Genomic DNA, 72,089 nt, shown 5'->3' with positions numbered 1-72,089 from the left:
GAGGGAACCCAACCCCCTTTTGGCCCAATATACAAGCTATCTCAAGATGAATTGGTAGAATTACGAAAAAATATTGATGAGAATCTTGCTAAGGGATTCATACGGCATTCAAAGTCCCCATCAGGAACTCCAATACTCTTTGTAAAAAAGAAGGACGGAACTCTCCGGATGTGCGTGGATTATAGGGGCCTAAACAAGATTACCGTCAAGAATCGCTATCCCCTTCCCTTGATCCCAGAGCTTCTTGAGCGCCTTGGCAAGGCAAGAATATTAACAAAAATAGATCTTCGTGGTGCTTACAACCTAGTCAGAATCAAAGAATGTGATGAATGGAAGACAACCTTTCGGACAAGGTATGACCACTTTATATATACTGTCATGCCATTTGGTCTCACAAATGCCCCAGTTGTTTTTCAACATTTAATGAACGATATCTTTTGGGAGTATTTGGATTATTTTGTGGTAATATATTTGGGTGATATCTTGATATTTTCCAAGGATCAAGAAGAGCATGAGCACCATGTACGATTAGTGCTTGAAAAGCTTTGTGCATCAGGGTTATATGCAAAGTTGGAGAAGTGCTCTTTTCATCAATCTAAGGTGGAATTTCTTGGTTATGTAATTTATGAAAAGGGAATCTCCATGGATCCAAAGAAGGTTCAAACCATCCTTGATTGGGAGACACCCACCTCGGTAAGAGATGTTCAATGTTTCCTCGGATTTGCAAATTTTTATCGTATCTTTATACAGGGAGACTCCAAGGTGGTTAGAGCACTCACAAGGTTGACATGCCATAATAAGTTTGTCTGGGACTCAGAGACCGCGAGAGCATCTCATACTCTCAAGCAAGCTTTCATGACTGCACCCATTCTAATTCACGCAGATCCTACAAAGCCTTTCATCCTAGAAACAAACGCTTCAGATTTTGCCCTTGGTGCTATTCTATCCCAAGTAGGAGAGGATGGTCAAGTACAGCCAGTGGCTTTTCATTCCTGCAAGTTCTCAGCTGCAAAAATCAATTATAAAATCCATGACAAAGAGCTCTTAGCAATCATCGACTCCTTCGACACTTGGCGTCACCTACTTGAAGGAGCTCCTCATAAGATCATTGTCTATACAGAGCACAAGAATTTGGAATACTTCATGACATCCCGCGTCTTGAATCATCGCCAAGCCAGGTGGAGTGGTATCCTATCAAGGTTTGATTTCCTTATCTCTTATAGACCTAGCCGTCAACAAGCTAAGCCAGATGCCTTATCAAGAAGATCCTACGTTGCACCTAGAGAAGGCGACGCAACATTTGATCAACAAAGTCAGTGATTTTGAAACCTGAGCAGCTTAAGCTAAACGCCACCATGAGCCAAGCTCCTGAAGATTCTACTTTTCTTTCTAAGGTGAAGACGCAAATTGCCAAAGGACCCACTTGCTCAGAATATTAGACAACAACTACAAGGACAAGAGGTTAATGAGGACTTTCAAGAAATTGATGGACTAATTTACTATAAGGGTCTTCTCTATATTCCGTCAGGACCAACACGCTTGGAGGTACTTCAGCAATGGCATGATCTTCCATCAGCAGGGCATTTTGGGGTTAATAAGACAATTGAGCTTCTCTCCCATGACTTTTGGTGGCCTCAAATGTGGAAGCTTGTCAAGGAGTATGTAGGCACTTGTGACACTTGCAATAGATCAAAGGCCCCTCGTCATCGTCCTCATGGGTTACTCCATCCCTTGCCCATTCCAACCAAATCATGGTCATCCATCTCCATGGATTTCATTGTAGAGCTAACCTTGTCGCAAGGATTTGACTCCATTTTAGTAGTCGTGGATCGGTTTACAAAAATGGCACACTTCATTCCAACCACTAAAACCATCACTAGCGAAGGTACGGCCAAACTCTTTCTACAGCATATCTATCGTTATCATTGATTACCAGATGGCATCGTTTCTAATTGAGGCCCACAATTCATCTCTAGCTTTTGGAAAAGCTTATTCAAGCTACTCAGAGTACAAATCAACCTCTCCTCATCCAATCACCCACAAAATGATGGACAAACAGAGAGAGTAAATCTAAGTTTTGGAATAGTATCTCCGCTGTACTATCAATTATCACCAGGATAATTGGGTCAAGCTCCTACCGCTAGCAGAATTATCCTATAATAACAGTTTTCATGCCTCCACCCATCACACTCCATTCTTTGCTAATTATGGTCAACATCCCAAACAGGATATCCACAGACACTATCAAATCAACAATCCAGCTGCTATTCATCTTACACAACAATTATCTGCAATTCACAAAGAGCTTACAATTCATATAAAAGAAGCTCAATCCAAGTATAAGGAAAGTGCATATCTCCATTGCATGCAGCCTCCAAAATACAAAGAAGGGGATAAAGTGTGGCTCCTTCAATGTGATCTGCGTTCATCTCGTCCCTGTCAAAAGCTTGATTATCGAAGGTTTGGCCCGTTTAAAATTATTTGTCACCTCAATCCAGTCACCTATCGACTCCGATTGCCCTCATCCATGAAATTCCATCCGGTCTTTCATGTCTCAGTCCTAGAACCTTGTCACACATCTAAGATCCCAGGAAGAGCCCTACAACCACCTCCTCCGGTTGAGAATCAAGGACATGACGAATATGAGGTCGACAAAGTCCTAGATTCTCGAGTTTTGCGTGGCAAGTTACAGTACTTGGTGCATTGGAAAGGCTATGATGTTAGTGAATGAACCTGAGAACCAGCACACAATCTACAGCATGCATCTCTCAAAGTCCAAGAGCTCCATCAACAACATCCATGGAAGCCCAACTCAAGGAACACCACTGCTCCTCGTGGAACTCGTTGCTAGAGGAGGGGGTAATGTCATGGATGCATGAGAGTCAGTCGTTGCCTGCATCATCACCTATGTCATCGCCTACATCATTGCTAGAAGGCTCTAGAAGAATCTAGAAGGATCTAGAAGATTCTAGAAGTTCTAAAAGTATCAAGGATGTTGGAATTAGGGTTGCAGAGAAATTCACACAGCTTGTAGAAGACGAAGGAAGCTCAAGGCACACAATAGAGAGTGTATTACTTAGTGTGCAATGGAAAGATAGATAGCCCTAGAGTGATGGGCATATATACAATGCACGGGGGAAAAAACTTCCTAAAGAGGGAAAAAATGCCCCGGCGGTCCTAGTGTGTTCACATACATCACTACCACATGTATATGGTAACAAATCCCCCCTGGAGTGATGCTGCTAATGGGAGCTGACACATGAGTAAAAAGAAGTGCCATGCCCTAAGGACATGATCAGTCCACAAAGGGGAGTAAGCCCAAAGCTTTGCGGAAAGCTTCAAGCTTCTCACGAGACAATGCCTTTGTGAAAAGATCTGCAAGTTTGTCCTGTGTTGGCACATAAGCCAAGTTGATCTCTCCTGCTGAGAGCCTCTCCCTGACATAGTGGTAATGCACCTCAATGTGCTTTGTGCGAGCATGAAAAACTGGGTTCCTCGCAACTGCCAATGCGCTCTGACTGTCAGTGTAGATAGTGTTGGCAATGTCCTGTCCAACACCAAATCATCCATAAGGCGTCTGAGCCATACACACTGAACCGTAGCTGTGAAGACTGCCCTGTACTCAGCCTTACAACTCGAAGTGGCCACAGTAGGTTGCTTCTTGCTCAACCATGATATACATGAACTGCCAAGCATGAAACAAAAACCACTCGTGGACACTCGCATGTCAAAACAACCAGCCCAATCCGAGTCTGAAAAAGCATGTAAGTCTAACGGCAGTGATCCCCCCTTGGGATGAAACAAGCTAAGATGTAAAGTGCCACTAAGGTAGCAAAAAATCCTCTTGACAGCCTGCCAATGCTTAGACCCTGGACTATGCATAAATCTGCTGACCTGTGAGACTGCAAACTGAATATTTGGCCTCGTGTTGCATACATAAATGAGGTAGCCAACAGCAGTTTGGTAAAGAGTGACATCATCAGGATCGCCAGCATCATGTAGACTCAACTTCAAACCTGTTTCCATGGGAGTGGCAATAGGTTTGCAATCCTCAAGTCCAAACTTACATAGCAATGTCTCTATGTAAGATTTCTGACACAAGGCAATACCACCATCACACTGCTTAAACTGTATACCCAAATAATGATGCAACAACCCCAAATCTTTCATCTTGAAAGTAGCATTCAAATCAGCCTTAAATCCAACAATATGTCTCTCATTTGGTCCAGTGATCAGCAAATCATCAACATAAAGAACCACAATGAGAAGTACATCACCCTCACGCTTTACAGACAATGTGCTTTCTGTTGGACTGTTACGAAATCCTCGTTTAACCAAGTGAGTGTCAGCCTTCTCATACCAAGCACGAGGAGATTGCTTCAACCCATAAAAATCCTTCTTACATCTGCACACTTTGTCCTCTTGTCCTTTTATGACAAAACCGCAAGGCTGCGTTACATAAACTTCCTCAAATATGTCACCATTTAAGAAAGCAGTAACAATGTATGATTGATGTACATCCCAACCAAAATGAGCTGCCAATGCACATAGAAAATGCATAGTAGTCATACGACAAGTGGGAGCAAAAGTCTCTTCATAATCTATGCCTTTTTGTTGTGCATAACCCTTTGCAACAAGTCGAGCCTTATGGCGATCGATCTCACCATCCCGCTTGCGTTTCAACTTGTAAACCCACTTCGTACCAATGGCCTTTTTGCCAGGAGGCAAAACACATAAAGTTCATGTGTCATTTTGTATAAGTGCATCATATTCTGATTGCATGGCAGCCATCCAATTTTTTGAATTTTGTGCTTCATCAAAAGACAGAGGCTCCTCAACATCATGTAAACTAGACACAGCCAAAGCATAACACTCTAATGCATAAGATGCATGGCGAGAGCCTGAACGAGTACCACTAGACAAAGGTGCATCCGATTTACTGTCACGCAAAGTGTGCACCAACCATTTTGGCATACCTCTAGCCTGCTCATTTTCAGCCCTTTCCTCATCAAGTACATCATGTACATCTGCATCAGTAATAGGCTGATCTGTAACATTTTTAGAAACCCCCATATGTTGTACATTTGCCTCATTGGAACTTACATTCGTGTTTCCACGACTAAAAAGAGGCAACAAAGTGTCATAAATGTCCTGTGAGCTTACATTACTGTCTCTAGTACATGACAGCAAGGGCTGAACAGAATCTTCCACAAACACTACATCCCGAGAAACCAAAATACGCTTTGTTTGCGGATGATATAACCTATAACCTTTGCTTTCAGCACTATAACCAACAAAAATACATTTGACAGCCTTATCATCCAATTTTCCGTGTTGTGTTTGTGGCACCAAATCATATGCCAAACAGTCAAAAACACGCATGTGCTCAATAGAAGGCTTTCTATCATGCCATGCTTCATAGGAGTAATAGACTGCAAAGCTTTTGTAGGACACCTGTTAAGTACATAAGTGGCACACATGATGGCCTCAAGCCAAAAAGAATGCGGCAAAGCTTGACTTTTGACCATACATCGTGCCATTTCCGTCAGTGACCTGTTTTTCCTCTCAGCAACACCATTTTGTTGAGGTGTATAAGGCACTGTACATTGGTGTTTTATCCCACGACTAGCCATAAATGCATTAAATTCATGAGACATATACTCCCCTCCTCGATCGGAACGAAGGGTGCCCATAATACATTTGAGACATTTTCAGCCGTAGCCAGAAACTGTTTGAAGCACATAAAAACTTTAGACTTTGCTTTAAGTGGAAATACCCATGCATGCCTGGAGTAATCATCAATGAAAGTCACGAAGTACAAATAATTGCCCAAGGACAGAGTTTGCATGGGCCCACAAACATCACTATGCACAAGCTGCAACCTGCCTGTGGCCCGAACTGAACCATCCTTTGGAAACTTAGAATGCTGCATCTTACCCAAAATACAGCCTTCACAAACATGTTTGACAAGTGCTTCAAGAGGTGGTAAAGAAGCAACCATATCAGATTTCTGCAAACGCAGTAAACTGGCAAAATTCAAATAACCAAAACGTGCATGCCAAAGTTTTGCATCGGAAATAGCCCTTGAATCTGCAACAGCATTTGCAAAATTTTGTCCACACTTGTCATACAAAGTGAGCTTATACAACCCATGGCACCAAAGGCCAGATGCAACAATTTCATCACCAAAACTGAGATCATGAACTGTACATCTGTCATCCACAAATTTGACTACAAGTCCAAGTCTAGCAAGTGCGGATACGACAAGAGATTCTTCTTGATCCCAAGTACATAAAGTGCATCAACAAGTGTGAAGGAACTGCCATTTGCAGCAGTAAGCACAATCTTTCCAACTCCCTGAAGCGGATAAGAGGCATTGTTGGCACAAGTGACTGAATTCCCATGAGGGACAGACTCGAGAGAGGTAAACAATTCACGATGTGAGGTAATGTGCTTTGTAGCACCACTGTCGAAAAACCACACATGTGAATCTGCAGCAACTGACAAGCATGCATCATGGACAACAGGATCGTAAGTGCACTCTGCGCTAAAAGCCCATTCTGCATCAACATCATCATCACAGTCTCCTTTGACAGAAGACTCAACAATGGCTGCATTTGTAGTGGAACCAGCATTTGCAGTGGAACCACCCTCTTTCTTCTTAGCCACTTTGGCCTTCAACTTAGGACACGACTTGATCAAGTGATCATTAGCTTTACAATAATTTCCAAATGAAGTGCTGCCAGCAGAACCATTAGGAAAAAAAGTTTTGCCACTCACAGCAGAACCATAAGAAGTGGTTGCATTATTGTTACCACCCTTTCTTTGAGAAGCAATTAAAGCATGTTCAACTGCACGTTGCCTAGTCCTGTTTTTTCTAGAAAGTGACTCTTGCAACAGCAATGTGCATAATGCATCAAACTTGACAACTTCAGGATTTCCTTGGGTCATCACTCTCCAAGTACTAGCAAAAGTCTGGTAGGAATCTGGTAAGGCATCAAGTACAGTATGCACAAGGGAACTGTCTGAAATGACTTCACCTGCAGAAATAAGTTTCTCATTGATATCCTTGACAATAGCAAGGAAAGTGTCCATATCATCTTTCTCATGCATAATCTTCGACTCCAGCTCTTCACGCAGCAAAGCAATTTTAGCCTCATTGCGACTTGCATAAAGACCAGCCAAAATATCCCAAGCCTGTTTTGTAAATTTTGCCGAACGGATGTGAAGAACAATGGTGCGCTTCACAGACAACGCAATCAATGCATGAGCTTGCGCATCCTTTACATCCCAACGAGCTTGTTCTGTCGTAGGCAAAACAACTCTAACAAGAGCAATCCTTGCAGCAAGACCTGCAACATCCTCAACATCGCCTACATCCTCAGAACCAGGACATACATCAATGCCTTGCACAATGTTCCATATGCCCTTTGACACAAGAACATGTTGCATCATATAAGCCCACATAGGGTAGTTGTCCCCATCCAACCTGTCCTCAACAGCAAACATCTTGAACACATCTTTGTTGTTGTTGTCAGCCATGGTAAATGTTGCACTTGATGTGAAAACTGCCCGAAAATAGGAAAAACGGAGCGGGAACAACACGTGCTATATAGCACAAACCGTAGAAGGCTATAAGACACCTGTTATGCAAAAAATGGCACTTATAGAAATTCTGCACAAAATGACGAAATAGCCTGTGCAGTACTGCCTGTAGTGGAAACGGAGGCCGAAATGAGCCCAAATCAAAAATCTGAGCAGACCAAGCTCTGCGAGGTCTCCTGAAATATTTGTCGACCTGCGAACGCTCGCCAAAGCTCCCTGAAATCGGAGAAAGTGAGCAGGCGTGTACTGGAGCAGCTGGCGACTAAGCTCGGGAGGATGCAACCTGCTCTGATACCATTGTTGGAATTAGGGTTGCAAAGAAATGCACACAGCTTGGAGAAGACGAAGGAAGGTCAAGGCACACAATAGAGAGTGTATTACTTAGTGTGCAATGGAAAGATAGATAGCCCTAGAGTGATGGGCATATATACAATGCACAGGGGAAAAAACCTCCTAAAGAGGGAAAAAATGCCTCGGCGGTCCTAGTGTGTTCACACACATCACTACCACAGGTATATGGTAACAAAGGAGATTCTAGAAGTTTCTAGAAGCATGGAGAAGATTTCGAAAGAATATAGAAGTTTCTGGAAAGCTCTAGAAAGTTGAAGAAGTATCTAGAAGGTTCTAGAAGAACTAGAAGGATCAAGAAGGTTCTAAAAGCTTGGAGAAGATTCCGAAAGAATCTAGAAGTTTCTGGAAATCTCTAGAAAGCTGAAGAAGGATCCAGAAGGTTCTAGAAGAACTAGAAGGATCAAGAAGGTTCTAGAAGATTCTAACCTCCTCAAGAAGAACCTAGAAAGTCCTAACCTCCTCAAGCACTAGTATAAATAGGGATCTTGGGCCACAAGCCCCTCAGTCTTGCCAACACCAGTTGTGAGGCTCCTATGAGGAAAGCCCTCTTCTAGTTCTTGTCTTATGTTCAAGTTTGTCCTTGCAATCAAGCCTTGTCTTGTACTCAAGTCATGTGATCAAAGTCTTGTATCTAGCTCTCTTAATAAATTATTAAGTCTTGTAATCAAGATTAAGCTTATCATCAAGTCCCAATTTCTTGTACATTGTAAGCGCCTCCACTTGCTCTCTTCTAGCTCTATACGCGCTCATAACCCTTATGAGGGCAACATGGAGAGGAACTTGACGTGTGTCCCTATTGCTTCATTAGGCAAGGCTTGACTTGCGTGAGGGTGTGTGTGTTCTCTCTCTAGCTCCTACAATGAGGGCTCGCCCCCCCTTGTGTTGGGATGTGCTTTAACTTTGTGGAACACCTCAAGCCCCTCAAGCACCTTAGTCATGGAGCACCTTAGCACCTTAGTCATTAAGCCCCTCAAGCACCTTAGTCAGCAAGCACTACAAGCACCTCAAGCTTGGGCCGGGTTCCCACCTCAAGCACAACCCTAGCTTGCATGAGGTCAATTGCCTGAGGTCAAAGGACTTTTAACACTAACCTTTGGAGGTCTTTAATGAAGCTAACCCTAAGGTCTTTAAGCTCCATTAGCTAGCCTTTCTCTTTGACAGACCATCTCTCCCTTTAACCTTGGCCCCGTGTTGAGATAGATCCATAAGCACATGTCTATATTCTAATCCTTGTTCTCGTTTATTCTCCCACATTAGATGATCAGTTTAATATGAGAAAATCATTTGGCTTGGTTAGATATTAGATTTATGACAGATTAAGGTTCCAAAAATCAAAGGTTGTGTCCAATGGTCAAACTTATAAAAATTGGATCCTTTGTGTGTGTACAAAAAAGTCTTCATGATTCCTACATAGGAGGGGGCGAGCCCTGTAAGTAGGGGATGAGAGAGAGAGAGAGAGAGAGAGAGAGAGAGAGAGAGAGAGAGAGAGACACACACACACACACACTCACAAGCTTCCTTTACACAAAGGGAATGAGGGACACATGTCAGCTCCCTAGCCCAGATGCCCACAAGGTGCACTCAAATCCTATTGGATGGCCATGGAGGTGGACCAAGGAGAATTAGGTTAGAGTAAATCTAGTTTAATTAATTTGAAAACACTCAATAAAAGAACCAATAAGAATTAAACTCTCAAGAAGACTATTGGACAGTCTCCCAAGGGGTCCAATGAGCATTCAGCAGCCCAATGGCTTGTCCGATCCCTATTGGCCAGAAGACAAAGGGGTCCAATGAGAGTTTAGTTGCATTAATTAATTACCTAAAGCTCTCACAAAAGGGGAAGGGGGACACATGTCAGAGAGTTAGGTCTTCGAGCGAGCTCAACGGAGCGAGTTTTTTTTTTTTTTGGAGTGCCGCCCTCTCTACCTCCCCTTCCTCCTCTTGCCGCCCATGTGCTTCCTCCTCTTCCCTTCCTCCTCCTCCTCAGCCTCCTCCTCCAAAATCTTTCCTCTCCTCCACCTCCTCTCTCCATCTACTCCTCTAACCACCTTCCCTTCCTCCAGCTCCTCCTCTAGAAACCACCATCCCTTCCCTAAAGTCCTCCTATCTCCTCCTCCCTTCTTCCTCTCTCTTTTCTTAGTCGCTCTATAACCCCTCTCCTTATCCCTCTCTCTCTCTCTCTCTCTCTCTCTCTCTCTCTCTCTCTCTCTCTCTCTCTCTCTCTCTCTCTCTCTCTCTCTCTCTCTCTCTCTCCACCCCTCTCTCGTGATGTCTTCCCTCTATGCGTGTGTCTCTCTCTCCCCCGCCACCCCTCTATTTCCCCCCCCCCCCCCCCCCCCCCCCCCCCCCCCCCCCCCCTCTCTCTCTCTCTCTCTCTCTCTCTCTCTCTCTCTCTCTCTCTCTCTCTCTCTGTGTGTCTCTCTCTCCTCTCTCTCTCTCTCTCTCCCCCTTGCCTTCCCTCCCTTCCTGGAGTGAGCTTCACCCCTCTCTCCCCCATGTCTTCTCGCTCTCTCTCTCTCTCTCTCTCTCTCTCTCTCTCTCTCTCTCTCTCTCTCTCTCACACACACACACACACACACACACACACACACACTAGGACGAGAGGGAAGGGTGGCAAGGGTAGACTCTCTCTCTCTCTCTCTCTCTCTCTCTCTCTCTCTCTCTCTCTCTCTCTCTCTCTGACACATACACACACACTAGGACGAGAGGGAAGGGTGGCAAGGGTAGAGAGAGAGAGAGAGAGAGATAGAGGGCGCAGAGAGCTATTTTAAAAAAACAAAGCACTAGCAGTATCTCTAGTGCCTCCGTTTTTTTGTAAAAGAGGGAGAGGAGGGAAGAAAGAGAGAGTGATAGCGGGAGGGGAAGAGAGAGGGGGGGCATTGGGAGGGAGAGAGAGATCAAGAGAAGAGGGGTGGCAGGTGGAGAGAGAGTAGGAGACTGGGAGGGAGAAAGAAAGCGAGCGCGGGGGGGGGGGGGGGTTGTACAGGGTGAGCCCCTCTTTCTTTTAAAAAAAAACAATACACTTCACCTCTCTCCCTCATAATTTTGTCGCCCCCTCTCTCTCTCTCTCTCTCTCTCTCTCTCTCTCTCTCTCTCTCTCTCTCTCTCTCTCTCCTTATCAATCGATCTCTCTCCCACTGCATCTTCCTTTTTTCTTTCTCTGCCTCCTGTCACATTGTCGCTTTTTGAGTCCCTCCAATCCTAATGACAAATGAAATGAAATGCTATGTTAACTGTCATCAAAAGGCCAAAATGACCCATGCGACCAAAATGATACATTCTTGGTGGATCTAATACAATGTCTGGGTACAAAATAAAATGAGAAAGAAGGGGAGAGACAGAGAGAGAGAGAGAGAGAGAGAGAGAGAGAGAGAAGGGGGGAGAGGGGTCCGCAAGGGAAGGGAAGGTTTGGGCACACGGGAGGGGGGGAGGATTGTGAGAGGGGAGAGTGGAGTGTAGTTTTTTTTTTAAAGGGAAAGAAAGGGAGAGAGAGAGAGAGGAGTGCTTAGGCAACCGTGCAAAGCACTCCTCTCTCTCCCTTTCTTTCCCTTAAAAACAAAAAAAAAAACTACACTCACTCCCCCCCTCTCATAGTCTCTCCCCTCCCCCCCCCCCCCCCCCCCCCCCCCCCCCCCTCTCTCTCTCTCTCTCTCTCTCTCTCTCTCTCTCTCTCTCTAAGTATGGAGCCTGATTTACCCTTGTAATTTTTTGTGGTAAAAGCACACATTTGTAAGGCCCCCATTATAAGGAGAAGCCATCGTGCATGAAGGAAAATCACTCGCCGAAAACCAAAATTTTTACGGCCAAAAATCAGGGGCAACTTTAGGGGCCTCGGGGGCGGAAGCCCCCGAGACTTTTTTTTCCCCTCGCCGGAATATTCCTTTTCGCCAGAATATTATGGCCGGACGGCGGGCCGGAAAGTGGTCAGAAAACAACCGGTCGATTGGCCGGTGGCCGGTGGTCGGAATTCAATGGCCGGTTGGCCGGTGGCCGAATTCAAAAGCGGACTTGTCTTCTCAAGGGCGGCCACACATGGGCGGATTGGAGGGTCCGATTTGGACTTATCTACACAAGGGCGGCTACACATGGCTGCCTCTCATGAGAGAGGGCAGCCCTTTTGGCCTATAAAAGGAGGCCATTTCTACACACATTTCATAGTGTGAAGTTGATGCAACAAGGTGAGTGTGAGGTGTGAGAGTGAAGCAAGGCGGGAGCTCCATTAAGGGTATAATCCCTTTGTAAACTATTTCTTGTTTTGAAGTACTAAAGCCATTGAGTGGCTGCTTTCCCGTGGACGTAGCCCACATTGGGTGAACCACGTATATCGTGTGCACTCTCTCTCTCTCTCTCTCTCTCTCTCTCTCTCTCTCTCTCTCTCTCTCTCTCTCTCTCTCTTTCACTGCAAGTTCGAGAGTCTGAGTACCACACACTTCTAGAGTGCTCAGCTTTTGGTCACATGTAAACTTACTTCCTTCACATTTTCAGCCATGACCTAGACCTACACACTTTCCTCTCCCAGCCATAGTGTGGGCTCTCCATTGCGACTCTCATCACCACAATTTTGGACCATCAAGAATCACTCATCAGCAACACAAATACTACATCACATGTAACTTTGGTCCCATATGTCATATCCCATATGTCCCATGTAACTTTGGTCCCATATGTCATACAATAAACAAATCTATCTATCTACCTCTCCCTCCCCCGCTGGCCCCTCCCTTCCCTCTCTCTTTCTCTCTCTCTCTCTCTCTCTCCCCTCTTTCTCTCTCATTTTCCTTTGTACCCATGCATTGTATTATATCCACCAAGACTGTATCGGTTTGGTCTCATATGTCATTTTTACCTTATGAAAATCCTTAATACAGCATTTCATTCCATTTCGTTTCATTTCTCTCTAGGGTTGGAGGGACTCAAGGGGTGGTGGTGTGGTGGGAGTAAAGAGAGAGAAAAGGAATAGGGGGTGGGGAGAGAGGTGGCAAGTGGAGGGGGGCAGAGAGAGAGAGGGATAGGGAGAGCAAGATAGGAGGACATATATATATATATATATATATATAGGGAGAGAGAGAGAGAGAGAGAGAGAGAGAGAAGGGGGGGGGGGAGGATCGGAGCTAGGGAAGAGGGCGGACGTAGAGCAAGAGGTGGGGGCCAGAGAGAGGAAAGAGGTGGGTTGGAGAGAGAGAGAGAGAGAGAGAGAGAGAGAGAGAGAGAGAGAGAGAGAGAGAGGAATGGGTTGGAGGGATCATGAGAGGGAGAGAAGGGGAGCGGTGAGAGGGTCTAATTTTTTAAAAAAAAACAAGGACACTAGCAAAATCGCTAATGTTTTAGGTTTTTTTAGAGAGACAGAGAGAAAGAGAGGAGAATTGAATGTTATAGAAGAGTATATATATATATAATATATACATAGAGAGAGAGAGAGAGAGGGGGGGGTAAAGCTCACTCCAGGAAGGGAGGGAAGGCAAGGGGAGAGAGGGAGAGAGGGGAAGAGGGGGGGGGGGGGGAGAGAGAGAGAGAGAGAGAGAGAGAGAGAGAGAGAGAAGAGAGAGGAGAGAGAGAGAGAAGAGGAGGGGGGGGAGAGAGGAGAGAGAGAGAGAGAGAGAGAGAGAGAGAGAGAGAGAGGAGGGGGGGGGGGGGGGGGGTAAGGGGTGGGAGGGGGAGACAACAAGAGAGAGGGGTGGCGACCAGAGAGAGACATGCACAGAGGGAAGACAGCAGGAGGGAGAGAGAGAGAGAGAGAGAGAGAGAGAGAGAGAGAGTGTTCATAATAATCAATATCTAATTCTCCTAAATGATTTTCTCATATTAAACTGATCATTTGATGTGGGGAAGTGCCAGGGGAGAAAAAGCTAGAATATTGGTTAAGCTAGCAGACTGGCCATAGTAGGGATCCAAAGGAGGGAAAATAGGGATCCAAAGGGGGGGGGCATCTGCAAAAGAGCCATGTGCAACAATGGACTAAAAAGACCCTAAGGTTCAGCCCATTAAGACTTCCAAAATGCTAAGGTTCCAAAATTCAAAGGTTGTGTCCAAAGGTCAACCCTAGGGGTAATTGGATGCTTTGTGTGTGACCAAAAAAGTCTTGCATATCCCTACATAGGAGGGGGCGAGCCTAGCAAGTAGGGGATGAGAGAGAAAGTCACACACACACACACACACACACACAGGCTCCCTTTACACAAAGGGAATTAGGGACACATGTCAACTCCCTAGCCCAGATGCCCACAAGGTGTGCCCAATTGCTATTGGATGACCCTTGAAGTGGACCAATGAGAAATAGGTTAGAGTAAATTTAGCCTAATTAATTTTAAAACACTTAATAAAAAGAACCAATGAAAATTAAGTCTCCTGCCCGTGAAGGGATCCAATAGGAATTGAGCAGCCCAATGGGCTACTTAATTCCTATTGGTCAGAATGGGGAAAGGTCCAATGGGGATTTAATTCATTTAAATCAATTAAGTTTAATTGATTAAGCTCTCACAAAAGGGGAAAGGGGGACACATGTCAGAAGGCTATCACTTATGCTGCTTAATTGTGATAGGCTAGCCCTGGGGAGGTCCAATGGGGAGCCTACAAGAGCAAATAGCAAGAGGGCTCGCCCAAGAGAGAGAGAGGGGGGTGATTTTTGCAAGGCATTATCACACACACACACACACAATCTCATGTGTGAAGAAAGAGAAGACTATCTCTTCCCAAGGTTTAATGGGAGCTCATCACCTACTCCAAGCTTGTGAGATAGAAGCCTACATCAACACACTCTTGGCATGTGGATGCAAATCCAACCAAGAGCCAAGCTTCAATGCATGCTCATCTCCTCTACCATGCTAATTACTAAGCTAAGCTATGCTAATATGAGTGATTATGTGAGGAGATGTACATCTTTCTCGTAAGATACTCCTTCTTCCTCTCAATCTACTCTCATACCCTGCTAGCTCTTACCATCTTCGAAGGTGTGTGAGGTCTTGGGTCTGAGAACGGGGATAATTAAAGTTGTGTTTGCTAAGTGTTTTGCTTAGTGCATGAAGCTTTCATCTTCATTGCACTAGCTAGTCTTGAAGGAACACAAAGAATTGTATTGTACAATGTCTCTCTTGATGGGAGAAACCATAATACAAAGCCTTTTGGAGTGGGGACCGACTCCATGCAAATCCAGTCTTCAATTGTTGTCAATAGCTTAATTTCTCTCTCTTTTGAAAGTATTGTTGATGCTATCTAACTAGGTGTTATGCTTTTTGTTGCTCTCCCCACCCAAGCACTCTTGTAATTCTCATTAGGAATCTATTCTAATGAAATGCCCACTATGTTCATGCTAATTTCCGCTACACATAGGTTATTAGGCCATTAAATGTTACATTGGTACCAGAGCACAAGGTTTCCCTTTTCTTGCTCAAGAAGGGAGGTCCTCAAGCTAGCTGTAAATGGTTGGTATTATTAATTGCCTGTGAGTAAGTAGAATAGGGATTTTTGAGCCTTGCAGTGCGCCTGCCTTTGTGTAGTTAACGGGGCATCACCGTCGAGAGCTATGGTCTTAATTGTGGAGTCCTACGGGGCTTGCCTATGGCTTAACCACTATTGAGCTATTAGAAGCTTGACAGGAGCCGGTGCTGTTTTGGTTTTGAACGACCCTCTCTTCTATTCCTTGCAATTAATGGTATTCAAGCCGCGGGTACAGTAGCTTGAGTGCTTTTTCTAAAGGGGTAAAGAGGAGTAGCAACTAGGGCTTGAAGTGCCAAAGTACGCCTAAAAAGTTTACACCTAAAAGTTGTTAGAATGGCTGACAATAGTAAAGAGAGTGAAATTAATGTTGATAACTTTGATTTTGCTCATGAGCAAGCTACTAATGATGCTTCAATGCTTGTTAACTATCTTGTTTCTAGGCTTCAACAAGCCATGGGCAAAGCCATGGGCAATCCATCTCTCCAAAGTGAAGTGCAACGGCAGCTCCGTGCTTACGGGATTCTCCAAGCTCATCACCATGACGAGAGAACACCTAGGAAGCCTCCTTGTGAGACTACCAAAAGAGGTCTCTCTCCGATTCGAGAAGAAGAAGAGAATCCGTACGAAGGGCTCAAGAATTTACTTCTTGATGATGCATCTCCTTCCCAAAGGAGAACTCAAGAGCCTCCACCGAAGGAACGAGAAAGAAGTGAGTCTCCCGCCACCTCGGTAGACATGGCTCCACGAAGACGGTGGGGCTAAACGCTCTCCATCACCACCAAAGCGGAGAAGACCATCACACTCTTCTCCACGCCATAATTCAAAGAGGGATGATAAAAAGCAAGAGAAGAAAAAGGCGAGAAACAGGACACCCTCTTCTCCATCTTCTTCATCCTCTTCCTCTTATGAAAGTGATGGTGAAGACAACGAAGATCAAGACATGAAAAAGGCAAGAAAGAGGTCACCCTCTTCTCCACATTCCTCAAATTCTTCACCTTCTGAAGAAAGTGATGGTGCAACCTTTGAACCATCAAAAAGAAGAGGCCATAGGAAATCCTATGCCCCATGGAAGAGGTCATCCAAGTTGAAGAAATTCAAAGAGGGAGGGAAGAGCATCTCTTTCCAAAATATGATGGTACCTTTGGTGCTACGGACAAAGTCTTGGCCTTTATCAAACAGTTCGATGCGGCGTTTGGAGATGAGGGCTTCACGGAGTCCTCTAAGCTACGCCATGTAGCTATGCACTTTCAAAAGTCCGCCAGGCAATGGTGGTCTAGCCTACGAGCCAACGGTGAAGCTCCACGAACATGGAAAGCTTTAAGAGCTTCCATTATGAAGCAGTTTTTGGCCACCGATGCCAAAGACAAAGTACTCACCGAATGGCGAAGCCTAAAGCTCTCTCCCTATGAATCCATCCACAAATATGTAGACAAGTTTTGGGACCTACAACTCAAAGCCATTGTCTTCAAAAAGTTGGATTTTGGAGAGCAAAAGCAACAATTTTGTGTAGGCTTAACCGAAGAAATGGCGGAGTATGTCAACTCCCAAAGGCCACGTACCATATCGGCGGTAATACACCATACTATGGTGGCCTCTCGAATCAATTTCCAAACGGGGGCTAAAAGAAATAATAAGCCCACGGAAAACAAGGGTTCCAATGAGCCTAAGGGGAAGGACAATGTCCAAAAGTCTCCTAAGGGCAACTCCAACAAAGCTAAAGAGAAGGGAGTTTACAAAGGTAAAAACAAACTCTCTCCTGAAGAGCTTGAGTGTAAACGCAAGGATAACCGGTGTTTCAAGTGCGGCGAACAAGGGCATGCGTATCGCGCTTGTCCCCAAAAGAACGACCGCCAAGATCCTCCTAGAGCTTCCTTGGTTGAAATCCAAGAGGAGGAGACTCACCAAACTCACCACAAAGGATCTCCTCTATGCCATGCTTGGGGAAAGGTAAGAGAACATGATGCTTTTATTCTCTTTGACCCTGGTTCTACTCACAATTTTATATCTATAGAGTTGTCCACCGAGCTAGGCATACAAGCTTACGAGATGGGAGATGTCCTACCCGCCACAAACAGTGCCTTCAAGGGGCAAAAAGCTTCAGTCACTCCCTTAATCGGGAAATTGAGGCTTCATGTCCAAGTCTATGTGGACAAAGAGGACTTCTTCATCTCTCCTCTCAAGCATGAGGATGTAATCCAAGGGGCACCATGGTTTGACCGCCTGGCTGCCGATGTTAAATTTCCTGAAAGGAGAATCTCATTTAAGTTCAGGGAAAAAGACATGTATATAGATGCTAAGGAAATGGGTAACACTATCCCCATTGTACATACACCAGCTTTCAACAAGTCAATAAAGAGCTCTATTTCCGTGTACATGATTTTTGTTAAAGATTCTCAAAATGAACCTAATGCTTTAGCAAAAGAAAATAAAAGCAACCAAAAGGAATTAGAGTTATCCAATTTTCTCAAAGGGGTTTCAAGATGTTTTTATTGACGACATCCCTTGTGAGCTACCTCCTAAACGAGGTAATGATGACCATGCAATTGAACTTCTTCCAGGAAGTTCACCGCCTAACAAACCTCCTTATAGAGTTTCTCAAGCTCAACAAGAGGAGATTATGCGGCAAGTGCATGAGTTAGTTGAGAAGGGCATGGTTAGGCCTAGCTCATCTCCATTTTGCTCACCTGTGCTATTAGTGCAAAAGAAAGACGGCACATATCGTATGTGTGTCGACTATAGAGCACTAAATAGGATCACTATCAAAAATAGGTTTCCCGTTCCACGGGTAGAAGACCTATTTGATAAGCTACAAGGATCGACCTACTTCAGTAGGATTGACCTAAAAAGTGGCTATCATCAAATAAGGATAGTTGATCAAGACATTGTAAAGACCGCCTTTCGCACCACATTTGGTCTTTATGAGTACATTGTCATGCCTTTTGGCTTGACCAATGCACCAGCCACATTCAACCGCTTGATGGAGAAGCTGTTCGGGCCTCATCGAACCTTCACTGGAGTGTTCTTTGATGATATTATCATCTACTCTAATTCATTAGACGAACACAAGCAACACCTCCAGGTAATATTTCAAGTTTTAAGAGAGAATAAACTTTATGTTAATCGACAGAAGAGTGAATTTTTCTTGCAAGAGATTCAGTATTTAGGCCACATTATCTCTCAAGATGGCATCCAAATGGATCCATCAAAGTTACAGGTAATAAAGGATGGCCTAAACCAAGGAATCTTCATGAACTAAGAAGCTTTACAGGTATGTGTGCATACTATAGACGCTTCATAGGAAAGTTCTCACAAATTGCGAGACCATTACATGACCTAACAAAGAAAAGCGTTAGGTATACATGGTCTACTAAGGAGAACAATGCTTTCGAAAAGCTTAAAGAAAAGCTTATCTCTCAACCTGTGCTTACACTATCGGATCTCTCAAAACCATTTGAGGTCCAATGTGATGCTTGTGGTGATTGCCTTGGAGCTGTTTTGCTCCAAGAAGGGCACGCCATAAGCTATGAGAGTCGAAGGCTCGACCCTGTTGAGCAAGTTCTAGGCATATACGAAAAGGAACTCCTTGCAGTTCTACATGCCTTAGACTCATGGAAGCACTATTTATTGGGGACTCCTTTCATTCTGCGAACGGATCACCAAAGTCTTAAGTACTTCATGACGCAGACCAAGCTCTCTGACAAACAAATGAGGTGGGAAAATTTCCTTTCGCAATTTCATTTTCATATTGCTCACATTGCTGGCAAGCATAATCAAGTAGCTGATGCACTCTCAAGACGGCCGAGAGTGAATGCGGTGTTGCGCACATTTTGAGAACCCCGTTTTTTGTAAATTTGTACATATAGACATGACGCCGGATGTCGAAAGGGTGTGTGGGATTTATTTTTGTGGGTTTTTTAGCTTGCTTTAGCAAGCACATGTACATGCACTGCAAGGCGCTAGTCTAGTGACAGCTGTTGGGCTATTGTAAGTGCCCGTGAGTGAGTTTTTTGAAGTGAGACTTGTATATAATCAAAACTCATGTACAAACTTAAAAAAGTTCAGTCAAACATCATAAATTTGCAGGTTTTAGCTCGTTGTGCCTCCTTGGTGCTTTTTGATGCAGTTTTTTGCCCCGACTAGCCTTCTCTACGTATAGTCGTGTCGGGACAGCTTTCTGTTCGCATCAATTTTGCTCATGGAGGCATATGGAATCAATTTTGGTCATCTTCAACTTTCTCACCAGTCATTTTTCAATCTTTTTTCCAAGCTTTAAAGTGCCCCAATTGGATTTGTTCTCTTCAGGTTACGACTAGTTCTCTGCAGGGTTATGGCTATGGCAGCCTAGTGGCAAATTGTGTGTAGACAGATTCGGAGGGCATGTATCTATGAATTGCGGAATTGATGTTGAATTTGTGGGTTTGTGATGTTCAGCGGTGAAAGAGGAGGCCCTTGTCTTCATATGCATTGGTCGGCGTGTGCTGTAAATCCATGCTTTGGCAGGGTTTTGCTCCTATGTGACATAGTCTCTTGGGTGGGCGACGGCCAGTAAATTCCCAAGGGGACTACTCTTGTTGGACTTGTGGTGTTTCAAAGGGATTTTCCAAAGCTTTTGGTGTTCTTATAGTTCTCTTTCAACGCTCTTGGGTGACATCGCTATAGAGGTGTTTCAGTTTGCTTGTTTCCCAACAGTGTTTTGGTGCCCGCCACCGAGGATCTTCTTCAAGTGACCTTCAATTGATAGCTTTGATGGCTATGATAATAGAGTTTCCAAGGTTCTATGGTCATGTAGGTGAGGATGTTGATGCATTCATTGAAAAGATGGAGTTTTCTTGTTTGATGGCAAATAAGGGAGATCCAATGATTATGCTTAAGATTTTGTTCTTTTGCTTGAAAGAGGATGCAAGGATATGGTATGATGAGTATGAGTTTTGGTTGAAATCATCTCAACCTCCATTGGTGATGACTTATGATGCATTAAAGAAGGCTTTCCTTGAGAGGTTCAAGAAGGTAGAGGACCCAACAGATGTATGGCACTCCATTGAAGGACTTGTGCAATGTGATGGTCAAAGTGTAGATTCCTTTGTCAAGGAATTCAACGCTTTGTGGCGAAGATGGTGTGTTGCTTTGGGAAGTGATGCACCTCCTCTTATGCTTAAGAAGTGTATGTTTATGCAAAATTTGAGGACTGATTTGAAGTTTAAGGTTGAGCTTAAAAGGCCACTTACATTTGATGATGCAGTAAGGACTGCAAAGCATAAGGAATGGAAGCTAGAGAGAGTGAGGCAACTTGGATTGCAGGGTGATATGGAGCCAAAGGTTTGTCTATGCATTGATGTGGATACAAAGAAAGCCTCTAATGTAATATTGTATCATGATGGTTATATTGATATAGAGCATAAAGCATATAATGAGGAGAAAGACGCTAAGATGAATGTACCCATCATGCCATCTTGGTTGTTTATGCCCTCAATGGTGTTTCATGTGCGAAAGATGATGTTTCTACCAATCTAAAAGTTAATGAGAAGGAAAAGGATGCAATTAGTTAAGTCTTAAAGAATGATCATGATGAGAATCAAGTTGAAGATGCCATTGTTGATGTGTCCAATGTGAAAGATGAGCATGTGGGTGATGTGAAAGTGGATGTTGAGTATCCCTCTCCTTTATGTGAAGTAGTTGAGAATGATTTGCAAGTCAATGAGGATACTTATATAGAAGTAAATGATGTGAATGAAGAGATCTCTCAAATGCATGCTATTGTTGAGTATTTTCCACTAAATGATGATGCTATTGAGCATGTTGTGGACCTTGCTAATGAGGACATTTTCCATGAGGACTCTCATGCTTGCATCTATGATGATGTATGTAGCCATGCCTTGATCAAGAAGGAGAATTTGGAGGTTTTTGAGAATGTGGAAAGCCATAAAAATATAATATGGATTCCTAATGATGAGATGGTTGATGCTTCCTTGCTTGATCCTTATGTTGAGGATAGGAAGCTATGTGTAGAAGATGGCTTACCTATCAAGCATGATACGGCTGAATTGGATAGAAGCTTCATCAAGAGTGGGGAGAATGAGATGGATATGCATGAGGATATAAAAATGGTTGAGATAAAAGTTGAAGACTTTTTGGATGAGATGTTAAAGGATTTCTTGCATGCTATAATACTCAAAGGGCCTTTCTCTGTTATATTTGTTGAGAGTCCTTTATGCCTAAAGAGGATTTGGATTCTACACATGGTTTGTGCTTTCATATTGGGAGTGGCGCAATTGATATGGTTAGTGTTTCTTCATGCATTTTGTGCTTATGTTGTATGGCCCTTTGATCCGGGTAGACAATATGCTTATGCTACTGCTGAGCATGAATGCTCTAGCAGACTAGGGGGTTGGCAAACTATGTTGCGCGCATTTTGAGAACCCATTTTTTTGTAAATTTGTACATACGGACATGACGTCGGATGTCAAAAGGGTGTGTGGGATTTATTTTTGTGGGTTTTTTAGCTTGCTTTATCAAGCATATGTACATGCACTGCAAGGCGCTAGTCTAGTGACAGTTGTTGGGCTACTGTGAGTGCCCGTGAGTGAGTTTTTTGAAGTGAGACTTGTATATAATCAAAACTCATGTACAAACTTTAAAAAGTTCAGCCAAACATCAGAAATTTTCAGGTTTTAGCTCGTTGTGCCTCCTTGGTGCTTTTTGATGCAGTTTTTTGCCCCGACTAGCCTTCTCTACGTGTAGTCGTGTCGGGACAGCTTTCTGTTCGCATCAATTTTGCTCATGGAGGCGTATGGAATCAATTTTGGTCATCTTCAGCTTTCTCGCCAGTCATTTTTCAATATTTTTTCCAAGCTTTAAAGTGCCCCAATCGGAGTTGTTCTCTTCAGGTTACGACTAGTTCTCTGCAGGGTTATGGCTATGGCAGCCTAGTGGCAAATTGTGTGTAGACAGATTCGGAGGGCATGTATCTATGAATTGCGGAATTGATGTTGAAGTTGTGGGTTTGTGATGTTCAGTGGTGAAAGAGGAGGACCTTGTCTTCATATGCATTGGTCGGCGTGTGCTGTACATCCATGCTTTGGCAGGGTTTTGCTCCTATGTGACATAGTCTCTTGGGTGGGCGACGGCCAGTAAATTCCCAAGGGGACTACTCTTGTTGGACTTGTGGTGTTTCAAAGGTATTTTCCAAAGATTTTGGTGTTCTTATAGTTCTCTTTCAACGCTCTTGGGTGACATCGCTATAGAGGTGTTTCAGTTTGCTTGTTTCCCAACAGCGGTTTCCATAGCAACTCACAATGATCTATCTTTAATGATAGATGAGTACGCTATTGATCCCGATTTTAGAGATGTGATTTCAGCCCTTGCATTAGGGAAGAAAGAAGAACCATTTACTTTACAAGATGGTTATCTTCTCTATGGCAATAGACTATGCGTCACTAACTCACTACGTGAGAAAGTAATGTATGAATCTCGTGCTCCACCGTATGCGGGGCATAGAGGGATTCAATCTACCTTAAAGGGAATTGAAACATATTTCTATTGGCCTACCATGAAAGTGAACATACAAGAGTATGCTTCTAAATGTGTGGTATGCCAAAAGACAAAATTTGATAGAGGGAAGCAACTTGGATTGCTTCAACCCTTGCCAATCCCTAATTCACCATGGGAGAGCATATCCATGGATTTTATCTTTGGATTGCCTAAGTCTATCCATGGGAATACGGGAATATGGACGATAGTAGACAGGTTCAGTAAACAAGCTCATTTTATACCTGTCAAAAAGACTATCAAAGCCCATCAAATGGCAACCCTCTTCATTTCACAAATTTTTAAGTACCATGGCTTGCCAATGTCCATAGCGTCGGATAGAGATCCTAGAATGACCAGTAATTTCTGGAAGGGTCTCTTTGAGAATTTAGGGACAAGGCTAAACTTCTCTTCGGCCTATCATCCACAAACGGATGGCCAAAGTGAAATAGCTAACCTAACCATTCTCGATCTACTAAAAGCCTATGTAACGGAAGTAGATCAAAGATCCCAATGGGAGAAATACTTACCCTTAGTGAAGTATGCTTACAATAACACTGTACATACTTCCATGGGAAAAGCACCTTTCAAGGTAATTGAGGGAAGATCAAAAAGTCCCTTGCTACTTAAGGTACATGGGAAGATCTTCACTGCAGATGAGTATAGCCGAGACCTACGAGAATCTTTTCAAAAGATTAAGGATGCTATCTCTATCTCACAGCAAAGGCAAAAGGCTGCTGCTGACAAGCACAGAAGAGCCCAAGCCTTTAAAGAAAATGATTGGGTCTTATTAAAGTTTCCCAAGGCTCGATTAAGGCACACGACGGGCAAGAATCCTACTGGCCACCAAAAGTACTATGCTTAACTAGCAAAAAGGTACTATGGTTCCTTCCAGATTCTTAGGCCAATCAATGAGATGGCCTATCAACTCAAGTTGCCCAATCATTGGCTCATACACAATGCTTTCCATGTGAGCCTATTAAAGCCTTACAAAGGAGAGCCACCTCAAGAACCAACTATTGAAGACCCACCGGAGATCGAGGACCAAGAAGAGGTGTTGCAGCCCGAGTCCATTCTCCGACATGAAGACAAGGTATTAAGAGGCGGTAAGACTATCCGACGATATCTTATTAAGTTTAAGAATTATCCTTTTGAAGATGCTAGATGGATGCAAGGCATACAATTAAAGGATAACCTAAACCTTGTCAATGCTTACAATGCTTCCCAAAAGTAAGAAAATGTACAAAATGTTAATAAAAATGAACAAAGTTTTTGTCTTATAAGACTCTCTTTTTCTTTATTGTGCACAAAAATGAAGTAGTATGCATGCTTAGATCAAGTTTGTGGAGACGACGTCTCCCAAACACCAAGTAGAGCTTGTCACTCTACAATGGAAGATTGATAGGACTAATGTGCAGACATGCTTGTAAGACTCTCTTTTTCTTTATTGTGCACAAAAATGAAGTAGTATGCATGCTTAGATCAAGTTTGTGGAGACGACGTCTCCCAAACACCAAGTAGAGCTTGTCACTCTACAATGGAAGATTGATAGGACTAATGTGCAGACATGCTTGCGGCAGCCTCAGGCTCTCAAGCGCCAAATGGACTAGTCATCCATTGTGGAATGATGTCGTAGGGTAACATAGGGATCCTCTACCCCCTAAGAAAAGGACTCATGAATATGCTTTATCTTCTCTACACTATAGTCGAGGACGACTATGATTTCAAGAGAGAGGTAATGTCATAATAATCAATATCTAATTCTCCTAAATGATTTTCTCATATTAAACTGATCATTTAATGTGGGGAAGTGCCAGGGGACAAAAAGCTAGAATATTGGTTAAGCTAGGAGACCGGCCACAATAGGGATCCAAAAGAGGGAAAATAGGGATCCAAAGGGGGGGCCATCTGAAAAAGAGCCATGTGCAACAATGGGATAAAAAGATCAATCCATTAAGACTTCCAAAATGGTAAGGTTCCAAAATTCAAAGGTTGTGTCCAAAGGTCAACCCTAGGGGAAATTGGATGCTTTGTGTGTGACCAAAAAAGTCTTGCATATCCCTACATAGGAGGGGGCGAGCCTAGCAAGTAGGGGATGAGAGAGAAAGTCACACACACACACACACAGGCTCCCTGTACACAAAGGGAATTAGGGACACATGTCAGCTCCCTAGCCCAGATGCCCACAAGGTGTGCCCAATTGCTATTGGATGACCCTTGAAGTGGACCAATGAGAAATAGGCTAGAGTAAATTTAGCCTAATTGATTTTAAAACACTTAATAAAAAGAACCAATGAAAATTAAGTCTCCTGGATGATTATTGGACAGCCTGTGAAGGGGTCCAATAGGAATTGAGCAGCCTAATGGGCTGCTTAATTCCTATTGGTCAGAATGGGGAAAGGTCCAATGGGGATTTAATCATTTAAATCAATTAAGTTTAATTGATTAAGCTCTCACAAAAGGGGAAAGGGGGACACATGTCAGAAGGCTATCACTTATGCTGCTTAATTGTGATAGGCTAGCCCTGGGGAGGTCCAATGGGGAGCCTGCAAGAGCAAATAGCAAGAGGGCTCGCCCAAGAGAGAGAGGGGGGTGATTTTTGCAAGGCATTATCACACACACACACACAATCTCATGTGTGAAGAAAGAGAAGACTATCTCTTCCCAAGCTTTAATGGGAGCTCATCACCTACTCCAAGCTTGTGAGATAGAAGCCTACATCAACACACTCTTGGCATGTGGATGCAAATCCAACCAAGAGCAAAGCTTCAATGCATGCTCATCTCCTCTACCATGCTAATTACTAAGCTAAGCTATGCTAATATGAGTGATTATGTGAGGAGATGTACATCTTTCTCGTAAGATACTCCTTCTTCCTCTCAATCTACTCTCATACCCTGCTAGCTCTCACCATCTTCGAAGGTGTGTGAGGTCTTGGGTCTGAGAACGGGGATAATTAAAGTTGTGTTTGCTAAGTGTTTTGCTTAGTGCATGAAGCTTTCATCTTCATTGCACTAGCTAGTCTTGAAGGACTACAAAGAATTGTATTGTACAATGTCTCTCTTGATGGGAGAAACCATAATACAAAGCCTTTTGGAGGGGGGACCGGCTCCATGCAAATCCGGTCCTCAATTGTTGTCAATAGCTTAATTTCTCTCTCTTTTGAAAGTATTGTTGATGCTATCTAACTAGGTGTTATGCTTTTTGTTGCTCTCTCCACCCAAGCACTCTTGTAATTCTCATTAGGAATCTATTCTAATGAAATGCCCACTATGTTCATGCTAATTTCCGCTACACACAAGTTATTAGGCCATTAAATGTTACACACACACACACACACACACACACACACACACACACAGAGAGAGAGAGAGAGAGAGAGAGAGAGAGAGAGAGAGAGAGAGAGAGAGAGAGAGAGAGAGAGAGAGAGAGAGAGAGAGAGAGGAGGTCCTTGGATACTCCACTGGAGAGAGGGGCGGCAATTGGCGGTGGTGGTAGGAGTAGGGGCGGCACATGGTGGTAGTAAGTTAGCACCACTAACCACCAGTTGTGGGCTAGGGTGGTGGGTGGTGATGGTTGCTAAGGGGCGGCAATGGGAGGTAGTGGTGGTGGGATGAAAAAAAAAAAAAAAAAGCTCGCTCCCTCGCTGAGCTGAGCTCGCTCCTTAACCGTCCCCCATGTCAGAAGGCTATCACTTATGCTACTTAATTCTCATTGGATAAGCTTGGAGAGGTCCAATGGGGTGTCAGCATGAGTAATCTGCATGAGGGATTGACCAAGAGAGAGAGGGGGCTGAATTTCTCAAGGAATTATTCCACACACACTCACACTAGTTCATGTGTGAAGCAAGAAGACTCTCTCTCTCTCTCTCTCCTTCTCAAGCTTTAATGGAAAGCTTATCACCTACTCCAAGCTTGTGAGAGGGGAGGCCTACACCAACAACTCTTGGCTTTGTGATGCAAATCAGACCAAGATCCAAGCTTCAATGCATGCTCATCTCCTCCACCATGCTAATTACTAAGCTATGCTATGCTAATATGAGTGATTATGTGAGGAGATGTATATCTTTCTTGTAAGACTACTCCTTCCTCTCAATCTACTCTCATATCCCGCTAGCTCTCACCATCTTCGAAGGTGTGTGAGGTCTTGGGTCTGAGACCGTGAGGGAATTGATGTTGTGTTTTATAAGTGTTTTGCTTAGTGCTTGAAGCTTCCATCTTCATTGCACTAGCTAGTTATTGAAAGAGCACAAAGAATTGTATTGTAAAATGTCTCTCTTGATGGGGGAAACCTATAATACAAAGAATTTGGAGGGGGGACCGGCTCCATGTAAATCCGGTCCTCAATTGTTATCAATAGCTTAATTTCTCTCTCTTTTGAAGTATTGTTCATGCCTATCTAACTAGGTGTTATGCTTTTTGTCGCTCTCTCCACCCAAGCACTCTTGTTATGTTCATTAGGAACCTATTCTAATGAAATGCTCACTATGTTCATGTTATTTTCCGCTACACACAAGTTACTAGGCCATTAAAAGTTACAAGCTAGTCTTAGATTGGAGGCACAATAGTAAGTTGGTCTCACTTTCTACTACATAAGCATAATATATAGCTCTTACGGAGGCCAACAAAGAGATTCTGTGGCTTCACAGATTCTTGGAGGAGCTTGGATACAAACAGGACAACTATGTCTTGTATAGCGATAGTCAAAGTGCCATTCATCTTGCAAAGAATCCAGCCTTTCACTCAAGGACAAAGCATATAAGATATCACTTCATAAGTACTCTTTTGGAAGAGGAACAATTAAAACTTAGAAAGGTGTACATGATTAAGAATCGTACAGACATGTTAACAAAGGTGGTTAACAAGGAGAAGTTGAGCTTTTGTTCATCTTCAATTGGCATTCAATGATAAGAAGCCGGATGGAAAGCATTCATAGGTTTGGTGTGGAGATTAGTCTCAAAGTGGGAGATTGTTAAGTACAAAGCCTGATTCAACCCTTGTAATTTTTATTCTAAAAAACACACATTTGTAAGGCTCCCATTATAAGGAGAATCCATCATGCGTGAGAAAATTCGCTCGCCAGAAAACCAAAAGCTCATGTCCGATCAAGAGCGGCTAGAATATTGTGGGCGCAATACGGTCGAAAAGCGATCGAAAAATGGCTCACTCGGAGGCCTCATAGGAACTCTCTCTTCTTGGTCACTTGAGAGAATTTGAACTTGAAGGGCTTGAATTTGGCTTTGAACTTCCACTTGCAAGATATGATTTCAGGTAGTTTTGACAACTTTGCACCATCATCAAAAGCTATACCATGACCCAAATCTAAGTTGTCAATATCAATCACATTCTCTTGATTATATAGGGCCATGATTAAATTTTCTTATATTTGTATGCTAACTCTTTCCTTGGCATTTCCAAAACTTTGGCTACCACTCCTCTTATCCCTTAAAAATTAGCACTCGAGTAACTACACCCATGGTTTAGAATATTGTTAATTTGCAAATAGTAGTGGAGTGGGTTTAACAGTGCGAGGTTGGCACTGGTTCCTATCAAGCTTGCTAATATCTCAATAATGATTAAGCGATCGAAAAGTCCCAAAAGACTCCATTATTAAGACCATAGTTCATGATGGTGTCCCCGTATCCTGTAAACAAACATACAACCCAAGATAATAAATCCCAGTCCCACTTATCCTATTGCAATCAACAACTCCAACCTTTCATAAATTACTCAAGGACCTTTTTTCTTAGACAAGAAAAGAGCTCCAATACTAATTTTAGAGAATCGAATAATTACTTTTAGATTCAACGAAATTTAACTATGAAAGGAGAGAGTTTTTCTTTAAGAGAGAGATAGCGAGAACATAGGTTGTGCCAGACTGGATTCTTTACACACACACACACACACACACACACACACACACACACACACATTAAAAACACTTTAACCATGCACATAATTCAAAGAGAATAACCAATTAAGATTAACAACTCGATGAGGACCGGATTTGCTTGGAGTCGCCCCCCCCCTTCAAAAGGACTTGTATTACAATCCTCTCAAAAGAGAGATTTGTTACAATACATGTTTGTGCTCTTGTGGATCCTCGGTTGAATCAAGAAGATGGTGTCTTCAAGATTCCATGGTATAATTCTCCTTCCCAAACCCTAAACATCCTAGCAGGGAGAAAGGAATTGCGGGGAAAGAGGAAGATGAAGGTGAAGAGAAGTATTTTTCAAGCAAGAGAATTGATATTTCATGTACACTTGCTCATGGGCAATCTCTTAGTATAGATTAGTAATAAATTAATAGATATGGAGAAGAAGCAAATTGTTAATTACTCAAGCCTTGCTCGATCGTCAAACCAATCTTCGCTCTTTGCTAATAGAAAAAATTGGTGCTTACGGTAATTGCTACAAGCCTCGCTTGTGCTTTCAATACTTAAATTGCACAATTATGGAAAGACTTCCGTGGTAGCACACACGTCCATTGCATGTCATGCTTACTGAGCACATTCTCTATAAAAGTAAAAATCAAATGCGTACCTCATGACGTACTCATGTCGACCTGCCTTACCAACCGCTTGGCTTGTGTGTCCGTGGCAAAATCCCGTCCCGTCTTTTGCCCTTGCAAGCCCCATGTCTCATGATTTTTCGCCAGTAACATGCCTTGCATTAGCATGGGTTTGGGGATTGCCTGACGGCCATGTCCCTCCTTGAGAGACGATGGGATTTTGAGTTGTTTGCTTTGCATGGCTGCTTCCCATTGGTCTTGTGGAGCTCTTACTGCACTCTTGACCTGTGACATAATGTTCTTGCATGCCCGTGCATAGCCAATGTATGCTGCCTTCCCTCAATCGACACCTTTGTCGGTTTTTGTTTTGCCTTTGCCAATTTTGAGTCATGCGGAGGCGGCCTTGCCTAAGCTCTTCACTTGTTTCGAGAAACCATGGCTTCACATTTGGAGATTTGCACCATGGAGTGCTCGAAGATCTGCACCATGGGTGATGGTGAGAACCCCCCGCCCAATTTAAAAGCTATAGGTAGTGGACCCTTTAGGTGGCCCTTTAGGCGCCTTGAGTGTGAAGGGAGAGGGAAAAAAACCACACAATCGCGATGCTAGCGAGGGTACCAACGACTTTTTGCATCATTAGGTTATGCATACAAAGAATCTAGTCTATCCCATGCATGTTTTATTATTTTTGCTAAGCAAAAGTGTGGAATAATGGAATGCCTAATAGAAACACAATTAATGCATGAGCATGTGCATCTTGAGCATCCCAACCTGCCTACTTGTTAGCAGTAGGCAAAACAACTCTGGTAGTAGAACTAACAAAACCTAGCTCCTTGAGTAGACCCAAAGGATATGTTGCCCTCCAAACGCTCACCAAAGATCACCTTGATCTGAGAAAGTGAGAGAGGAGTATGTTGACGATGCTGCTTGAGATGGAAAAGCCTGCTTTGATACCAATTGTTGGCAATACGACTGTAGAAATGCACACAAAGATGGAGAAGATGAAGAAGAAGTCGAAGGGAAACACCATAGGAAGTAGTATTAGTGAGTGTGCTCATACAAAGATAAAGCTTGCCTTATGCATATATATATATATATATATATATATATATATATATATATATATATATATATATATATATATATATATATATATATATATATATATATATATATATAAAACCTCTTAGTGAGGGGAAAAAGTGTCATGATGGTCCTAAGTGTGTTCATACACATCACCACCATAATATGGTGACAATCTTTTGGACTTCAAGACTTTCCTTTCTCTTTGGGCAACGCAAGTAAGGTTAGCAAGTGAACGTTATGGTGGTTAATCAAATCCACAGTTGAAGCCTTTACCTCTATCTTGTATATGTGACCTATAGCAAATCATGCATGTGCCCTCTTTCAATAAACAAATCGCATCCCTTAAGTTTCTTCAACAAATCCTTCACCCACAACTCGGCCTCTTCCTGTAATGTAGCTAGCCTTTCTTTCACTAAATGTTTGCCTTATTGACCTACACTTGTAGAGGTACCTAGACACATAGAAAAGAATCAATTGCTAGATTGTTTTCAAATATAAATATTTTTATTTCCTACTTTTTAAATTGCCTTGTGTTGCTTCACTCTAAGCAGTGATTTCTGTTTTTCTATTTTACCTTGAAGCTTGTGTAATCTTCAACGACTAAACTTGCCACCTAAATTCTGTGAGGGACAATTCTTTTTGATTCATTTCATCTACAATTATAACTTAAAATGGGATAAAAAATGCAAGTTCTCTTCATGGCTACCAAGCACAATAAATATTACCCAAGATGTCACGTATACTGTAACGGTTGTGTTTAGGTCGATCGTCTTCCGGTCTCAATTGCACTTCAAGATTTCAAGTTTCAATTGTGTCAAGCTTTTGATGCTAGCAGATTAGGTGGGTTAAGGAAACTTTGTTCGGAGAACGTTTGCTTGGAAACATCACGAACCGTAGGGCTCACCTTGCTTATTAATTTGCCATTTTTGCATAAAAGGCACCCAAGAAATAACAAGCTGAACTGCGTCATCGTTCATGAAATTTAAGAGAATCCAGAGTTGAATTATTGCAAGTTTTGGCTATACTACGTTTGGAATGGAATCTTAGTAGTATTTTTATATTAACCCACATTTGATGAGGTGGGTCTCCATTTTAATTGGAAATCTGGGTGAGAAGCAAAGTATAAATGACTAGAAATTTTGCGGACGGACTCAACGGCATAACGTACTTAAAAAGGAAAGCGCGGGAGGTTCTCACTAAACTAGCTAGAGAGGACGAACAAGAGGTTGCGTTGCGAGAAGCTCCACTCTCATCAGGTGCCCTTGTTTCGGGCAGACGGTGCTAGCGCGCGCGTAAACACACTAACGAGAGAGAGAGAGAGAGAGAGAGAGAGAGAGAGAGCGATTCTTCCGCAGTCGAAAGAGGTGGAACATGTTGCTTGTGAAGAAGTTGCGTTTTGCCTGTGAAAACCCCCCAATCCCCCCCACACGCCACTCTCGAACTTGCGAAACCCACCGCCATTACATCGACTCTTTTCGCATTTGTGCCCCTCCTCGCAGTGAGCACCCTCACCCTCACCCGCACACAATAGCAAACCTTCTCTCTAATTTTCTGGTCTTGCAGATTAGGGTCGTCAATATGCAGGTGCTTTGAGCTGAATACCACATGACCTGCATCGGCATATGATGAGCGGGGCATCCGAACTAGAGGAGCCTGCTGACATTCCTCAGAAGCCTAGGCTTATTGCAGAGCATCAGCATCGACACCTCCTCGTCCTTGTACACGGAATTCTGTCTGGGTAAGTACTCCAGGACTTGATGATCAATGGCAATCCGAGCTCTTATCTTCATTGCTAGAAAAGCGTACACTCAAAGGCCCTTCTTTTCAATGCTATGTTCTCTCTTAATGTTTCTTCTTGAGAGAGAGAGAGAGAGAGAGAGAGAGAGAGAGAGAGAGAGAGAGAGAGAGAGAGAGAGAGAGAGAGAGAGAGAGATGAAATGAAATGTTATATTAACGTCTTCAAAAGGCCATAATAACCTATGAGACCCGAAAGTTACAAAGTGGTGGATCTAATACAAAGTCAGAGTAACAAAATAACCTAACAACAGTACAAAACAAAGATATATACTATGGAGTCCTAAGAGAGAGAGATTGCAGCAATTTGTACTTCCGACAAACCAAAAAATGAAACATCAGAACATTAGTTACATTAAAAAAAAAAAGCCAAGACGGTGCATTTATGATATCTTGCAGTTTGTTGAATGTTTGCATGGACTTTTTTTCCCACAAACCTGGGGATGGAGGGATTTGCAAGTATTTGGCATTTGATAGGTCATGCCAAGATAATTGACTTGATGCCTGTCCCAGGGGCAAGCATGTATCATTCGTGAACATTTCTCCTTTAATTAATCGCCAAGAACCACCTATCAATCGTTTTGTAGTAAGTAGTACTCAATGACATCTTTGATGGCTCTACCTGCGTTGCTGTTGCAGCCGATCGTAATCAGGTTTGTTGGTTGTGTCTCACAACAGTAGTTGTTGTACTTTGTTAAAGGGACATAAGAGTCTTGGAGGGATGGATCAGTAAGAATGGGGACTGTTGTTGAAGAAACAAGCTCAGGAAACTCTTTATCAAAGCGTTTCATTTCTTTTACTGGTTAATGCATTCCACTAAATCCTTAACTTATCTTTAGATACATCATTTTAACATCACGGCAACATAATCCCATAGGGATTGTGGTTCTTGTGTTTTTGTTGAGCTGCTAAATAAAATACCATCTGCACGATGTTTGCCATAGCTATGTGCAGGGTTACCGATGCTTTAGTCAAGAGTGTGGTTTTGTTCGCAAGCATAGTTTCTTTCTTGTACATGGTAAGATTAAGGTAATGGGTAATTTCTTTGACACTTGATCAGCCAGAGTTTGAAAGAGGCACCCCATAATCTATGATTACTTTGTACACGGGATAGAAAAGAGGTGATGGAAAGTTTTCCTTGCACATTATCATGTAGAGCGCAAGCAGCCAGAGTTAGGAAGGCCATCTCATGTAGCTGGATAGTCCTCACAGAGGATCTGGCAGAGGTGAGAAGGAAGCAACACCTGCTGTAGAAGCTTTACTTACATGCAGTATGGGGCTGAGGTCATATGGAGGAAAGAGACGAGACCTGAAGTTAAATTCTCTCTTTTATCAGCCAAGTTGATTATGAACTTTGGAAACATGCTGTCAAAATGCTTGTCTCGCTAGTTATGTTATGTTGCCATGATGTTGCTTCTGTTTTGTCACTCCATTGAAATTTATTGGCTTCTATCAAAGCAATTCTCTTTGGATTTCGTGCTAGGCCAAGTCCATTTTTACTGGTTAATGCATTCAAAGAAACCTTATCTTTAGATAGATCTTTTCAACATCACCACAACATAGTCCCAATAAGGGATTGTGATTCTTGTGTTTTTTTTTGAGCTGCCAATTAAAAGATCATTTGCACGATGTCTGCCGTAGCTATGTGAGTGCTTTGGTCAAGCGCGATTTTGTTTGCAAACATAGATACTTTCCTGTACAGGATAAGATTCAAGTACTGGTAATATTTTTGACACATGAGCAGCTAGAGTTCCAGGAGGGGCACCCCGGAGTCTATGATTACTTTGCACGTGGGATAGAAAAGAAGTGAAGGAAAGCTCTCCATTGACTAGCATCCTTTAGATCTAGAGCTGGAAAGAGCCACACACACACAGACTCGTGCTAAAGGGAATTCTGAGAAACGTGACTTAAATGATGAGCCATATTTTAGTCATATCTCTCTTGATGAATTGTTTGGCACAATTAACACCACCTAGCACATTGGTGTAATCTCATGGTGTTTGGCAACAAAAGTGTCTCTGTGACTGTGGCTTTTGGAATTCAACGGTTGTAGCCAGGGGCTTGTGTACAACATGTTCTCTTTTTCCATTATTTGGGAAAAAGTGTACCCCTTTATTTCCCTTGAGCCAAAAAGATGGTTTCACATGGCAGTATCTTTGATGTGGTTTGGTCCCAGGTAGGCTAGGGTATTCCCCTTTGGAGACTTGGCCTCAAAAGCTACCTCAACAAGAGGGATCTCTCATTTTTCAATTGCATACACATTTTATCAGAAAATGTAAACCTGTTCATCAAGATGTTGCTGACACCAATGGAATCATTGCAAAACCCAATGTTTCTCTTGTGGCTGGCTAGTTCTCCCAGATGATCTGGGGGAGGTGAATAAAGGAAGCAATACCTTCGGTAGGAACTTAATGTACATACAGTATGGGGCTGAGGTGAAATGGAGGAAAGAGATAAGAGCTATGTTAAATTCTCTCTTTATTGGCCAAGTTGATTACAAACTCTGGAAATGTTTCGTCTCAAAATGCTTGCTTCACTAGTTATGTTATGTCGTTGCCATGACATAGCTTATGTTTTGTGACTTCGTTGAAATTTATTGGCTTTGATCAAAGCAATTCTCTTCTGACTTTTGCCAGGCCAAGTGATTGGAATTATGTGGTGACTGAGTTAAAGAAACGGTTAATTGGCGAGTTTCTCATATATGGTGAGTATCAGGCAGATTCAGTTTTGCTGTTTCACTTTTAGAACAATTTGCCAATCGGCCTGTAATCAAGATTGAAATGTACTGCAGCCAGTGCTGCAAATTCTTTTGTACAAACTCTCTCTGGCATTGATGTAGCTGGAAGACGTCTTGCAGAAGAGGTGAAAATTGTCTTTTCTGGAAGACTTTATGCAAGTACAGGAAACAACAACTTTATTGAGTGTTTTGATTTTAATCTTTCAAGTTGACAGGTAAAGGAAGTCATTAAAAAAAACCCAGGTTTGGAACAGATATCCTTTGTTGGACATTCGCTTGGTGGGTTGTTTGTCCGATATGCCATAGCAGTTCTTTTGGATCCAGTTGAGAAAGAGTCACAGACTCATGAAACACGTAATGGTGCAACGCATGCCAGAAGAATTAGAGGGTTAACACCAGTGAATTTAATTACATTGGCAACCCCACACCTGGGAGTTAGAGGGAAGAAGCAGGTAAATACGAAATATTCTACTTTTTGTTTCTTCAAGGACCTGCTTATTAGGTCTAGATCATTTATGTGATAACAGATCATTAAATTTTCCTTGGTTATCTTGGTTATGCTTACTTTGTAAATTCATGTGGTGCTCAAATGAAGGGATGGCTTGATGGCCTTCCCCTTGAAAAGGGCTGTCTATTCCTAAACCACTAGCATATTCTGCATTTTGTATGTTCAAGAGTACAATTCATAGCGATTGTCTTTAAAAGAATGACCACATGGCATGCCATTTGGTGTTCAGTGCCATGACAACCATGAGGTCACGTTATTTTAAGCGCTGTTTCTTTTGATTGAATTTTAAGCTTACTTTCTTGCGCTTGCGTATGAAGAGGTGATCTTTAGAATGGTTGGTGTGAAGATATGGGCACTACCTCTGCATTTGGTTTTGAGGCATCAGGTAAAGGGACCATTTGTTTCAGGGCTCCCTTGCTGTTTCTAAAAGCATTTCAAACTTTGAGACCCAGAATCGTTCGCTTGTATGGTTTTGATTCAGCCAGTGTAGACGAAAGAGACATTTATTCGCTGTGGTTGTATGCAATCGTGTCTGTCAACAGCACCACCTCTCTACTAGGCAATGCATGCACATTGCGGCGGGAATAAACCAACCTATGGTTCTTACTGCATTTAAAATGTCTTTTTAAATTGTAGCCCATCCTGTAGTGGCATCGTAATTTAAGGTTGAATCTCCTCCTTAAATTTCTTGTTCAGTGTTATCAAGACATTTCTGGTTTGTTTTGGCAGAAAACTAGTTTTTATTGTATGGTAGAGTAAGCTTGATTTTTGCTTGACATTGTCCTTGCAGCTCCCTTTTCTATTTGGTGTTGCATTTTTGGAGAAGCTTGCTGCTCCTCTAGCGCCATTCTTGGCCGGCAAAACTGGGCGGCAACTTTTTTTACTGGATGAAAAACCTTTACAACCACCGCTGCTGCTGTGCATGGCGGAAGATCATGAAGATTTGCATTTTCTGTATGGCTTACTTATACTTCTTTGCTGATTGCTATCCGATCAATTTTTAATGGTGAACTTTTTCTACTGGTTTCAGGTCAGCCCTTGGTTCTTTTAAGTTCAGGTCCTGCTATTCCAATGTCTCCTATGACTGCATCCTTCATTTAAAAAAGATTTTTCTTGCTAGGGAATGTTTGGGACTAGATTGTTGGAGAATGGTCATGTGTCTGTAATGCATAGTACTGGGTTGCTTGCAGTGGCAAGGGTAGAAAGATTAAATTAGGTTTGAATATACATGAGATGATGGTAGCACATTTTAAAGAACTTGTTTGGAACTGTGCGATGTATGCATCATTTCTCGGATGTTCATTGCTTGCATCTTGCGTTAGTGTCTTTGGACTTGGCATTGTTGTGGTATATATACGTGTGCTTTGAGTTTGCACATGGTTTAAAACTGCACAGAATCAGTCGTGGATGATGTGCAACTACATTAATTTCTTTGGATATTTCTTTGACTGACAAATTTAGACATGGTAGGCTGGCGTACCTCTTCTATACGGAGGGAGACTGAGCTGCCCAAGGTAAGGATTCTTCTGCAATAGTTCTTCAGCGGTATGATTTGACTAGCTAGAGAAAGTCTGTGGTGGACCCTGTTTATCATCACAAGACTTTGCAGTAGTTGGTTACTCCTGTGAGTAAACAATGGTACAAGTATGCTAATGATGTGATGGTTTGTAGCAATAATGCTTGTCAACCTCTAATTTATGCTTTTGTGTATACATTAGAGGTAGGTAAAAGTATACATTAGAGGTAGGTAAAAGTATACATTAGAGGTAGGTGGGGGTCTTCTAAATAGGCCTACAATGTAAATATAACATGTATATCGGGGTATTATCAATAATGTCTTGAATGCACCTGATATAGGAAGCTTTTGATGAGTGATTGCCCGGGGTCCTTGGACAACATACTATGAATCAATCTTCAAAGTGCAAGATTTAAAACATTCAGTTAATTTTCAAAGTCATTGTATTTTCATCTTGCAAAATAGTTTGCCATTCACCTCACCTTATTTCCTTACAGTCAAGTTCATAATACGCTACTTGGTGCTTATTCATTACTCGAAAGTGGTCCGCCTTTTGTGAGTCCCTTGGTACTACGAAGAAAATTTGAGGAGGAGTTTTGAAAGGTTTATTTTTGTGGATCTTCAGTTGAAGGGGCTGGTGGGCGAGACTCCACTCCTCCATTTGTCTTCACTGAGCTCTTCTGTGGGGTACTGATGAGTAGTAATTTGGATATTGTTGTGCAGCCTCCGAAAGAATCTATTAAGGGATACAAACATGTGGTTGGTGTGACTTATTGTCCTCCTGTGCATAAGAGCATGCCGTCCTTCCAGTCGGAGTCGGCCGAAGCTAAAGATGCTGTGCAGAAGGATTCACCCAGTATAATGGCTGTGAAATACTACTATGAGAAGATGGAAGGTGAGTTGTGATTGGCATTGGGAGTTCTTGATGTTTGTATTTAAATCTTGGAATCTTAGTAGGATAGGAGAAAATTAACAGTGGCTTGTTCAAGTGATATCATGTGGTCAATGGAAGTTTAATGTGGTTGTATGATGTATGGGATGTCGCTGGGCTATGTGCATCTGTGTGCGCGCACCAAGCTTCGCTGACGTGGTCTGCACATGCCCGGCACCCGCATGGATATCTTAACTTGAGAACTTAAAGATGAGAGTCTCTCTCCGAGTTCCTGATTTAATAACCTGCATGCTCCACAGAGGAGATGATACGAGGACTCCAGCAGGTTTCATGGTGCAAGGTTGATGTAAGCTTTCATGAGGCCTTGTGGCCCTTCTTAGCACACAATCACATTCATGTAAGGATTAGTTCTCTTACCATAATGCAATATGATTTTTCATCAAGCTCTGGTTGTAAATAATCTCTTTACTTTTTCTTTTTGGGGTTTGGCATAGGTAAAGTCCCAATGGCTGTACTATGAGGGTGCCGGTGTTGTTGCGCATGTTGCAGACAGTCTCAACCAAGAAGGGGATCCTATATCTATTATGGCCAACTTGTAACAAACATGCTATTTATACTCCACAATTTTTCATTGTTTAGGACCCAGAACTTATAGTGGCTTCTGCATTCCATTCTTATTACTTCATTTATTATATCCAGATTTGGTTATTCAGGCCCTTCTCTCTCTCTCTCTCTCTCTCTCTCTCTCTCTCTCTCTCTCTCAAAGTGGTATAACCTTTCTATCACCCAAGTGTTGTAGATTGAGTATGCATTTATAAACTTTCTATCACCCAAGTTGGTAGATTGGTTATGCCATTTCCCTCTTGATTAACAGGTCTCGAGTTCAACTCTCCTCGTCGAATAGATCTTTCAAGTCTAGTTTCGTCGGATAGATCTTTAAGGTCTCTTGGGATAGTTTCCTGCGTTAAAATTCTCTTCTTCTTCTTCTTCTTCTCTCTCTCTCCCCCACACATCACAAATGGTGCCCACATGGCGCCCTTAAGCCCTGCACTCGCCCAAAAAGTGGCTGCCACATCAACAGGACCTGTCGCACCCGTTCTCAGAGAAACAGATGCTGAACCCTTGTATCGTAATGAAGCCCCTCCTCTTCACATGAACGCAGCACTGTTCAACATGCAGGAAGCACGCACTCTCTCTCTCTCTCTCTCTCTCTCTCTCTCTCTCTCTCGCGCGCGCGCGCTTACTGGGCTTATAGGTTGGGTTCAGATGGCCGCGCCAAATGCTTGGGCTATGCGGGCCTGTTCTCCGTGTCAAAAAAGTAATTGGGCGAAGATATTTTTCGAATCAGCCGCCTCGATTTTAAACAGTAAGGAAGGGAAGCAGCACTTAGGCTCGTTGGCAGTTTGAACGTGCCCTTAGTATTGGCAAGCATTTACACGGGATCTCTTCTCGACGCTTTTCCCAAAAGCTTTACGACTTGGCAATGGCAACACAATGAAAATTGGCTTTGTGAATGAATGTGGAGAGATTTTGAGGATGGAAGGTGACGCATTTCATGCATTGTGGGATGCTTTAGCCCATCAAAAAAAAAGAAAGGCACCATTCTCCACTTGCAATAAACATTGGAGCATGTCCTTCCCTCATCACTTTAATCCCTTCCAATGTTGTAGGGGGACTTATGCTTCTCTTGTAGCGTTGGGTATATTGCAATGACACAAGGAAGAATTCATTACCGTTGATTTTATGCAGGCTTGCGATATTCTAAGTGCCATGTCTTGGTGTACTCTCCATGCGTCCCTTCATTGAATATCTCAAAAGTCTTTAATGCTTGTAACTTTCATCTACAATATTTTCAATAAAGATAACGTCTATTCATTGCTTTAAGATGCATAGAGTGTGGACTTGGCATCATTCTCCACATTTACAATAATGGCGTATGGAATGCGCTCTTCTCCCTCACTTTTATTCCCTTCGATGTTGAAGAGGGACTTTTGCTTCTCCTTGAAGGTTGGAGGGACCTTTTTAGTATAACATAGTGGAGTTGCATAAGAAAGAATTCCTTATTTATTGATTATATGCAAGGCTTGTGATATTTGAGATTGCCATGCTGTGGTGTATACTCTCTATGTGTCTCTTCGTTGGACATCATTGAAGTTCTTTAATCTTAGTCACTTTCATCTACAATCTTTTCAATAAGATGATGTAAACTCGTTTTATTGCATGCGTGATGGAATTCAATCCACGTACTTTTGAAATCATGTAGAGGGAATTGAAATATAAAGTATAAGTGTATCTTTGGTATTGGTCATATCACAACCTTCCTTTTGTTGTTCCACCACTTGGCTTTGTTGATATATTTCATTAAACCACCAATGTGGATGGAGGGACTCCTAAACCTTCCATTCACTATTCTCCATTGCGGCACTAATATATCGTCATCTCTCTTCTTCTTGGCTATAAAGCTAATCTTAGGTTGACCATGTACTTCTTCCTTAACTTTTAATTGTCTCTCAACTTCAAGTAGTGTTTGATCATGGTAGCAACAACATTTTAAAGAATTTTGGGTGTTGCCGTTGGTAACATTTCATTCCTATACGTGCCTCCGTGTACAATGATAGCACTTTCTTAGTCGCGTCCTCTTTACTTACCGTGCTCTTTGCTTTGTAGAAGCTTGAGAAGTGAGCATGATGACAAGTGAATCTAATCCAAGCCTGCGATTATAGACATTCTGGTTGGCAAAACCAACACCTACCACATAGTAGATTCCATCAATGGTTAAAGATGCCTCTGCAATATCAGCTGCAACCACCACTTTCCTTGTTCCTTGTACAAGCTTAGGATTCTCATTTGTAGAAACTAGATAGCTATCTTTGTAGAGAAATGGAAAAGTTAATTGGACTATCGATATGGTATCGAGTAGGATTTCCATCCGAGTGTGCAAGGCTTGCCAAGCTACAAGAAAAACATGCAACTAGTTAAACGTTTCGCCACACAATGAGAAAATGACACGAACTACATATCGTATAGTGCACGTCATACAAAAGTGCCATACATAACTATGGCGGAGATTCGACACTATGTCTCCCTAAAAATGATAAGAAATGTGTTACTATGTGTCTGGTGGTGATGTGTGTAAACACACTTAAGACCGTTGGGTCACTTTTTCCCTCACTAGGAGGTTTTTTTCCTTTGTGCTTTGTATGTATGTCTATCACTCTAAGAGTATCTTATCTTGAATTCACACACCAAGTAATATATTCTCTATTGTGTGCCTTAATCTTCTTCTTCATCTCCAAGTTGTGTGTGCATCATGTAACCATAACTCCCACAATTTATATTAGGGTAGATTGCGTCCTCTTGGGCATAGTCACTTGTGTTCCCAACACCCTCCTTATCACTTTCTCCGATTTTGGTGAGCTTTGGTGAGCGTTAGAAGGTCAGTATATACTTTGGGTAGACTTGTAGAGCTTGATGTGCTCAGAAGTTTGATTTGGGCTTGTTTTGGCCTTCGATTCCACTACTATATGTAATATGCAAGTAATTTCATCCTTTTGTGCAAAATTTCTTCCACTGTAAATTTTTGTACAACAGGTCTTTGAAAGTCTATCGTGGGTTGTGCTATATAGCACATGCAGTTCCCCTTTAGTTTTCACTCATTTTGGGTATTTTCTACATCAAGTTTAGTCTTTTACTATGATTGAGAGCAATGATGTTTTCAAGTGATTAATGGAGACAAGTATCCATTGTGGGCTTACATGTACTTGATTTTAAGGGTGTATGGAATATTGTTAAAGGTTATGATGTACATGCCTAAGTTCGGTGAAAGATGTTGTGTTGTTTTACCTATAGCTGAATAGGCTCGTTGGGATAATGAAGATGTGCAGATGCATGCATCGATTGCGATGTCTCTCTAGCGCACCATTTCTCCTCACATTCGGTCAGTTGGCTTGTATGTAGGTTACAATGAGGCAAAATATCATTTTTGTGCAAATAGCTAGAATCCATGGTCATGCATGAGGAAGACAAAATCAACATTTTTCTTGCTAAAATAAAAAATATCAATGAGGAACTCATTGATGTAGTTGAAGTTTTTTCATGACCATGCACTTTTGTAGACTGTCATGGATGCATTACAAGATTTTTATTAAAAATTTACTTCTATTTGAAGGCTTGTTGCATTGGGAAACGATAATGCTATTAATTTGATGGTCACTTTGATGTTACAAGATTTGTATTAAACATTTACTTCTATTTGAAGCCTTGCTGCATTGGGAAACAATAATGCTATTAAATTTGATGTTGTGTTGGTCACTTTGCTGTTACATGATGCTATGTCGAGAAAAAAAAGGGCTAAGAAATGTGTTGTTGATTAGGCTTTTGTTGGTGCACTAAGAAGAGGTAGCAATAACAAGGTTGCTACTTTCAATGTTCCTTTTCAAGTAGCAAATCATTTGTGACAAATGCCTCCCATAATAACCATACATATAGTAGATCTATGATGAAAGAGGAAAGAAAAAAATTACGTTGCAGCTATTGGAGAGTTGATGATTGTCTGATAAAGCAATGTCCTAATCTAAAGGGTAAAGAGGCACATAAGAAAGAAGTGAATCTTCTTCAAGTGCATCCATTGTAGAATTTGTAATTTTTTGCAAATTTTGTGACTGATGCAAAATGGGTGTAAGTGCATAGTGTCAGTATGACCCTTCTGCCCATGATGTATGCATGATTGAAGTTACATATTCACATGTGTGGTATGTTGACATGCGTGCTACAAAGCACTATACATCTCGTCGTGACTTGTTCACTTCTCTTGATGTCATCCCTAATGGGAAAACTGTCACGTGTGCAAACAATGCCTCTTATCCAGTCCAAGGAGTTGGAAAGATTGTACTCATTGCAATTAATGGTAGTTTTGGCACACTTTCTGATGTACTTTTTGTGCCTCGGATAAAGAGGAATTTATTGTTTATTTTTGCACTAGCAAGACTTGGTTTTGTTGTAAAGTTTATGCATGATAGATGCATTGTTCATCATGATCTTAGTTTAGGTGATACTATTGTGGAATTAGGTACCTTGTCTTGTGGGCTATACCCAGCTATTGTCTACATACTAACAGGTGTCCTACTAAAGCTTTGTGGTCTACGACTCCATATGAGGCATGTCATGATAAGCAGCCATTTATTGGTCTCTTATGTGTTTTTGGTTCCTTGGCTTATACTCAAGTTTTACAACAACAATGCAAGTATCGAATGATAAGGATAACAAATGCATCATTGTTGGTTACATTATTGAGAGAAAGAGTTATAGGTTATGTCATAATAATCAATATCTAATTCTCCTAAATGATTTTCTCATGTTAAACTGATCATTAAATATGGGGAAGTCCCAGGGGAGAAAATGCTAGAATATTGGTTAAGCTGGCAGATCGGCCACAATAGGGATCCAAAGGAGGGAAAATAGGGATCCAAAGGGGAGGCCATCTGCAAAAGAGCTGTGGAAACAATGGGCTCCAAAGACCTTAGGGTTCATCCCATTAAGACGTCCAAAATGCTAAGGTTCCATTGAATTCAAAGGTTGTGTCCAAAGGTCAAAGATTAGGAAATTTGGATGCTTTGTGTGTGTCCCAAAAGTCTTTCTCAAAGCCTACAAAGGAGGGGGCGAGCCCAAGAAGTAGGGGATGAGAGAGAAACTCACACACACACACACACACACACACACACACACACACACACACACACACACACACACACACACACACACACACACACACACACACACACAAGCTTCCTTTGTACACAAGGGGAAAGAGTGACACATGTCAGCTCCCTAGCCCAGATGCCCACAAGGTGTACTCAAATCCTATTGGATGGCCTTGGAGGTGGACCAATGAGAATTAGGCTAGAGTAAGTCTAGTTTAATCAATTTAAAAAGCACTTAATAAAAGAATCATTAAGAATTAAGCTCTCTAGAAGGCTAGTGAACAGTCTCCCAAGGGGTCCAATGAGCATTCAACAACCCAATGGCTTGTCTGATTCCTATTGGCCAGGAGGCAAAGGGGCCCAATGAGAGTTTAGTTGCATTTATTAATTACCTAAAGCTCTCACAAAAGGGGAAAGGGGGACACGTGTCAAAAGGCTATCACTTATGCTGCTTAATTTCCATTGGTTGAGGCTGGGGAGGTCCAATAGGATGTGAGCAAGAGCAAATAGCAAGAGGGATCGACCAAGAGAGACAGGGGGCTGATTTTTCAAGGGAATTATTGACTTACACACTCACACAATCTATGTGTGAAGCAAGAAGACTCTCTCTCTCTCTCTCTCTCTCTCTCTCTCTCTCTCTCCTTCTCAAGCTTTAATTGAAAGCTTATCACCTACTCCAAGCTTGTGAGAAGGGAGGCCTACACCAACAACTCTTGGCTTTGTGATGCAAATCCGACCAAGAGCTAAGTTTCAATGCATGCTCATCTCCTCCACCATGCTAATTACTAAGATATGCTATGCTAATATGAGTGATTATGTGAGGAGATGTACATCTTTCTTGTAAGACTACTCCTTCCTCTCAATCTACTCTCATACCCCACTAGCTCTCACCATCTTCGAAGGTGTGTGAGGTCTTGGGTCTGAGACCGTGAGGGAATTGATGTTGTGTTTTATAAGTGTTTTGCTTAGTGCTTGAAGCTTCCATCTTCATTGCACCAGCTAGCTATTGAAGGAACACAAAGAATTGTATTGTAAAATGTCTCTCTTGATGGGGGAAACCTATAATACAAAGCCTTTTGGAGGGGGGACCGGCTCCATGCCCGGCTCCATGCAAATCCGGTCCTCAACTGTTGTCAATTGCTTAATTTCTCTCTCTTTTGAAGTATTGTTCATGCTATCTAACTAGGTGTTATACGTTTTGTTGCTCTCTCCACCCAAGCACTCTTGTTTTTCTCATTAGGAATCTATTTTAATGAAATGCTCACTATGTTCATGCTATTTTCCGCTACACACAAGTTACTAGACCATTAAATGCTACATTGGTATCAGAGCACAAGGTTTCTCTTTTCTTGCGCAAGAAGGGAGGTCCTCAAGCTAGCTATAAATGGTTGGTATTATTAATTGCATGTGAGTAAGTAGAATAGGGATTTTTTATCCTTGCAATGTGCCTTCCTTTATGCAGTTAACGGGGCATCACCGTGGAGAGCTATGGTCTTAATAGTGGAGTCCTATGGGGCTTGCCTACGGCTTAACCACTATTGAGCTATTAGAAGTTTGACATGAGCCAGTGCGGTTTTGGTGTTGAACGACCCTCTCTTCTACTCCTTGCAATTAATGGTATTCAAGCCACAATTACAGTAGCTTGAGTGCTTTTTTCTAAAGGGGTAAAGAGGAGTAGAAACTAGGGCTTGAAGTGCCAAAGTACACCTAAAAAGTTTACACCTAAAAGTTGTTAGAATGGCTGACAATAGTAAAGAGAGTGAAATTAATGTTGATAACTTTGATTTTGCTAATGAGCAGGCTACTAATGATGCCTCAATTCTTGTTAACTATCTTGTTTCTAGGCTTCAACAAGCCATGGGCAATCCATCCCTCCAAAGTGAAGTGCAACGTCAGCTTCGTGCTCATGGGATTCTCCAAGCTCCCCACCATGACGAGAGAGCACCTAGGAAGCCTCCTTGCGAGACTTCCAAAAGAGGCCTCTCTCTGATTCGGGAAGAAGAAGAGGATCCATATGAAGGGCTCAAAAATTTTCTTCTTGATGACACATCTCCTTCTCAAAGGAGCAACTCACAATGATCTATCTTCTATGATAGATGAGTATGCTATTGATCCCGATTTGAGCCCTTGCACTAGGGAAGAAAGAGGAACCATTTACTTTACAAGATGGTTATCTTCTCTATGGCAATAGACTATGCGTTACTAACTCACTTCGTGGGAAAGTAATGTATGAATATCATGCTCCTCCTTATGCGGGGCATAGAGGGTTTCAGTCTACCCTAAAGGGGATTGAAACATATTTCTATTGGCCTACCATGAAAACAAACATACAAGAGTATGTTTCTAAATATGTGGTATGCCAAAAGACGAAGTTTGATAGAGGGAAGCAACCTGGATTGCTTCAACCTTTGCCAATCCCTAATTCACCATCGGAGAGTATATCCATGGATTTTATCTTTAGATTGCCTAAGTCTATCCATGGGAATACGACAATCTGGACGATAGTAGATAGATTTAGTAAACAAGCTCATTATATACCTATCAAAAAGACTATCAAAGCCCATAAAATGGCAACCCTCTTCATTTCACAAATCTTCAAGTACCATGGCTTGTCAATGTATATAGTGTCGGGATAGAGATCCCAGAATGACCAGTAATTTCTGGAAGGGTCTCTTTGAGAATTTAGGAACAAGGCTAAACTTCTCTTCAACCTATCACCCGCAAACGGATGGCCAAAGTGAAATAGCTAACCTAATAATTCTCGATCTACTAAAAGCATATGTAACGGAAGTAGATCAAAGATCCCAATGGGAGAAATACTTACCCTTAGTGGAGTATGCCTACAATAACACTGTACATACTTCCACGGGAAAATCACCTTTTGAGGTAATTGAGAGAAGATCAAAAAGTCCCTTGCTAGTTAAGGTACACGGGAAGATCTTCGTTGCAGATGAGTATAGTCGAGACCTACAAGAATCTTTCCAAAAGATTAAGGATGCTATCTCTATCTCACAGCAAAGGCAAAAGGCTGCTGCTGACAAGCACAAAAGAGCCCAAGCCTTTAAAGAAAATGATTGGGTATTACTCAAATTTCCCAAGGCTTGACTAAGGCACACAACGGGCAAGAATCCTACGGGACACCAAAAGTAGTACGCTAAGTTAGCAAAAAGGTATTATGGTCCCTTCCAAATTCTTAGGCCAATCAATGAGATGGCCTTTCAACTCAAGTTGCCCAGCCATTGGCTCATACACAATGCTTTCCATGTGAGCCTACTAAAGCCTTACAAAGGAGAGCCACCTCAAGAACCAACTATTGAAGACCCACCGGAGATCGAGGACCAAGAAGAGGTGTTGCAGCCCGAGTCCATTCTCCGACATGAAGACAAGGTATTAAGAGGCGGTAAGACTATCCGACGATATCTTGTTAAGTTTAAGAATTATCCTTTTGAAGATGCTAGATGGATGCAAGGCATACAATTAAAGGATAACCTAAACCTTGTCAATGCTTACAATGCTTCCCAAGAGTAAGAAAATGTATAAATGTTAAAAATGAACAAAGTTTTTGTCTTATAAGACTCTTTTTTTCTTTATTGTGCACAAATGTGAAGTAGTATGCATGCTTAGATCAAGTTTGTGGAGACGACGTCTCCCGAACACCAAGTAGAGCTTGTCACTCTACTATGGAAGATTGATAGGACTAATGTGAAGACATGCTTGCGGAAGCTTAGGCTCTCAAGCACCAAATGGACTAGTCATCCATTTTGGAACGATGTCGTAGGGTAACATAGGGATCCTCTACCCGCTAGGAAAAAAGACTAATGAGTATGCTTTATCTTCTCTACCCCATAGTCGAGGACGACTATGATTTCAAGAGAGAGGTAATGCCATAATAATCAATATCTAATTCTCCTAAATGATTTTCTCATGTCAAACTGATCATTTAATATGGGGAAGTGCCGGGGGACAAAAAGCTAGAATATTGGTTAAGCTGGCAGACCCGCCATAGTAGGGATCCAACGGAGGGAAAATAGGGATCTAAAGGGGAGGCCATCTGCAAAAGAGCTATGTGCAACAATGGGCTTCAAAGACATTAGGTTAAGCCCATTAAAACTTCCAAAATGCTAAGGTTCCAAAATTCAAAGGTTGTATCCAAAGGTCAAAGATTAGGAAATTTGGATGCTTTGTGTGTGTCCCAAAAGTCTTTCTCAAAGCCTACAAAGGAGGGGGCGAGCCCAAGAAGTAGGGGATGAGAGAGAAACTCACACACACACACACACACACACACACACACACACACACACACACACACACACACACACACACACACACACACACACACACACACACACACACACACACAAGCTTCCTTTGTACACAAGGGAAAAGAGGGACACATGTCAGCTCCCTAGCCCAGATGCCCACAAGGTGTACTCAAATCCTATTGGATGGCCTTGGAGGTGACCAATGAGAATTAGGCTATAGTAAGTCTAGTTTAATTAATTTAAAAAACACTTAATAAAAGAACCAATAAGAATTAAGCTCTCTAGAAGACTATTGGACAGTCTCCCAAGGGGTCCAATGAGCATTCAACAGCCCAATGGCTTGCCTAATTCCGATTGGCCAAGAGGCAAAGGCGTCCAATGAGAGTTTAGTTGCATTTATTAATTACCTAAAGCTCTCACAAAAGGGGAAAGGGGAACACATGTCAAAAGGCTATCACTTATGCTGAAGGAGTACGAGCGGAAGTGAGACACGAGAGAGAGTGCGAGAAGAAGAGCACGACGATATGGTGAACTCGCTCTACTGTAATGTGTAGAGCATAGTGAGTTCTTATTAGGTTTTTACAAAAGAATATGTGTACATACCTGGCGGACCGCCCACTTACCTGGGCGACCACATTGGGCTTTATACCCCAACAACCTCCCACTTAAAGTCCAATGTGGTACTTTAAGTGTGAGAGAAGCTACTATACAAGCTAATATACAAGAGATGTAGAGAAGTGATGTACTACCCTACACCTAATTGCTTGCAAAAATGCGCAAAGCTCTCTGAGGGAAGTCCTTTTGTAAGTAGATCAGCAGGATTTTCTATGGTGTGAACTTTGACAAGCTGAAGTTGCTTATCCTCGAGCATTTCCCTGATGAAATGATACTTCACATCCACATGCTTTGTCTTTGAGTGATAAACTGGATTGCGAGCCAATTGTATAGCACTTTGACTATCACAATATAACACAGGCATCTCTTCTTTGATGCCCAAATCTGTTACTAGTCGATTAAGCCAAATTGATTCTTTGCATGCCTCTGATGCTGCAACATATTCAGCCTCTGTAGTAGACTGAGTAACACAATCTTGTAATCTAGAACGCCATGATAACACTCCACCAGCCAATGTAAAGACATGCCCTGACGTAGACCTTCGGTTGTCTAAGTCACCTGCATAATCCGAGTCTGTAAAACCCTTTACACTTAGCTCCTGACTCCCATAGCATATACGCATGCTCTTTGTAGCTTTCAGGTATCTCAATATTCCTTTCACTGCCTCCCAATGTTTCTTGCCTGGGTTTGACATGTATCGACTTACTACTCCCACTACAAATGCAATGTCTGGGCGAGTAGCAATCATTGCATACATCAAACTACCCACTGCAGACGCATATGGAATCTTATCCATTTCAGCCTGTTCTTCCTCAGACACAGGACAATCTTGTTTGCTAAGTTTCACATATGGTGGCAATGGAACACTCAATGCCTTTCCCTTCTCCATATTGAAACGTTGCAAAACCTTGTCAATATACTCTATTTGAGATAACCAAATCCACTTCTTTGATCTGTCTCTCTCAATGCACATACCAAGTATATGACTTTCCTCACCCATGTCTTTCATGTCAAACGATTTTTCCATCTTTGACTTCAAAGCTGAAATTTCTTCCAAGTGCTTGCCAGCAATCAACATGTCATCCACATACAAAATAAGGATCAGCCAACTGCCATCCTTAGCCTTCTTTGTATATAGACAATGATCGAACTCACTACATTTGTAGTCTTGAGAAAGCATAAACTTGTGGAATTTATGGTACCATGCCCTCGGTGATTGTTTTAAGCCATAAAGACTCTTTAACAACTGGCATACCCAATCTTCCTTGCCTTTCTCAACAAACCCTTCTGGCTGCTGCATGTAAATTTCCAAATCTAAATCACCATGCAAGAACGCTGTCTTGACATCCATTTGGTGCAACACCAAATCTAATATGGCAACCAATGCAAGAAAGCATCTCAATGTAGTCATCTTGACCACCGGAGAGAAGACTTCATCAAAGTCAATGCCTTGTTCTTGCTTAAAGCCCTTGGCAACAAGCCTTGCTTTGTACTTTGGCTGACTATCATGAGCGGTGATCTTATACCTGTAAACCCATTTACAGGGTAGAGCCTTTTTGCCCCGTGGTAATTTAACTAGCTTCCATGTCTGGTTTTTATGCAGAGCTGTCATCTCTGACTGCATGGCCAATTGCCAATTCTCGGAGTCCTTCATTTGCACTGCTTCCTTGTAACATGAAGACTCATTGCAATCAGTCAACATGACATAATTCATAGATGGAACAAACCTATCAGGAGGTCGCGTGACACGTCCAGATCTACGCACAATAGGTGGCTCAGGCTCAACCACAACCTGTGGTTCCACTCTATCCTGTCCTTGCTCCTCTTGAGCTCTGACATTTTGTCTTGCACGTGCAGGTCCATCTTCTTTGAAGACAACTCTTCTAATCTCCTCAACCCTCTCTGGTTTAGAATGATATTTGGATTCATTAAAGTGAACATCATTGTTGCGGACAACCTTTCTGGATTCAGGATCCCAAAGTCTGTACCCCATCTCACCAGAATTACCATAGCCTAGAAAGATGCACTTTCTACTCTTTGGCTCAAGTTTGTTCCTAAATTCCTTTGGAACGTGAGTATATGCCTCACAGCCAAAGACTCTGAGATGCTTGTATGAGGGTATTTTGCTTGACCATACCATCTCTGGCACTGAATCCTTCTGCAAAACCTTGCTAGGAGATCTATTTACAAGATGAACAGCTGTTGATACAGCTTCAGCCCAAAACCCATTTGGCAGCTGTGCATTAGACAACATACTTCTGACCTTCTCTTGTATGGTCCTATTCATCCTCTCAGCAACACCATTTTGAGGAGGATTGTAAGGAGCAGTAAGTTCACGTTTTATACCTTTTGACTCACAAAAGTCCTGAAAGGCCTTTGAAACATACTCTCCACCATTGTCAGTGCGTAAGCATTTAAGCTTCTTGCCACTCTGATTCTCCACAAGTGTCACAAACGTTTTGAAAACACTAAACGCTTCATCCTTGTGCTTGAGAAAGTAAACCCATACTTTCCTCGAGTAATCATCTATAAATGTCATAAAGTAAGAAGCTCCCCCTAGAGATAGGTTAGGCATAGGTCCACACAAATCACTATGAACAAGTGCCAATTGTGTATCTCTTCTACTGCTTCTATGCTTATGTGGATGTTGTGTTTGCTTACCATACAGACAATGTTCACAGAATTCAAAATCATTAAATGAAAAGCCAGGAAAATAACCAGAACGAGACAAGATTTCCATTCCCTTCTTGGACATATGTCCTAACTGGCTATGCCACAAAGAAACGTTCGGCTGCTCGGTTACATTGATTACATTTTTAGAGACATTTGATACATAAATCATGTAAAGTCCTCCAGACTTTACTCCATGTGCTACTGTCATAGAACCCTTGGATATCTTCCACATGTTCTGTCCAAAAGTGGTGACGTAGCCAGCATCATCAAGTAAACCTGTACTGATCAAGCTCTTTGTAATTGCGGGAACATGTCTCACATTCTTCAGCGTGAAAGAAGAGCCATTCTGAAACTTCAATTGAACATCTCCAACACCTAAGATCTCACATGTGTGCCCATTGCCTAGCCGAACATGATCTTTAGTGGTCACATAAGAAGTAAACCACTCCTTGTTTGGAGACACATGAAGTGATGCCCTTGAGTCTATAATCCAGTCACTCAGTGCATTTCCATCAGATGCTGTAAGAAGAGTTGAGTCCATTGTATTCTTCAAGAAGTAGATGTCTCCTGACACTAGACTGTCATCCTCTGCAACAGTGTTTGTCACATTTATTTCTTGAATCTTCACTGAGGACTTGTTCTTCTCACCATGGTCTTCAGCTTTCTCTTTGCCTTTTTCTGCTTTCCATTCTCTGCAGTCTCTTTTCATGTGACCCTTCTTGCCACAATGGTAGCATTCTATGTCACTCTTGCCTTTAGCACTGCGAGACTTGCTACGAGACTGATTCCTCTTTCCACCTTTGTACTTTTCTTTGGTCCTTCCCCTGACAACTAAGGTTGTTCCTTTGCCTTTGTCCATTGTCTTTCTATTGGTTTCTTCAGTAAGCAGACTTCCTTCTACACCTGCTATGTTCAAACCATCTGGAGGTGCAGAATTACTCAAAGCTGTGCGAAAAGTGTCCCAACTTTCCGGCAATGTGATCAACAGGAACATAGCTCTAACAGGTTCATCAAACTTGACACCTTGAGCTGACAACTGACTATAGATTGTGTTGAATTCATTCAGATGATTGGACATAGGTGTCCCTTCTTTCATCTTCAAGTCAACAAGCTTCTTAAGCCAGTATACCTGTGAAGCTGCACTCTGCTTCTCATAAAGATCACTCAGCTTTAACCATGCTTGATAAGCCGACATCTCGTCTGCTACATTGAAGTAAACGCTTTCTGCCAAAGTCAGCATAATGGTAGAAAGTGCCAATTCATCCATTTCGCTCCATTCATCTTCGTCCATATCTTCTGGTTTTATCCCTTTGAGCTTTATAGGTTTTATCTGCTTCTTTTGTACCAACACGTGCCAAATCTTCTTCTTTCACAATGGGAAATTGGTTCCATCCAGCTTCTTGATATTGTAAAGAGCAGTGTCCTGTGATCCAGCCATAGCTACGCTTCACAGTAGTTTACTTTTCTGGGAAAAATTCGGCAGAGTCTCCCTTGTAAGCTGACCTCTGAACCAATATCAACCTGTCAAATGAACCAAGAAAGCTTCAGATTCTGCAGAAATTTTGGCAGAGTCTCCTTTGTAAAATGGCTCTGGTGTACTAAAAACAGACAAAAAAACAGCTCAAAAAACACTGTCTCTCTGACACTGTAAGCTGCGGGTAAACCTGTCCTGCACCTGCACTGTCTCTCACTGTCTTGTCACTGTCCTATAAGCATAGGCTGTGACAATGCCTCAACGGCAGTAAAGCAAAGATGCAATCCCAACTGTCTAACTCACAGTCAATACATCCTAGCTGCCTATCTAAGGGTGCTCGAGGGATCGCTCCAAGACCTGTATCACCGAAAGGATCTCAACATTCGAGAATCCCCCAGCTCAATAAAACCTCACTCGACCCTCAACAAAGGCTGCAGTAAATCTGACAGTACATAGACTTCCCACAAAGTCATACATCCACAAATTTCCCACTGTATGCTGTAACCACTGCGGTGGTTGTTTGCTACGTGACTCACAGCCAGCAAACCCTCAACAGACATACATCATCTCTGACAATACATCCCATGTGGAAGTACCTGCAATGTCAGGATGAAATCTCGAATATCAAGCAGCAAACACAAGCTACCTGATGAACTAGTGGATGTCGCCTACAGTCTGTGTGTAGATGCGCCCGTGTCGTATGTGACATGCCTCCAAGAACTGTGAGCCGTCCTTCGATGTGTAGACAGCCACAAATCAACACTTTGGGAGTGTCGATATCCTCAGCACCTGCAGTCGTAGGAAGAAAACCCCAAATTTGCAGAGTTAGATCTGCACCCGCCGAGACCACGTAGTCGAAAATGGCATGCGCACACCTTTGTCGAAGCCGAACGGTGGCCAAGATGACCTCAGAATGAAATTCTGAGAACACCAAGCCCTTCGGGCAATCCCACAGGATTTGGGGCCGTGTCTTCGCCTGTCGAATTTCACTCCAATATGAGGTGGTGACTCTAGCCTCCTGCAGTGCTGCCCCGAGCCTCGATCTGAGCTCTGATACCAGTTGAAGGAGTACGAGCGGAAGTGCGACGCGAGAGAGAGTGCGAGAAGAAGAGCACGACGATATGGTGAACTCGCTCTACTGTAATGTAGAGCATAGTGAGTTCTGATTAGGTTTTTACAAAAGAATATGTGTACATACCTGGCGGCCCGCCCACTTACCTGGGCGACCACATTGGGCTTTATACCCCAACATATGCTGCTTAATTTCCACTGGCTGAGGCTGGGGAGGCCCAATAGGATGTGAGCATGAGCAAATAGCAAGAGGGGTTGACCAAGAAAGAGAGGGGGCTGATTTTTCAAGGGCGTTATTGACTTACACACTCACAAAATCTATGTGTGAAGCAAGAAGACTCTTTCTCTCCTTCTCAAGCTTTAAGGGAAAGCTTATCACCTATTCCAAGCTTGTGAGAAGGGAGGCCTACACCAAAAACTCTCGGCTTTGTGATGCAAATCCAACCAAGAGCCAAGCTTCAATGCATGCTCATATCCTCTACCATGCTACTTACTAAGCTAAGCTATGCTAATATGAGTGATTATGTGAGGAGATGTACATCTTCCTCGTAAGACTACTCCTTCTTCCTCTCAATCTACTCTCATACCCCGCTAGCTCTCACCATCTTTGAAGGTGTGTGAGGTCTTGGGTCTGAGACCGTGAGGGAATTGATGTTGTGTTTGATAAGTGTTTTTCTTAGTGCTTGAAGTTTCCATCTTCATTGCACTAGGTAGTATTGAAGGAACACAAAGAATTGTATTGTAAATTGTCTCTCTTGATGGGAGAAACCATAATACAAAGCCTTTTGGAGGGGGGACCGGCTCCATGCAAATCCGGTCCTCAATTGTTGTCAATTGCTTAATTTCTCTCTCTTTTGAAGTATTGTTCATGCTATCTAACTAGGTGTTATACTTTTTGTTGCTCTCTCCACCCAAGCACTCTTGTTATTCTCATTAGGAATCTATTCTAATGAAATGCTCACTATGTTCATGCTATTTTCCGCTACACACAAGTTACTAGACCATTAAATGTTACAGATTATATCATTTGTAGCCAAAACTTATCTTGGATTCTTGAGATATTGTTTTTGTGGAAGATGCAGTCCAACCCTTATTGTTATGTACTAAAGAAGCATGTGTAACACTGTAAGGTCACATGAAATTTTTGATACTTTTTGCCTTTTTTTAAATGGGGGGATTACAAATGTAAGTCCAAATGAGGCAAATATTGATCGGCCTATGCAAGTTTCAAGTGATGTCACAAATCAGCCCATTTTTGATGTAGATGTAAATGATGCACTTGCTCAGGACGTGACTGAAAATGAAGAAGCTTGGGGTATGCCAAAATGGCTGGTGCATACTTTACGTGATAGTAAATTGGATGCACCTTTGTCTAGTTGTACTCATTTGAGCTCTTATCATGCTTCTTGTGCATTAGATTGTTATGCTTTTGTTATGTAAAGTATGTGTGACAAGCTTATGTTTGATAAAGCACAAAATTCAAAAAAATTGGATGGATAATGTGCAAGGTAAATATGATGCACTTGTGAAGCACAATATTTGGTATTTATAATACTTTCCTTTTGGAAAGAAGGCCATTGGTATGAAATGGGATCATAAGTTGAAACATAATCTAGATGGTAGTATTGATTGCTACAAGCCAAAGCTTGTTGCAAAAGGTTATGCTCAATACAAGGGCATTGCCATTATGAATTGAGTTTTTTGAAGTGAGACTTGTATATAACTAAAACTCATGTAAAAACTTAAAAGAAGTTAAAAGTTTTTCAGGTTTTAGCTCGTTGTGCCTCCTTGATGATTTTGGATGCTTTTTTTGCCCTCACATTGCCTTCTCTGTGTGTAGCCGTACCGAGACAACTCTCTGTTCTCGTCAATTTTGCACGTAGTGGCATGTAGAATCAATTTTGATCATCTTCAAATTTCTTGCCGGTCCTTTTTCAAGATTTATTCCAAGATTTAAAGTGCCCCAATTGGAGTTATGCTCTTTAAGTTACGACTAGTTTTCTGCAGGGGTATGGCTATGGCAGCCTAGTGGCACAGCCTAGTGGCAAAGTGTGTGCCGACAGATTGGGAGGGCATGTATCTATGAATTGTGAAGTTGATGTTGAAATTGTGGATTTATGATTTTCAATTGTGAAAGGGGAGACACTTGCCTTCATATGAATTGGTTGGCATGTGCTGTAAATTTGTGCTTTGATGGGGGTTTGCTGCTATGGTCCTTTGGGTGGGCGCGTGCTTGTAAATTCCCAATGGAGCATGGGACTTTTGGTTGGGGTTTATTAAGAGTGGTTTTGGTACAATTTTTGGTGTTGAGGTTAAGATTTGAATGCTCTTGGGCTATTAAGCTATAGAGGTGTCCCACTTTTTCTTTTGCCCAACAATGTGGAAAAAGTAAGTGCCATTAAATATGACAAGTACAAAACGAATGTTTGTAGCCCCGACTCAATGGCAATGGCCCATGTATCCAAAATAATCAAAAAAGACAAGTGGAGATGACAAACTTAAGTGGCTAACATAATATAAAATGGCAAAATTTACAAAATAATGCCCTTAGATCTTCAATTGGCAACTAGAGTTTCCCCCCTCCTAGATCGTGTCATCCCAAGACATGTTGATCAAGGAGTTGGGTAGTGTGTTGGAAATTTGACATCTTCTCTTATCTTAAGTGTTCCAAGCATTGATGGTACTTGATTCACATCTCTTTGTTGAGATCTGACATGAATTCCACGGATAGATTGTTCCTGAGATCCATGGCTAAATAGTTCACAAACCTTGCTGTTAGGTTTTTTAGAATAGGGCGAAAGACTCATGTCCTCCATGTAAGAACCCTTCATAGAATTCCTGTTCAAGTGTTTGCGTGTAGTAAAAGGTTAAAAACATCAATCTCTCGTCAAATGTTTGCATATAGTAAGAGGTTAAAACCATCAATCTACCATAGAAGTTGGCAAAGAATCTCATTGGTGGGTTGGCTTGATAGATTATAAAACAGAGGCCCTTGTTGCCTTTGAGGAAAGACCCATGGGGTATTTGCCTACTAAGCTTTGTGGAATGTTTCCAAGCAAGCTAGCATCATGTCATGAATATTAATTTCCAACCTTTTAAAATTATTTTCCAACTTATATTGACCCCTTAAATCTAGGGGAAATAAAAAGAGAATAAGTGAAATTGATTGAGTGCTACCGGTCAAGGCTTGGGACCAAAAGGGGGAAGTACATAAAAGAGAAAGGGTAATTGATAATTAATTATCTCAATCATAGGTACAAGTCAAGGAAGGAAAATATATCCCAAGCAGCCTTAATTAAAGGTACAAGATAAAGGAGATGACCAAGAGCAATTATAGGAGCATAAAACCAGAAAGTAACTGTGCTAAGATCAAGTCATTAGAATAACTCTTTGGACTCCAAGTATGAAGTTTGAAAATCCTTAGGGTGAAATTCTATCTTGCCACAAAAAATCTAAATTTAGCAGGTCTAAACTTAGAAGGTTTTGAGAGCAGGTTGACGACACCTCCAAAGCACTGTGCTAAGGTTTTACATAGAAGGTGAAAATTTTAAAGCCCAAAGGGTGAGTTTTATTTTTTTCAAAATTTATCCTAATTTAGCAGGTTTGAAATTAGCAGGTAGGTTTTAGCCCTGGGTTAGCTTCATAAGCCTTCAAGGTTTGTGCAAAGATCTTGCATCCAACTTTATTTTAATTAAAAGTTAAGCTTATAGTTTTTATTAAATGAAAGGAAAAAGCTAAAGACTAAGGTTAGCTCATCCCTTCCTTATTTAGTAAGTTGACTCTAGTCTTTACTAAGCCACATGTCCAAGGTAGCACATGCTTACTTTGTGTGAGCTTAAACAAGTGTGTGTGAGTGTGCGTGGTTCTTCCACTTGCCAAGATGAGTCCCAAGAGGGGGGGTGGGGGGGGCAAGTTTTAGCATGCAAGGCAAGAGGGACAAGTGTTGGAGCATGCTTGAGTTGCATTAGGTGGCGTCCCACGTCATTGGTCAAGTTTGAAGCATTCTAACTTAGGACTAGTTGCACTCTTGCATAGCTATATAAGAGAGGTCTCCTTGCACTTTTGAGGCCCTTTCTCCTCCCACACACTCTCAAGTGTGCAAGTTGGCAAAGAAATCTCTCTCTCTCTCTCTCTCATGGGAGCTCTAGAGACAGACTCTATGCTCAAGCTCTTGGCTATGGATGCAAATCCAAGCTAATGAAAAGTTTCTTCTTCTCAATATCTAGTATTCTATTACTAAGCTATGCTAAGAGATTTCTTATGAGCAAGTGTACATGGCATATCAATTCTCTTGTTTGAAAAATACTTCTCTCCACCTTCATCTTCCTCTTTCCTTGCAATTCCTTTCTCCTTACTGGGGTGTTTAGAGTTTGGGAAGAAGGATTATACCATGGCATCTTGAAGACACCACCTTCTTGATTCAAGAAATGATTCGCAAGAGCACAAACGTGTATTGTAACAAATATATCTTTTGAGAGGATTTTAATACAAGTCCTCTTGGAGGGGGGAGCGGCTCCAAGCAAATCCGGTCCTCATCGAGCCTTCAATCTTAATTGGTTATTCTCTTTGAATTATGTGCACCATTAAAGTGTTTTTAATGTGTGTGTGTGTGTGTGTGTAAAGAATTCAGCCCAACACAACCTATGTTCTCCTTGCTATGTCTCTCTTAAAGGAAAACTTTCTCCTTTCGTACTTAAATTCCGTTGAATTTAAAAGTAAATATTAGATTCTCTGACATTGGTGTTAGAGCTCTTTTTTTGCTTAAGAAGACAAGTCCTTGACAAATTTATGAAAGGTTGGATTTGTTCATTGCAATAGGGTAAGTGGGACTGGGATTTATTATCTTGGGTTGTATGCTTGTTTATAGGGTACGAGGGACACCATTGGGAACTATGGTCTTAATAATGGAATCTTTTGGGACTTTCCTATGACTTTAATCATTATTGAGATATTAGCAAGCTTGATAGGAACCAGTGCCAACCTTGAACTGTTAAACCCACTCCACTACTGCTTGCAATTAACAATATTCTAAACCATAGGTGTAGTTACTCGAGTACTAAATTTTAAGGGATAACAGGAGTGGTAACCAAAGTTTTGGAAGTACCAAGGAATGAGTTAGCATAAAAATATAAGAAAATTTAATAATGGCCGAATATAATCAAGAGAATGTAATTTTTATAGACAACTTAGATTTGGGTCATGATATAGATTTTGATGATGGTTACAGAGTTGTCGACTACCTTGTTGACAAGTTACAAGAAGCAATGAAAAATCATATCTTGCAAGCAAAAGTTCAAAGCCAAATTCAATCCCTTCAATTTCAAATTCCCTCAAGTGCCCAAGAAGAGAGAATTCCTACGAGGCCTCCTAGTGAGACCCACAAAATAGGAATCTCTTTGGGTAATGAAGAGGAGATACTCGAAGGACCTCCAAGGCAAACTGTTCAAAACGAAGAAATATAAGGCCATAGGGCAATTTTGGGTTCAATCGGATCAAAATTGGTATAGATACACTCAATTTACAGGTTGCAGATTAGACCTTTGATTTTGCTAAGCTGAATTTGAAAGTCAAATTTTAACTTCCATAACACGATTTGAAGTGATATACAGAGACCAATCACGAGAGTTCTCAAGAGCTCTACTGTCTTTATAGAAGAATAGCTAATTTGATTAATTTTGTATAGGAATAGGTTGCAGACGAGAAATCAGTGGCTTGATAGAAAGTTGCAATTGAATCGAGTGGAAATTGATGACAAGTCAATCCAAGGTGAGTACTCTATCCAGAGCTTCATAAGTCTATATGAACCTTAGATCTGGTTGTGTACTAGGAAATTAAGGCCTATTCGGAGAAAACACCAGTAGAGTAACCACCGAAGAAAGCGTGAATCAAGACAATTCCTTGCACACAATTTCTGAAGAAGTCTCAGACACTTTTTCAGATTCAACATCCGAAATGTCTTCTTACTCGACTCACTCGGAAACCGGAACAACAATGTGCTATAAGCATATACTCTCTTTTTACAAAACTAACCGTCATGGAGCCCAGGTTTACTTGGATCCTAACGAAGAGTATGCTATTCGCATTGATGACCATGGTATTGAGATCGAAGAAGAGGTTAGGGCAAACAAACAAGAAAAAATGTACATGGATCGAAACGGAACTCAATATGTACAAGTCAAAAATCCTGATGTGGTAGACAAATGGGGGTTAGAAGTTAACACTATAATCCCAGATATGTCAGCAAAACAAGGACCACCAACTTTGGAATTCAAGGATACGATCAAGTAGACTTGAAGCCTTTGAAATGGCTTAGGATTGATAATCCTAGGATTGGAGTCTATTGTTGGGAAGATAGAAACATAAAAGATCTTTTGTGGACTTCTCATGCTAGACCAGGACAATTAATAGTCATGAAGATCATCTATATCTTCAAGATCAAAGGTAAGGGATCTGTGGATCTACCAACTTACCTGTTTAGGGATTGTTATAACAACAACTTTGTTATGATGACTCATGAGGAGGTAGAACAAACCAAATACCAAGGGTATTCCATACGGGATTGGATCTTGGGTCAAGGACCAGAAACCACTTCAAGAGACGAACATCGTGAGAGATCATTTGAGAGTAATGTGAAGAAACCAGAAACCACCTCATCACGTAAAAAACTGAGTGACACTAAGGCCAGTCCAGGGCTACATGAGTCACTATTTCCGATAGACTGGTTTGAAGGACTCGAAACAGGACCAACTCCCCAAAGACCTGGAGTTGAACCAAATAGACGTGTCAGACCAGCTAATTTTCAAAAATGGGTCCGAAAATACAGTGGATTAGGGGATCATATGACCACTTAGCAAGCTTTAAGCAAGTGCTAAGAGCAGAGCGTATATTCGATTTCCATACTCAATTCGAGGGGATTGGAATGACATTAGAAGGAAAAGCTTCGACATGGTTCCAAAACATTCCACCAAGGTCAATCACGGACCTGAACACATTAGCTCAAGGATTTATAGCTGCTTGTTCCAGAACGGGGATTAAACATAATACGGTAGCTCAAATCTACAGCTTCAAGCAAAAACATGGTGAGTCTGTTAGGGATTGTGCAACTCGAATGAAACAATACATTGCCAGATGCCCAGAGATGGAGATACTTGCAGAAGAACGACTTGTATCTTTGTTTGTGGAGGGACTGCTAAACAAAGAACTTCATGCTATACTTTATACTAAAAAGCATACAACCCTAGAAGCATGTGTGTCTGATGCTATTGACCTAGGAGACAATTGTGAGATCTTCAATGAAGAGGATGTCCCTAAGGATAATCAAAGCAAGAAGACAGCATCCACAAAACCAGCTCAAGTGGGAACGGTTGCTACGGCACCACTCTCAAACATAGAAGATATGCTAAAAAGGATGAATGACATGATGAACAATATGCAAAAAGCACCTATGAGAGGACCAGGACCAGGGATACCTCTACAACGACAACCAATTAGACCACAAAAATGGTGTGCAATCGAGGGTAAATGGACCAACCATGAGATCCACGAGTTCTACTTTAGACCAAAGTATGATGGGAATGTTCAGTACGTGCATATCAGGCCCCAGGGACAACCCATGTACATATATCAGCCTAACATGGCCCAAGCTCAAAGACCACCAATGGATATGGAAATACCTCAACGTGTGTTGGGACAACAACCTCCATATCCAGGACATAATGCAGTGCTTGTAAAGTACATGCACTCGGAAGGAGTCATATATGAACAAGCATTAGTGCCTGTTACACCCTATACAGAGCCTAGTCCATCTACAGTAATGGTAGAAGGAGATTGGTATAGTCCACATCCACTATTATGTAGCTAATCAAGGTGTTAGACCTCCCATGGGAAGACCCATGATGAAGCCTAGAACAAGAAACTGTCATAACTGTGGTGCTCATGACCATTGGAATAACGAATGTCCAAAGCCTGACAAAAACCTCAAACCAATTGAAGCCTATTGCATACAATGTTGTAAAAAGGGAGGACACTTTCTGGAAGATTGTCCTAAGAATCCTTTGAATAAGGGAAAAACTATTGTAAACGTAGTCCAAGTGATGTCTAGTATCTCATCAAAGAGCGAACCGATTGTTCCAATCAAGGTAATCACTAGAGCCCAGGCAAACAAAAAGAAACACAATTCCTCTGATGATTCGGAGAACACGAAAGTTTCTTCTCAAAGAGTCAAAAGGAGCAGAAGAAAAAGATATTAGATGAGAAAACAAAAACAACGGATTGAAAACGAAGAGAAAGCAGAAATGCTAGCCCAGGACAAGTTGAAAGAAACTGGCAATGAAGTCAAGGAAACAACCGTATGCTGCCTTGGAAGCCTACTAAGCAAGACTTAAAGCAGGCCAAAACATGGAAAACAAATGGAAAAACTATCCATCTCCACACATGGAAGCAGCAAAGCTGGAAGCTTATCAAAACTTGGTAAGAATCACGCAAGAAATGTTGGATAAACAAAAACCCAAACTTGAAAGTATTGCAAAACCGGAAGAGCTTGCGTTAGAAGAAACGAAAGCAAAATCCAATGTGGTGGCAGAACCCCACCTTGAAACAAATGAACCAGAGCTTATAGTACCGGACAACGAAGATGTCTTAGACGGAATTCCATTCGTAGAGGAATACTGGCCAGGACACTTATGGGAAAGGGTAAGAGAGATCAATGATGGGAGCCTAACTTTAAAGTCAGCTACTATAGAGGAAGTCTGGTTGGATAACCTACCATCTGATATGAACATGGATTTACAATCCTTGCACGGGGATTGTGGATCGGAGGCTTCAGGAATATCTAAACCATTGACATTAAAAACATACCTTCTTACTTGGGAGATAACGAAGATGAATCTATTATTTGCAAGTCCACTTAATTAAAAAGAGCCAAACAAACATTCATTCAATCATGTCTACACCTATCCAATGCACTCTTACTTTGGGAGAATTGTTGAAACTCAGGTCATACTTATGGAACGATTTACAAAAAACCCTAGAGAAGGTGGGGATAACAGGGTTAATCTCTAAGAATTCGGAAAAATTGAAAAATGAAATGGAAGACAAAGAGATTCGATTAGTTCCTATGAACAAGGTAGGAGAATATTATGAAGGGGAAGAAGGAAAAACTACCCTCCGAGTGAAATATAATGACATTGAAACCATGGCAATACTGGATAGTGGAGCTGGCATAGCCATAGCCACTAAAGCAGTATGGGAATCCTGGGGACAGCCAGCCATTAGACAAACACGAATGAAATTGCATTTGGGTGACGGACACATTGAGAGACCACTAGGCTACTTGAAAAAGTGATAGTCAATTCCTATGGAATTGAATATCAACACACATTTGCCATAGTAGACTTTGGGAAAAAACTCAACTATAAAATCATATTGGGAAGACCTTTCATGCGACAGGTACAGCTTATCCAAGATTGGGGAAATGACTATCTGTACTTGAAGCAGGTGGGATCTATAACAAGAGTCAATCTAAAAGATCACACTTATAGAGATGTCTTGAAAACACCCATCCAAGAGTTTGATTCAGTCTCTTTGGCTGAAACTAAACTCCCATCTTGGTTAAACAAAGACACTCCTATTTGGATGTGGTGGAGTTTCAGAGAATGGAAGCTTGAGACGAGAGGAATGCATCCTAGAAAGGGAATGTACATACGAAGCCTACATACCAGAACCCTTTCTAGAGCATTTATTCAAACCATTCGAGTGGACTCAAATTTTAGCGACAATGGATGTATGTGTGAATACGTCTATGCCTACTCAATTTTGCAATGAGGATGGCTATGACATAATTCCCATCCAAATGATGTTAGTCCTTAACATTGAAAACAAAGAGGAGGAAACAAAGGACGTGATGAAACCTCAACAAGTCTTTTCTGACGTCTATTATGATACAACTGATGAGTTAGATGAACACTCAGCGACCTCAGAAGAGTCAGGGTTAGAAAAAGAGCATATGAGAGCTCAGTTACTCTTAAAGGGAGGAAAGGAAAAGTTTTTTGACTTTCCAAACCAGAAATCAAGAAGACAAAAACGGTATAGACAAAAGAGAGACACCAATATCATAAAAACACGACCTATGCCATCAGTCTCCAGTAAAACACAATTCCTGATGCAGATAGATGCTAATGATTGTGTCAAGGACAAAATAACGGATATATATCCTTCAAGCAGAAACTCAGAAATGTCTCGGACATCGAGAAAAGCAAGGAAGGATACTCATGAAAAATCTCAGGATAAAAAACCACTCATGACCAGGGTCGAGCGGAAAAAGAAATATCAAGAGTCGAAAAAAGCTCTAAAGGAGATATACACAACCAAAATGGAAACCACGGAAGAGGATGGTAAGGATGTAATGCATGTTCCATCCCATTACAAAAAGTAGACTCTCCAAGATTGGAAAATCATAATCGAACAACATGTTAGGGAACTGCGGAAACAAGGTGAGTCTTACGAAGGACCTGAAAATGCTAAAAGGGTAGACTTGGCTGAAACAGGAGAAGAGCCTAGACCTGCTTACATTGCAAATGACCTAACAGAAGAAGAAGAAAAGCTTTTGCTGAGCTTGTTAAAGGAATATCGGGATATCTTCGCTTGGTCTTACAAGGATCTCAAGGGTGTTGATCCAGAAATCTATCAACATACTATACCCATGAGAGATGATGCGAAACCAAGTAGACAAAGACCATACACCTATAATGAAACATTTGCCGGGAAGATCAAAGAAGAAATTGAAAAACTGAAGGAAGCCAAATTCATTTACGAAATTGAACACACAGATTGGGTGTCTCCAATTGTGGTAGTACCTAAGAAGAATGGAAAATTACGAGTGTGTGTTAATCTCAAAAAAGTGAATGCAGCTACCATTAGAGACAAATTTTCTCTTCCGATAAGAGCAGATCATTTGTCAAGGATTGTTTCAGGGGAATCACCTAAAGGGGTAGACGATGATCTACCAAATGCCTATTTGTTCTTTGTGGAAATGATACCTAGATGGTCGGAAAAAATTGTGTCATTGATGACAATAGCTCAAGTGGATTCACAAATACCACTTCCTATCAATTGATTTAATCGAGCAATTGGCTATGTATCAATTACTAGCTAGAAGGCTATATAAAATAAATCAAGACGGGATATTGATTTTATGCATTAACCCTGAAGAAAAGGATCAATACCTAAGTCAAGCACATGTTACCATAGTAGGACTTCACTTTACGGAAGACCAACCTATGCAACGAATCTTAAGACTTGGAGTATTTTGGCCGACTATATGAGGAGAGATGTTATATCTTTTGTAAAAGATTGCCCTCAATGTCAAAAAAAACCACCCATTCCTCATGTAATATTGTTTCAAATGTCACCTGTTCCTAAGTGGAGTAATTATCTGGTTACTTACTTATCGAGCCAAACATTTCCGAAGGATATGAGTAAACGCCGTCAAAGAGAAATTGAAACTGAAGCAAGAGACTATGCTCTTATTGGGAACCATTTGTATCGGAGAGGTTAAGATCAACATTTACGTCTTTGTGCAAATGAAAACGAGTATATTCCGATTATAGAACAAGCACATGCTGGATTAGCTGGAGGTCACTTTTCCAGTGAGACCACCACAAGAGCAATCTTGATGGCAGGCATATGGTGGCCAACACCTTTTGCATTTACCAAAGAATATGTTCAAAGGTGTGATGCTTGTCAACGAGCAAAAATGGCAACACGAGTAGACAACATGCCCTTAAGACCAATGATGGGGGCTAGAGCCTTCGCAAAATGGGATATAGATTTTGTGGGACCGATACAGCCACCTGCTTATAGAACCCAAGCTCAATATATCATTGTAGCTACAAACTATTTGACCAAGTGGGCCAAGGCTAAAGCAACTCAAAAGAATGATGCTAGAACCACTGCTGCCAATAGAGATTGTCAGTGATCGGGGAACTCATTTCCTCAATGAGGTAATAGAGTATTTGCTTAATGAGTTTATGGTCATCCATAACAAATCAGCTCCCTATCACCCAGAAGCAAACGGACAAGCTGAGCATACGAATCAAATTCTTAGCTCGGTACTGACCAAAGTGGTTAGTTCAGGAAGGACAGACTGGGAAATGAATCTCCATGCTGCTCTATGGGCTTATCGAGTTTCATTCAAAATAACTCTAAATGCTACACCCTTTAACCTTGTTTATGGTCTTGATGCCATACTGCCAATAGAATTTATATTGCCAACATTAAGGGTAGCACAGAATCTTGAGGAGACTGGACATGAATTGTCAGAAAGACTTGAAGATTTGGAAAAGCTAGACGAGCAAAGGCTAACTGCTGTAGCTCATATCTATGCACAAAAGCGGAAACAAAAATAGTTTTTTGATTCCCACTTAATCACAAAAATTTTCAAGAAAGGGGACTTAGTTCTAGTCTATTCCCTTAAGCAACACATTCCCAAGTTTAAGAAAAAAGGAAACGATCACTTATCATTGAAGATGTATCTCCAAGTGGAGCAGTAAAATTGTCCACCCTAGATGGTGAACCAATGGCCAATTGGATTAGTGGATGTCGTTTAAAGAAATACAACTTGCCACTAACCAATGATTTGCTAGAGAGAATGCATGAAGCCAAACAAAGGAAGATCAAGCGACAGCAGGTTATTGATGAAGCCCAAGAGAAAGATAGACTTCGGGTACTCAAGCATAAATCTTCTCTCAAGAATCAACAGATATCGATTCCCATCAACACTTTGGAACTAGAGGATCGACAATGGGAATTACCTAAAGACACAGTTTCAACAGATGACAGCTAGTTAGATGGAATGGATTTGCACATCAAAGTACAGCTCAACAATCATAGCACTAGACACAGGAGCTAGAGTGAATGCACTCAGTTATTCCACATACAAGAAGGAAACACGCCAAGCATTAATAGTAGGAATAGCGACAATCAAAGGATGCAACAAGAATCCAACTCCAACATTGGGAGTAGTCAACTTGAACGTGGTAGTACATGCATGTTCATGTCCGCATCACTTTGTATGCTTGCTAGATGAACACATGAATGAGACGATGATTCTTGGCATTCCTTGGATGCATACATACAAAGCAATACCAGATTGGGATATGAATCAGCTAAAGCTATCACTTAAAGGAGGGCAACTCATTGTTCCAATTGCACCAAGCAAGGAGGAATGGAAAAGATGCAATCAACAGACCAATCCACGAAGAAAATCTTCTCCATCTCTACGACAATCAAATACTACAGGTAGCATGCAAGGAGTCAGGAAAATTTGGGTACCAAAAGCACAGCTAAAAGATAAACCGATTCAGATCTGGGTGCCTAAAACTTCCACGAAGAAACATAAGACGGTGTCGTGCTGTGACACGTATATAGTGGGAACGCATGCTACAAGATCTATCTTGTAATTTTTTAGATAATAATTATATTTCATGTACATATGCATATTTAAGTATAATAATAAGCCTTCTATCTCATCCTATTATTTTTCTCAAGGATAACCTATTCTTACTTTACCATCAGAAAATACTATGGGAAAAGCATCAATAGCTCCACCTCTTTAACTTGGGGAAAAAAGCATTGATTCTTTATTTCTACTATCTCATTATCATCTCACACCCTAGCTAGATCCTATATCTAGGGTAAACTCCAATATATATATATTTTATGTATTTTTTATACTTTTCTTATATTTCTTTTTAAATAGCTACTAGGAGGGAATCAAATCCTAGTGGGACACTAGGTGGCATGATTTCAAAGATACACTTATTTTAATGCATTATTGCAAGCATGATTACAAAACTTTGTCAAGGAGCAATGTCATGATTTCATATGGCATGAGGTGTCCTTTGGAATTAAATGAAAGTCTAGGCTAAGGGGATCACGGGAAGACTTTTGCTGCCAGAAATAGACCCTATTTTGACGAATTTTTTACACAAGGTTCCAATCTGAATTGGAAAATGATTTTAAAATCAAAATTGTAGCTAATGAGCTGAAGTTTCTACCCGTATTTTTACTTTTTTATTTGGAGCCACGGTTGAGGAGATATGATCAAAATACTGGACCCCAGTCTGTCCACATCATGCAGGGACAGCTCATTTCCAACTTTTCCAATTCCTGTTCACACTGGCTCCTCTCTTCTTGTGTAAACCCTTGGGGGTTCCCTTCACCTATAAAAGGGGGCCTCTTTTTCCTTGGAAGGAACTCAAGCATTCAAGCCATTGATGAGAGGAATTCTTGAGGGAGTGAGTAGTAATGCCTAATTGTACTTAGCCCCATTAACATAAGCCCAAGCCTACACTTTCTCCTAGAGGAAGACTAGCCATTCTTGTACGCTATCCTTGGAAGATCAACTCTAATCAAAGAAGGTGTTATACTTGGAGTATCAATCAACGTTGAATTCTCCCCACTTCTTCTCTCTCCCATCAATAATGGTGCCGAAGGGTTTCAAGTAAGATGTGTTCTACATTGATGTTTTCTTGATTTCTTGTTGTTTTCATTTTCATCTCTAATCCAACATATATATATGTATCTAATCTGATCTCCTTAACCAAACCTATCTCTCTCATTCTTAGTAATTCATCCTCTCTAGGTTCTCTTTGCTACAGGTACATCTCTCCCCGCAGTATCCTTATTGCCTACGGGCAAGAATAGGGCTTGGGAGGGAAACTTCTCATCTCTTCAGTTCTCTCATATCTACATTTCTCACATACTATCCTAGATGAATAACCCACATGATGATCATTTCTATCGCTTTCACTCTGTACGATCTATTAGAATTAACGTATAGATTAGCCGTAAAATACACTTTCAACAACGTATAGGGTTTCTCTTTGGCCTAGAAAGGCTTAATGAAATACTTCTATCACCGGATCCCATCATACTACCTCTCATAGACTATAACTTTTCTTTTGACTTAAGCGTAGTTATCTTGCTATGAACCAAGAGGATTTGTACACACAATTAATCTTAATCACTAGACATAATATATATATTATGGTAAGCACAAAACTACAATTCCAAAGAACAATTCGTAGCCTATTTGGTCAGCCAAGATTGAATGCCATTAACTCACCTATTAACCCTTTCATATTACCCATGATACGATATGACCATAGCCTTGATGTTTTCATTTTCGTATTGTTTTGACATTCTCTTTTGTGTTCTTTCTTTGTGTGTGTGAGTGCAAGAGAGAAAGAGTGAGTCTTCTTTGATTGCACTTCTTTCCAAACCCTAGTCTTCATGGAATCTATGGTTTAACTCCTTCATATAGTTTTTGTTGAGTTCTCTCACAAACTCTCACAGCCATAAAAGCCCGGTGCTTTCCTGGCAAGACGCAAATTCCTCGACAACGGTTCCAAGGATTCGAACACAGAATCGAGCATATACGAGCAAGGAATCTAACATGAAAAGGGTTTGGAGGAAAAAAAAGCACTTATCTTCTCCACAGCCTGCGAAACCAATCAAGGAATGGCGAGTTAAGTCTCAACAGACTCCAACACACCATGCAGCACCACCAAGCCGACCGAGCTACCACTAGCGGGAAAAAGCTCGACAACAATCTAACATGCTACCAACAGCTCAAGCAATCAACATGCTAAAACACCCTGATAGTACAATCAAACAGAGAGCACAAAAGCTACAAGATTTGCTCTTTGGAAGACATCAACAGCAAACCTCGACAACGGAAACCGTTGAGTTATTTACTCAAGATCCAGCTCTTGCACAACATATTGGTTTGAATTGCATTGATCTTCATATCATGGTAGAGCCAATCATGGCTATGCATAGACACAATTGTTCAACCCATGCACGCAGTCGTCCCGGAGTATGCCATCTAGGAGGGATGGAAGGGCACTAAGTACCAAGTAATTAAGAGCAATGTGTGAAGAGGGAGGAAAAAGTTCCATATTAACGTGTGAATTTTTGTAAAATTACCTAATAATGCCCTTATATTCTCAACAAGGGAAAATCCATTGATAATATCTTCCCGATGAGTGTAAATAGTGTATATACTATCAAAAAATAATAAAAAATAGTCCTTTTTTGGGTATTTTTCATCATTTTTGTTGATAAGGAGGCTTAAAAATGGAGAAATCCAACAAAAAACAATAAAGCTGTGTTTTTCAAGTGATTTTATTAATTATTGGATTTTTACTTTACTTTTTAGAGAATTTTACTATTTTATTTGATTTTTCCAAATAAACATGTCAAAATTAATAATAAATAGCAAGAAAGCTCATATGGAAAAATTGAAGACACGATGGTGATCAAAAGGACAAGGCGGACAAGCACAAAAAATTTCAATGAAATCAGAAGAAGGAAGCGGGAAGCCTAAATTAGGCGGCCAGGCCTACTTTTGCAAAACTCTTGCAGAATGAGCTACAGGAATCCGATCAGAGAAATTTTTGAGTCTAACATAGATTTCATGGCACAGTAGGACTGACAGGGGAATCTAGGGAAGTTCGGTTCGGGAAGTCCACGTATAGATATCCATGGTAGGCTAAAATCATCTCATTTCCACTTGGAGCCTTTGCAGAGAGAGATTTCGACCTCTTTTGCGGGACATTTCCGGAGCCCACAATTGACCTTTTTCAGCGCCGTCTTACACAAGACATGAGGGGTAAGTTCTTTACTCGATAATGATCCATTTTGTATGGCCGGTAGCTAGTCTAAAGCCTTAGAAAAAACCCTAGAAACTGACCATAGCGGCCTGCCAGCTTGACCAAATGAGATGGGATTTGAACCATAGCATGCCCTAACATAATAGAAACTTTTTATACCAATAGATGACCATTCGGCTGGGGTCAAGGGGATCCTCAATAGAAAAGTTAGGGTTTTTGGCAAATGCTAGAATTCTGACCTGACTCCACAGATGGCTTGCTAAAGAGATCCATATACAATGTATATGATTGGTTTGGTGAAGTCCATCAAGCAAAGCCCTCGAAAAGCAAAAAATAGCTCGAAGATTACAAAGCGTCAAATTCGACATGTGAGGCCAAACTGACTCCAAATGAGCCAAAATTGGACAGGTAGCTTCACGACTATGTTACGGACAAGTCCAAAGCCTCAAAGTTGACCGACCAACCCAACAGACAGAGTAATCACAAAAAGCGGTGATTCAGAGTCGACAGAGCACAAAGTGATGCCGACATGACCAAACTTGACCAAATTCAATTTAGGACTTGTATTAGGTGTATGAAACATGTTCAGGTCAAAATTTGTGAGATTTGCAAAGTTTTTGTCACTGTTGTAAATAATCGCGATTATTTACTTTTGCATGATTTTTGCCTGGAAATTGTCAATTCACCTCACCTATCATGTGTACACATCTATTACATGCCAAAAATCAAGTATGAGCCAAAATGACCACCCATTACTTGTAAAATTGCCAAAAAACGCAAAGAAGACTTTGCAAGCCAAAATCCGGGTTATGAGCAACTTTTCTTGTTCCAAATCACCTCATATCTCATACCCAAGGTCTATACCATGCCTAGAACCAATTTATGCAAAATAATGTCAATTTTGGAAGAAAAGTTTTTAATCGCGATTGTTTACTTTTTGGTTAAAATTGGGGAATTTGGATATTTTGTCATCATACATCTAAAGTACATGTGTGATAAGCCCACTAGCCAATTTTGAGTCAATTTGGATTTCAAAATCTCAAATTTTCTTTATATCTATTGTTTCAGAGACCTAAAACCAAAATCTAGTACCATTTTCAACCTGTGCATCCAAATGAGCCCATATTTCCCTCAGAGCATGTAATTGGCATATACTTCAAGCCTATAAAGCCAAGTTTGCAAAAAGTTGAAAATTTTCCTCAGTTGTAAATAATTGCGATTATTTACTTTGGTTGCAAATTTTTGTTTTGACCATACAGTTTTGTTCCTTGCATGATTTTATGCATCTTTGATTGTTCAAAAAATGATTTGAAGCAATTTGGACCAGATTATCAGCATTTCAGTCTAAAAGGACATTCCAAAGAAAAATCCGATAAATCTGCTAACTTTGCACTCTATTCACTGAACATGACCAATGCAAGCCGCGGAGAAGGCCAAGAAGAAGCTAAACCAAAAAGAGAAACTACAAGAACTGTCTGCGTATCAACTGGACCCCGAGTCAGTCAAGGCGGCAAAAGCATCCTATCTTTCTAAAGAACAGCTGGAAGAACACCACACCACGGTCTTCACTGGAGATTCAAGAGTGAAGAAGGGCATCGGGTGGAGTTGCAGCTCCTGCCTAAAGAGGTCTATGATGTAGATGCAAAGCGAAAAACCAAAGAGGCTA

At 41.5% G+C, this 72,089-nt stretch overlaps 1 protein-coding gene across 2 annotated transcripts; it reads left to right on the top strand.

The window, feature by feature from the left end:
- The first annotated feature begins 31,706 nt into the window (after nucleotides 1-31,706).
- On the top strand, nucleotides 31,707-38,664 carry LOC147442024 (Hydrolase-like protein family). Of its 2 annotated transcripts, none has more exons than XM_086528352.1 (11): nucleotides 31,707-32,007; nucleotides 32,073-32,247; nucleotides 34,940-35,007; nucleotides 35,095-35,165; nucleotides 35,256-35,492; nucleotides 36,339-36,502; nucleotides 36,579-36,634; nucleotides 37,010-37,062; nucleotides 37,788-37,959; nucleotides 38,256-38,353; nucleotides 38,451-38,664. In XM_086528352.1, exons 2-11 carry the CDS (start codon nucleotides 32,132-32,134, stop codon nucleotides 38,553-38,555), a joined length of 1,140 nt encoding a protein of 379 aa, XP_086384478.1. In that variant the 5' UTR covers nucleotides 31,707-32,007; nucleotides 32,073-32,131; the 3' UTR covers nucleotides 38,556-38,664. The 2 variants fall into 2 exon arrangements, with proteins under 2 accessions (XP_086384478.1, XP_086384479.1); XM_086528353.1 differs by having other exon boundaries at nucleotides 31,725-31,801.
- Nucleotides 38,665-72,089: the final 33,425 nt, after the last annotated feature.

The sequence above is a fragment of the Adiantum capillus-veneris genome, chromosome 14, assembly GCF_014529385.1.
Source record: "Adiantum capillus-veneris isolate H3 chromosome 14, ASM1452938v2, whole genome shotgun sequence".
In the NCBI taxonomy this organism is placed as follows: Eukaryota; Viridiplantae; Streptophyta; class Polypodiopsida; order Polypodiales; family Pteridaceae; genus Adiantum; species Adiantum capillus-veneris.
This window is presented reverse-complemented; position numbering and strand designations above follow the sequence as displayed.

What these genes read in the sequence shown, in the direction of transcription:
- LOC147442024 (XM_086528352.1), top strand. Translation starts at nt 32,132, where the DNA reads ATGATGAGCGGGGCATCCGAACTAGAGGAGCCTGCTGACATTCCTCAG. An exon ending in TGGCGAGTTTCTCATATATG is followed by an intron (nt 35,008 to 35,094) that starts GTGAGTATCAGG and finishes AATGTACTGCAG; the next exon opens with CCAGTGCTGCAAATTCTTTT. An exon ending in GGGAGACTGAGCTGCCCAAG is followed by an intron (nt 37,063 to 37,787) that starts GTAAGGATTCTT and finishes ATTGTTGTGCAG; the next exon opens with CCTCCGAAAGAATCTATTAA.